The following is a 72,089-nucleotide window of genomic DNA, read 5'->3' on the forward strand; positions in this document are numbered from 1 at the left end:
AAAAATGATAGGACTAGCTCTCAAATCACTCAGAGCTAGGTTCAAATTCAAATTCTATCACTTAGTTGCATGACCCCAGTTTTATTATATATATAATGTAGGGAAAAGAAAAGTACTTACCCCATAGATTATAAATCCCACGTAGTATTTAACTGCACATAATAAATTATTTTCTGACTGGATAAAAACCATGGAAACCAACTCTTAGTTTTAGAAGTTTACTTAAATTCCTCTTAAAATTTATATGCCATACTACATGGTTAAAACTCTAGAACCAAAGAATCACAAGCAGAATCGAGACAAAATTTAATATATGCACACAGTTTTATATATAATGCAGCATCACACCATGTAGGGCATTTACTCTTATTTTATACATTCAGATATGTTTGAAACACTTCTTAAGGCTACAAAACAGAACATAGAAAAATAAACAGGAATATATTCAACACTTACAAAAAGTGATATGATACAGAATATAAAGTACTATTTTCCTTTCAACACTTCAAAAGATGTAGATATACTTTTTTTACAAGTAACATCACAAATGATCACATCTTCACATGCTTTAAGTATTATTTGTACTCAGTGTAAGGCTATTATCATTTTTCATAAATTTTTTTCTAGCTCTGTAACAATGCAATTTTTAATCCATTCAAGTAAATTCAACCCCAAAGTTGCTGTTTCCCAGCATTAAGACATGCACCCACCCCTCTTGTAGGATCTTCTAAAATTTGTATTTCAAGGGAGAAGAAAACCTAAATTAGTGGGAAATCCCAATTAGTGGGAGAGTAAGTGGCTGACACTACTAGCAAAACCTTAGTTCTCTGAAATTGACATACTGGAACTGAGCCATTATTAAGATTTGAAACAACACAATAGCATTTAGACATTAAATAGGAAGCAAAATACAGTAAACAGAAATAGTGTAGCCAGATTTGCATTCTCTTCAGCTACACTAAAATGGACCTTGCTTAGTACCCACAAGTGAAAGACTAAGGTAAAATAAATGAGGCATAAATAAATATTGCTAGTTTCTAGGATGGCTGAATGTTTTCTAAACCAGAAATGGTTAGAAAGGAAATTTATTGCACCAAGTCAATCATAAGCAAGTTTGCAGTTCACAGGCATTATTCAACCTTGAGTCACAAAGGAAACACAATGAAATGAAAGGATATATAGTTTGCATCAAATATGATAATGTATCAGTAGGGAAAAACTACACCTGCCAGGCCAAGGCAGGGTCTGAGCTTAGGTCAGCCATGAAAATGAACATACAGGTTATTACCAGGAAACAGGACAAGGACAACACAGATGCTAGCAACCTGCCGCCAACAGATACGAGGAGCAAGAACTGAAGATTTATCTGAGCGGAAATGAAGAGAAATATACACAATACTAAAGGAAAGGGGCTAGAATCAAGTTTAGCAAAAGCCACCAAAATGTAAAGAACAGGTGAGCTTTGGTCATTCTAAATATTTGTTCTTCAAAATGTATATGATCATAATAGACTAAGTTCCATAATTTCCCACTCAAAAATACAAATGACTCTCACTTCTAAGCTTTTGCTTTTCTCTGAAACATTTTATCTCACGTCAACATACCATATGACTCAGTTAAAATGAAGGAGGACAAAAGCTTGCTTGGCCCTAGTTTGACCTCAGCATAAGGCAAAACCCCTGGACTAATACATTGAAAACGAACCTAAAGGAAAAAAACAAAACTGACCTTCATGTAAAGACAGATTAATTTTAAAAAAACTAATAATCAAAAGTCAAGAGTTTTTATTCTTATTCCAGAGGTCACTGAGTAAAGTACCAACTGCTAAAGTTCTCTTTCAGCACTGTTTCCATCATGTCCTGGAGGTAAGTACAGGAAACAGAAAGCAAATCAGCACTTCCTTCAGGAACTACAGAGTATTCTGTTACTCGACTGAGGTAAGACAGAGTGATAGTGAAGAAATAAACAGTAATTTTTCCTATCCAATTTTTAAACATTTCCAGAAGAAACTGAGACAATCAAATCCCAGTCAATAAAACAAAGGACACAGGAAATAGTGATTTCTTTTGGACTCCTGAGATCAAACTTACACTGAACTTTTAAGTCTGGTCATTATATCTAATGTAATTTTCATTAAAATTATCAGGGAAGCTAATCCTACATATAAAAGCATGAGCTGAAAGCGGAGGACCCTCTCATCTTATTCCATAACAACTGCTGACTTTAAGAAAAAAAATGCTTAAGCAGTACCTTCCCCAGCTGTTCTAGCTTAGAAGGTGACAACAGAAATTCCTTTCAACGGGTTCTCTCAAGAATTTTTTTCTTTTCCACACAACCATCCCAGTCTTCACAAATTTTTACCTAGCACCATCATAATAAAATGTTATCTTTCAAAGTGCTCTCTAAAATCCTATGTTACAAATCATCTACACACTAGTCACTACTCAAATCAGCAGTTACACAGACATCAGGTAATTAAAACAACACAGAGGTAAACAACCATTATTACAGTACAGTGGAGATTCACTGAGCCTAGCTGGCATCCAAACATTCCCGTAGGTTATCAGAGAACCCAGAAAACTCATCTGCTTCAGTTTGTCAAATTCAAGTGAATTGTATTTGCTTTTAAAGTAATTGCTTAAAAAAAAAAAAATCTACTTTTGGCTAGGTATATTACACATGGCATGCAAAGAGAAATTACTACATTATTTGCATAGCACTTAAACTTCCTGATCAAAGGAAAACAAAAAAGGGTAGAATTTCACATTGGTATGTACAAATAAGAAATATAAGCTACACTTATTTTTACATAGTAACACAGATGAATGAACACTGTGTTAATTCAGAGAATCAAATCTCCAAATGGGAACAGAGTGCAACATGCAAGGGGCACGTCTAGTGAATACTGCAGAGACTGGAAGGAAGGAAGCAGGATCAAAGACGTTACCGAAGGGGTCTATAAAATGCAAAGCAAATTCATTGTCTAGCAGCATCCTCTAGGAAAGAACTCAAAGTCACAATCATCCTTTTTGTACAATAGTTCCAGCCGTGACAAATTGAACATGCAAATGTAAAGTGGTACGCATAACTGATGGTGCAAAGAGGAAAATGAAACAGTAACTCTATAGAAACCTGTCAAGCTAAAAATTTTTAACATTTCTTCTCACAAAATATTTAAATCTGTCAGTGCATTAGTGTTAAAGTGGCATTAAAAAACTTCTGCAGTTTTAACAGATGCAGATTATTTTCAAAATGCATAGCATCTACATTTCTTTCGAGTAGGCACCATGATATTTACACCAGTGCTAAGAATTCTTGGTGGGAACAGCCATTTCATTAGATTTCCTATTATTTCTTAGACATCTATTCTTGTATGCAATCTCAAGTTCAACAAATACTCACCAAAATTCAAAAATATACCCTATGAATATTAAAAGAACTATATACAACATTTCTAAGACACAGGTTAATAGGCTGCCTTATGTGTAATATTAAAGAGAAGACATTATTCAAGTTTGACAGATATTGAGATGAAAAGGCCTTTGGGTTGGAAGCATTTCAAAAGACAACAGTGTTTTAGGCTAAGAATTGTTTGAGCCCAGTTTACGACTAAGGCATTGCATAATAAAATATACATTTCTATTTGGTGCAATGTTATGTTTTGGAATCTATAGTGTGTCAAATGGTGTATTTTGTCACTTTAGTAAACACTATAAAGCACACATTTCCAACATTTGAAATTAAACTTACATAAGGAAAAAAAAATCAAACACTAAATCTATAATGTTTTATATTAAGCTGTTTATAAAAAATACTTTAACAAACTTATTTCCTACTTTTTATGGGGGCAGTCACCCGATAAATAGACAGATTTTGAACGAAGACAAATGGCAACACCAGGAATTCACCCGCCCCCTTAAACGCATATCCAAAATCTCTTGTCCAGAATTAGAGTGAGGGTAAAGGGGGAGGGGAGGAGAGAGTTCCAATTTGGGTTTTTATTTTAATATATTTTTTAAAGCCTTCAGAAATATTCCACCTAAGAAAGGGCCTCTGCTCTAAAACACCGCAGCAATACCATCAAGTGTGTTGTCCCCTATGGCCATCTCCCATCCCTGACCTCCTCCTATCCCCCCTGTACGGCCGTCCTCTGACATTCCGATGGTACTGATAACCTTCGTCTCGGCTTCTGCTTGGCTGCCCCTTCCAGGACTCCTCCCCTCTCGTATGTGGGTAGCCTCCCCTCCCAGAATAGCCCCAGTCGCTTTTGTACTTCCTGCCTCCGTAAGTTTGATTATAGAACTGCTTGGATCTACCACTTCGCAGAATATTAGACACTTCATTTTCATCCTCTGAACTCTCCTCTTTTGGTCTCTGCACTCTGTGATCCACAGAGTTGGCCCCACTGACCACATCAGCAGCAGTCTTAGGATCTTTCACTTTTTCTGGCTTTTCTTTCAGACTTGGAATGGTCCTTTTAGGCTCGAGTTCAATAGGCACAGTTTCTCTCTCTCTGTTTAGAATCTGAGTGGAAAGATGAGCCTTTCCCTCTGCTACAGGAGGGACAGGAGCCAGCACCACGTCTGCCTTAGGTGTCTGGGAAGACTGTTCCGCCCGGGCTTCGTGCTTGCTCACACTGGCTTCAGGGAGAGGATGGGTGTCTTCCCCTCCGGCCTCAGGAAACTCATCTGCTGCTGAAACTGAAGCACATTCTTTAGAAAGATCCAGATTTTCCAGGGGCAGATCCAATTCTCCTTTCTCATCAGAGGGCAGAACAATATTCTGCCTCATTACTGGATTTTCTATGAATCCCTGAAAAGGGTACCCATACCAAACGTGAGGAAAGAAAGGAGGTGCGATGGGAACTGGGCCTAAGAATGGGTTCGGTCCAAAGGACGGCTGCGGGAACATGTTCTTGCCGCTCAGAGACTCTTCATATTCAGCATGAAGAAGCTGCCCAGAGTTTTCAGATTCCAGGTCTGCCTGATAAGACAACTGTCCATGACTTTCAGACACCTGAGATGGAGGGATAACCAGGGGTGAAGAAAACGTCGGTCCAATCTCTGTCTGCGGCATCTGACCATTAACACTGGCCTCAGGCTGCATGGGGAAGTGTGCATCCGGACAGGTACAATCACTTTCATTCTGAGCAGAAGGAGCTTCTTGGAACCAAGGATTTTGAGGATACATAGGGACAGGGACCTTTGGGTACATCCTGCAGGCTGCCAGGTAGGCCTGGTGCAGAGGGTACAGGTAAGAATGTGGGGCCCACATAGGACAACTATATGCCTAAAAAGACAAAAAAACAGTAAGATAAACAATATGGGGGGGAGGAGAATTTTACAGTGGGCTCAAGATAACTTTCTCATGCCTACAAAGACCATAAACTGCAGTCCAAATACTAGGTTACTCTGATACACAACATGCAAAGGAATTACAAACTTAAGTCACTGCTGTGAGACTCCATTCCCTGTTCCTATCCTGAAACCAACTCAAAGAGTCCCAATACAGAAGTTTGACAGGAGACAAAGTAATGAACCCACCCACAGATTACCATGACGATTAATCCCATCCTTCATATCTAACTGCAGAGAAGTAACCTGGGGTGGTACAGATCTCAAAAACAACCACCAATCAAGCACTTGAGCCTCCAACTTCCAACCTCTCAATCACTGGCTGTTTACAGCTTGACCTGCATTTGTGTTCTGGCTCTACCACTAAATCAACGTGTGAGCCCCTGCCAACCAGTTACCTAGTCTGGACATGTTCTACCATAAAAACGCTGGTACAGAAGTAGGTGATCCCCAACATTTAGACTCCACAGTTAGAGGAGCCCCCAGAACAATCCAACTGCAAGGATTAAAGTCAGACCTCTAGTCAGATAAGGATAAATACTGAAAACGAAAATATTCCAAATCCTTCCCCTGCATAAGATTCAGCTAAACACCGAAACACAAAGAAAAATTTACCAGATTAAATTAACCAGATTAAAAAATTAACCAATTAGCTACAGCCAACATTAACTAGATAAATATAAACTAGGCAATGAATGCAGTAGATGGAGAAATCAAGTCTCCTTTCATGAACTGGTCCATAGGCCATGGCAGGGTACCTCATTTCATGTTTTAACAGTCTAGTACCCACAGAAACGAATCCAAGCCAGGAAACAACACAGCACTGACAAGAACAGAGTTCTCCAGCTCTTTCTAAGACAAGCCATCTCCAGGCTGACCACCTCCCACAGGGACCTCTCCCTGGCAGTGAGCCCCGCCTTTCACAGGTGGTCTCCTCTCAGCCTTTCAGCAACTGAGGCATAGAGAAGAGCACCATCCCTGCTCCATAAATGAAAACAGCAAGGCTCAGGCACACTCAATGACTCGCCCAGGACCATACAGCTAAAAAGTGCAGGAGCAGAACTTTCAACCCAGACCGTTCACCTATTTCCTACAGAGGCACTTCCACTAGGCTGTTTCCCGAATATTACTCACAAAGTTAAACCACTGCCAATTAAAAGGAAAAGCAAGCAGATACTGAAGCCTCAATCACCACCAAAAACAAACTACATGGTACTGAGAATACTAGTTCTTAAAATAATGAGATTTAGTAAACCTTAGGTTACTGACCATCAGGATAAGAGTTAAGATTATTTAAACAGCAATAATTTAAAATGGTATTAAACAATTTAAAATAACTTTAAAATGAGAAAATGTAAATACCTTTACACCCAGATTGAAGAAGAATCGAAGAATGTTCTTATCTGAAAATAAGTAACATCATCACTCACTAAAACTATACGTTCAAGAAAAGCTTTTATTCATTACCCTCAAATGACACACAGTTGTAAGGACAATTCTGCCTACTTGAGCTGTTTTCTCTAGCCTGTGATATAAAACATAGATTAAAAATTGTTATATAACCAAAACCAGGCTCTGTTACTGTAGGGTAATTCCAGGTTCAACCTGCTTTTTCTATTGTAACATCCACGTCCCAAAATGGCTTAAATTGAGATTTTTATGACTAAAATTAAATCTGTGCGAAGAAAACTCAGGTGTTCATTGTACTTCTTTTTCAACTTCTCTGTAGGGTTTAAAACATTATGAAATAAAAATGTTGGGGGATAAGAGTAAAAATCAACATAAACCTAACTCATTAACAAGACTAGTAGGATAATACTAGCCCAAATATTCATTTGACATTAACCAGTTATCCAGACTCAGACATCAAACCACTGACTAATAAAAGTATCCACAAAAAACCCAGTAAAGTACAAAGAGAGTCACTGCGTTACTCTTTCAGGTTTTCAGATAGGAAATCTCGCAAACTAAAATTTCTTTAAAACAAAAAAGAAAAAAGGCAAATTTCAAAAGAATTCCTTAAAAAAAATACACACATATATATATAAATAATTGCATGCAGTACTATAATGACAGCTATTGTGTATTATATTCACTGTCCTCTGTAATTTTTTCATGGATGAAGTAATATGGGTAGCTCCAAACGCCAAACCACTGATGTGAAAACTCAGTAATGTTTGGTTATCTGGTTAGTAACGCTATTAAGATTTAATTCAAAATGGTTTCAGCCTGTTTTTTTAAAAAATGATGGGGGCAGGGGAGTAAGCAGGGGGCTGCAGTTACTAGACATATAAAAAGCATGCACCAGTCAAACAGAAGCTGAAACAGGAGACAGTGAATGACTAACAGCTGAACCTCTGCTGTCCTCCCCAAGCCAGTCCTTCGGCTTACTCAGCAACATGACCTCTGTCCTCTACTTACATTTTTCACTGAACCTGTATCAGCACTTGATAAATCAAATCAACTTGAACTTGGAGAAGGAGCTCACCTTTAGGCAGGTCCTCCCCAGTGTGACACAGTGAATAAGGTGGTGCAATGGCTCGATCTCCCTTTTCGTTACAAGGAAACCCAGGATAGAGTGGGTCTTGGTAAAGGCTCAATGTCTGAGGCAAAGGCATCAAGGGCTGGCTAACAGCCTGTATTGACACAGGAACTGGAGAGGGTGTTAAATGAGCTTGGGACACAGCAGAATCAGGTCCAGTGGTCAGAGTTTGTGTCACTGACAAAACAGGTATTGGAGCAGGGACACCTACAAAAGAAAGGAAAAGAATCAAAAGCTATAGAGAGGTAAAAATAATTCTCTACAAATGTAAGTTTATATTAAGCTAAAAGGTAAAGAATGCTATACAATTATATAGTTGGTAAAAGGATGTGTTTGCTTAAGCAATCTAAAGAAGTACTTATGCCAACCAAGCACCCTCCTGGACACACAGGAGGAAATGAGCCCAGAAAACAAGCTTTCAGTCAGTATCTTCTAATAACAGCTCTTACACATGTAAGACACAGAGCCTGGCAAACGCCTCGGGGCGGGGTGAAAACTGTGCTGCCAGCACTGAGCAAGCAGAGCTCACACATTCTGCTCCCAAGATTGTGAGGGCGTATCGCAAATGAACACCAAATGAAGCGGGCCCTGCACCGATGGAAGCAGAGCAGCAGATCCCAGCTCTGTGAGGCTCCACACCCCTAATCCTGCTGAGGTCAAGCTCATACTCAAGAATTCCAAGACTCGGAAGGCTTTTGCTGGCTTTTTTCATTGAACTTTTAAAATTTTTATCTAACCTGTTGGTCCAAAAGTTGTAGGTTCACTTGGCCAGGCTGGCACAGTGGCTGGTAAAGAAGGCACCGCAGGAGTTAGATGTACCTCTGGAGACACTAGAAGGGGAGCTGGATTTGACAGAGACACATGTTCTGCTGGCTTCTTCAAGGAGAGGGGGTGGAAAAAGAGAAGAGTTCATTTTGCTTAACACTAATTCAACCACCAAATGTACCTTGAGTTGCCTGCCTTTTACACAACTGCAGTTTCTATATAAATGGTCCTTCTTCTGGTCTTAGAAATGAAAGAAAAAACACAATAGCTAAAAACCATACTAACAAATTTGATCCTAACCAGTGATTGCCCACCAAAAGTCACAGAAGTCACTGGCAGGGTTAGAAACAAACTATAAAGCAGCTTGAACACAGTGCTTTTGAAGCAAGGAAGCAAAATAACTGAAAGCACCCAGAATTTCATGAGTTTAGAACAGCTCCTCACACAAAGCCCTAACATAAAACTATATGCTTTCTACCTAACAAGAAGGATGTTAACTGAAAGGCAAAAGATAAGAACTTTCTCTACTCCTGTATTAGACCATGAACCAAAATAATCTGCTAGAACTCGGGTTCCTTCACTGTTAAATCTATAAATCGGTGGCACTGCACTTTAGACATATGATTTTCTAATCTCTTCAATCATTCCCTCCCTTCTATGAAATCATTGTTAAACATGGAGAGTTGTCTAGTTCTTTTTTAAAGTTTTGAAATAAAACAGAAATTTATAATTTCCCTTCAAGTCTCACTTTCAAGCCAACTCACCACAAAGGCAACACGAGGTACCAGATACAAACTTATTCAAAATCAATTCAGGATTGTCCAGGAAATGGTGATTATAAAAATAACATTCCATTAAACCGTGAGAACATCGTAGACTAACAAAGAACAGAATTAGAGAAAAATCATCATAACTGCACTCCAAATTTTGATACTAGATAGAATAAATTTTCCCATTTCTTGTATCTTCTGTTCTTAAACGATGACAGTAAGAGTTAAGGAGCCCAGGGAATGGAGCATTCAATGTCAAATGCGACAATGTACTTACTTGTTCTGTAGGAGGTGGGCACTCTAATTTCTTTGACTTTGATGGTGATAAAATCCTTGCACACTTATCACTGCTAATGTTCTTCGCAAGAAAAAAAAAAAAGTAATTTTGTATTTCAAAGAACCACATTCTGGGATAACCATGGCTGCCTTTATAGCTCACCCTACCTGCACCTGACTGAACCCTCTGATGACTGAGTATTCTTTTCAACTGTATCTGGTCTTCAACAGGTAGGTAATTTTGCCTCCACATCTTCATCACAACAAACTATTGAGCAGTTTTTATTGGGGGCATGGTTTCAAACTAGCACTTTTCCCTTAAAAATCTCAATCTACTATAGAGTAATGGAAAGTAAAAGCTACGTTCAACCAATTCAGATAGGACATCATAACGTACCCTAGAAGAAATGCTTATAAATAGTGAATTCTCCCCTCAAGCACCATAATTTTTTCCCAATTTTTTTCTGCTTTCTACTTCCCTAACACTTTGTTATAAAATGATGAAATCATCCTCCTCTTCTTCTACACCATCACAGTGTTAAAGGGAAAGACGCAATTAGTATTTAAAACATTTACCTCCAATGTGCCTGGCTCGGGTTTTTTATCCAACAGAATATGTCCATGGACAGAGTCTACAACAGATCAAGATAAAAAAAGACAGCATCAGCCACTAGTCCGGTGTGAAGACACAAGAAAATGTGAAGACAGAGAAAGCCAAAGTACCATCTGAACCATGTTTAGTCAGTGAATAATACAGTCTTCAGAACAACGCAACATGTTTTATTTGGCTTAAGTCAACGCATCCCTGCAACAGTGAGATGTGACAGTAGGTTGCTTAATCATTTAAAAAGTAAGCATTCTTTTCCCCATGTCTGACTTTAAGCCAGAAACAGATCTCCAGCATCTGCTTTCAAATGATGAAATAACATACCTTTATCTTTTCGTTCTTCGGTGTCCATTCTCCGCCTGCTTCCTTTTCTTTCGCTTCCATGTGATGATTTTCTCTGGACGCCTGGATTGCTGCTCTGAGAAGCTGACTGGCTGATTGATGAGCTCTTAAAATAAACAAAACCCAACACTTTGTGTTAAAGATTTACTCACAAACATATGAACAAAATCTTCTAGTTAACCTCACTCTTCATACATTTGACTGAAAATCTCAAAATTCATAACCCTGTATCTTTATATTTCCCAAACTACCAAAAAAAAAAAAGGACCTAAGGTTCATATTACACATTCTATAGTAATCAGATTAATAAAGCAACCAGACACTTGGCCTAAATAAGTAGTAAGACTTCTTCATATGCCCATATTTCAGGAAGCCAACCTGACCAAACCTTCACCTTGCAACTTAACTTCCATTCTTTGCACGAAGAATAGCACCCTTCATACCAACCCTCTAAAGCAGCCATTGCTGAGCCACAGTCCTTGTTGGGGGGAAAGCCCTCAAGTGCAAACAGACAGATACAGTGCACTAGGGCTCTTATCACTAAAACGCTACTGACTGTCAGCAAACTACCCAAGCTCTGCATGAGCTCCAACTTCTAACTGCTGAAGCACAGGGACTGGAATAAGTTCGACTTCTCAGCTAAATTACCACTGAAGGTCTCTCTTCTACTAACATCTGTGAGTAAATGCTGCACACAGCTGAGAAGAGGTTCTCAGCCCTTTGTGGCAGGCATTTTCTACAAGACAAACCTGAGTCACTATCAAGTCCAAGACAGGATCAAATGCTTGTTTAAAGACAATGAGTACAAAGACCCCATTTTAACAATCAAAAACTTTCACAGTCTATTCCCACATCACAGTAGTTGTTTCTCACCATTCACTAACTGAAAAAAGAACAAAAAGCTGTGAGCAGAAGCTTAAATGATTTGTAGTTTTTTATAACATATCACAGAGATAAATATACTGAGAATACAGACCATCTGCCTAATTCACATATGAATTTGGGCACTTCTTTCAATAATTCCTAAATTCCAACCCCTGTGCCAGACAAAACTATTCTATTCCAGGTCAGTTGTTTTCAACTGAGCATCACACACCTCTGAAGGGTTCCATGGAGGTCAGAGCACAGAAAATCGAGTGTGTGTGGCTTTAACGTTTTATAATGGTATAAATATACATACATATACATTACATATCTACCTATATATACATCATATAATATACATATTATACATATAATATATACACTGGGTAGCCCCCTGTAACATTCCATTTTGTTTATTTAACCCACTGTTAAGAAAGTGTTCCAACCACCACTCTGCTTCACAGGTCATGTGGTACCCCTTACCAGTATTTCAGACCATAGGCACAGGGCACCCAGTGCCCCCAAACTGAAGTAGCTAACCCTCGCCCTGTGCTGCCAATGGCCCCTCCTCACACAGCATCTACTTCACTCTATACAGTAACTGTTTTCCCTTCTGACTCCCCCAAAGAATTAAGAAACTTAAAGTTAAGGAACACTTGTCTCATCAGAAGCATCCATCACAGCCCAGCATCTGAGGCAGGGAGCAAGGGCAAAGCCACGGGGCTGCATGTACTACCACCTCCAACAGTGACCACTCTGAATGGCACCTCTTATTTGTGTGTACCAGGTTATTCTTGTCCTGGTATGTTTAATAAGGAACACTGAAAAAGAATTCCCTGGTTTTACAGATGTATTTTGTTAACTGAATCATGAACTTCTACTGCTTAGGGAAAGTTACTTGTTTTGGCTAGCAAAAACAAACGAATTTTGGTTCAAAACAAAATCCTAAAAGAAGTGAGATGACCGATTTACTTACCTCAACCCTGCCACCAACTAGAAATATCTTTAGACCTCACCTTCCTCAGGAAGGTGAATAGGATGGGCAGCTGTGTACTCTCCAAGGTATCTTTCAATTTAAAAATTATTAGTCTACCATTAACAACTATGATTTAATACAAAAACACTATTATGATATATTAAGGACAGACTTCTAAAGGATAACTTTTAAAATCCCTCTTTATATACATACAGAAAGGGCTGGGAAAGCCTGTTCATCTCTGTTCTGAATCTCATAGAGTAAACGAGATTCTTCTATAGCTTGCTTCTCTCTGCGCTCTTCTGGAGAGAGGCCAAAATAATTAGATTCTCGAGTCGTGGCATCAAAATCCTCAGCTCTCTCACGATCAGGTTTTCTGTCAAATAAAACATTCTTATGAAAAAAAGACAAAATGTACATAAAATAATGTAAGACAACGTTTTTAGCAATACACACACTTGACTATTTTAGCTATCCTGTGACATTACACAACTTTCAGCTGCCTGATTAACAGACGTTAAGCAAATGGAAGCACCTGGAGCATTAGGCTACATTTCAGAGTCAAGAAGACAAACTTACAAAAGGGGGAAAAGAAAAGAAAAACTTAACTCACTTCCAAGTAACAGAGAAATCACTGAGATTTTTCTTTTCATCAGGGCATAAATGTAAGCACTGTGTATTTTCTTTATGCCATATTCCAATACTTTCATAAGAATTCTCTTTCAAAGGAAAGGGAAAGTTACTAGTTTTAGCCTCAAAAGCATTCTAATTTTCTGTTCTAAGCAGAGGACAATGTTAAAAAGAGACACCAGGACCACCTTCCTGCTCTTTATGACACTACCAAGGGAGAATGGAAGCTGAAAAGAAGAAAAAATGCATCAGGCTAGATACTAATTGCATAGATAAGACTGCTGTCATTTCAGTATAATTTTGGTCAAAGAAGGAGACAAAAAAATTCATGAATAGAATCTAGTAGCCTATAACATAACCTGAACATTTTTATATGACTTATAGCTATTATAGGCAATATGAATACTATTTCTACTTTGTCTAACAATTTCACAACAGTGGGAAATGAAAATCCAAAGCCAACAGGAAAAATATACTGCAGATATACAATGACCCTAAAAAGAGTGGGAAGGACACAACTGATACCATCTGATTCTTTTACCTCTGAAACAGCCATTTCACGTCCTCAGTTCCACTTAAAATCATATCCTAATTCCAATGGGGCAGATGTCAACCCCAGAGTACTAGGTAAAAAAACAGGGGAGCAAATCTGGACCCTCAGTCTTAGACCAGTCCTTCTCAAACCCCAGGGTGAAAAGACTCCAGAGACAACTCAGCAAGTGCCAGGAGTCTCTGGAAAGTCAATACTCCCTTACACTGTGTCCCATCACCCAAAGCCCACATCTTATCTTCACCCATCACAGAGAACCAAACCCTTCCTATCTGTGCCTAGTGGGAGGGGAAACACTCAGCATGGATACTTCAATCATTTTCAGCACCTGCATAATGAAAGCATACATGGCAATCCTGCTTGGTTTTTGTTATACTTTGTTTTGTTTTCTCCAAAGGAAAAGACTATCAATGAGAGAGAAATTTAAAAATGAGAGGTCATGAGAGTCTCATGCCCAACTTCATTGCTCTTTTATTCGATAATGAGAATTCCAAATTGATGTGTTAAATATTAGAAATAAAGTCAAGATAAATTCTAATGGACTTAAATCAATTGGAGTGTTAGCTATAAAATTCTAAATTTTGATTAGAATTTAAAATCTTACTTTAAATATTCAATCATCAGCAGTCTCTAAATTTAATACACTAGTAACATTCACTCTCACACCCACAGACTAGGCTTACTAACTGCAAGTACAACTAGCTTCATACATAATCAATCATAATGCCAATAATTCTCCAAAGCTTCGGGTCTAAGTATTATCCACTGCCTTTGACCCTCAAGTGTTTTTATACACCAAGTAACATAGAGCTAACACATAAACAAGAAAAGGACCACGTGTGTCTGATCACTCCAACTCCTAACACACTGGATAAAACACTAGAAACAAACTGGATAAAAATAGTTTGTGGCAAACAGAAGTGTATTTCAATTAGCTATTTCGTATTCTGTGTATTTTCTTTTTTTTAAATTTTAAGACACTAAAGAGTATCCTCTGTTCAAGAGAAAAAAGGCTCTTCTAGTCTACTGAAAAGTGAGAATTTTATTAAATAGAAAAATCTCATTTCTGTCCATGACTTTCCTATACTGACTTCACATTTTTAGATTTCCAAAGTTAATATTCAAAGTAAGTTAGTCCTCTTAGGTACTTTGCCTATATTGGGTAAGATGCCACCAGATGCCAGTGGAGTCTGGTCAATGTCCCCACATCAGACTTCAGCCACAACTAGGTGATTAACAACATAAGTTGTCCATTGGGGGAGGAAACCACCATGGGCCCTGAATGCCCCTGCACACTGTTGCTGAGTGCCAAGAACACAAGACCCTGATTACTCGGGGTGTGTATGTAGTGACCACCCTTGAGGGATGAGGTAATTCTTTCTTATGATTTTTAATCATTTGTTCTCATTAGAACTTTTGGACACTTGGATTATGAATACATATGTACTTTTTGCACATATATAAAGCATCCCTGCAAGGATACACAAGAATCTGTTAACAATGGATGCCTCTGCAGAAGGAAGCTAGACAACTGGGATGACAGGGATAGGAAGGAGAATTATCAGAACGTTTGAGTGTTGTGGATTTTGAACAATATCAATTAATTTTCTATCCTAAATAGTTGGTTCAATTAAAAAGAAAAATGTAACAGATGTGAAGTATTGGTATTTGTTATAAACAATGTCTCCCGCCAAAAATTATGTTCAAGTCCTGACCCCTGGTATCTGTGTATGTGACTTTATAAATAGAGTTTTTACAAAGTAATCACATGAATTAAGATGCAGTCACAGTGGAGCAGAGTGGCCCTAAACCCACTATAACTGGTTCCTTACTAGAAGAGACACACACACCCCGGGAGAACACCACGTGATGACGGAGGCAGAGACGGGAGTGCTGCAGCTCTGAGCCGAGGAACGTCAAGGACTGTGGACGACACCAGAAGCAGAAGAGGCCTAGAACCTTAGAGATGGCATGGCCCTCCTGACACCTCGATTTCAGACTTTCAGGCTCCAGGGCTGTACAAGAATACAATGCTGTTGTTTTAAGCCAGTCTGTGGTACCTTAATACCACAGCCCCAGGAAACTATACACAGTACTGGTACCATGTCAGCCTAAAAACCTACAACTCTGTCTAAAAGACGCGACATAAACTATCTTTAATGACAAAATGTTAAGTACATTCCCAAGAAAGGGGAATGCACAAATGCCAAAAATACAGAAACTAAAGACCAGAGTTTAGCAAGCACAAAAGCTGATGCTACAGCTGTTCAGACAATTGAGGAGATGGAGCTTGGATGGGGAAGGTGAGCCACAAGCACCCATAAGAGACAAAGCGAAGTCCACAGGAAGAAGACAGCCTCCACTCAAGACACATTTTCTCAAATAAAGCTCCTCCAAAGAATATAAACTACTCCAGTATTAGACACAATACAACAAACAATCCAAAGAGCGGACAAAAGTAAGCTGTTGTGGCTGATTTAAGTTTCTATATAAAGGGAAAGACGCTCACCCTGCAAGGAATTAGGACTGCAATTTGGAATTCAGTATTTAACACGCTACAAGCTACCAGAAAACTATAAACGTGCCAGGATAAGATCTAAATTATCTGAAAAAATTTATTCAAAAACAAAGATGTCTTACCCTAAAAAATTACTTTGATTTGTTTAAAGAGAATTATAAAGAACTGAAATCCTCACATTATTTTATCAACAATACTTTTAATATTAATGCTATAGACAAGTATACGAACAAAAATTTTAATACAGAAAATAAAAGAAATGCTCCTCAATTTCTAGCTGTCTCGCATTCAGGAAGGTTACCTTATGATCTGTGAGGGTGTCCTGCTAAGATTTTTGTGCTCGCTGGAGGGTTTCTGAGACTGCGATGCTGCAGAATGACTGGAGAATGCATGCTGTCTCACTGCTGAAGGATGCTGGAGTCGAGGAGGTAGTGCTGCCGGGGCTTTTATTGGCTTGCTTGGGTTCTTTGGCCCTCTGTAATCCATGTCTGTCACAAGAAGCCAAAAATACCTCAAAATTGTCCTATTATAAACAACCCCAAGTACCATCCCCTCCCCCAAGGAAAGAATAACTTGACATGCTCCTACCAGAATGGAAATTCTGTCCGGAGGGAGGTTTTTTCATCTTCTTCCCTGACACCGTGTTCCAGCTTTCTGAGGGAGGCGGTTTGAGGTTCTTCAGTGAGTGTCTTTAAAACAAAGAAAGACTTGTAGTAACAAAGTATTCCATTAAGACTATCCGTTTAAGTATTATACATATTTTATTTTCAGTTTACCTAAGAATTCCCAGTTTTAGTTCTTATAGAGTCATACTCTCTTATAGAGAGTCTAGAGACTGTCATACAGAGTGAAGTGAGTCAGAAAGAGAAAAACAAATATTGTATATTAACACATATATGTGGACTATAGAAAAATGGTACAAATCAACCGGTTTGCAAGGCAGAAAGAGACACACAGATGTAGAGAACAAACATATGGACACCAAGTGGGGAAAGCAGGGAGGGTTGGGGGGGGAATGAATTGGGAGATAGGGATACCAAATTGTACATTCTAAATATACACAGTTTATTGTAAAAAATAAAAAAATAAAAAGTTAAAAAAAAACACACATTAAAGTACAAAGCATTTAGCAATCCAAATGTAATTCTAATCAAATAAGATGTCATAAATCAAAAGTACATTTTCTAACCTAAAAGAATAGAAGACTAAAAGGCCTTAATCACAATCTAAGCAAAATAAAATAAGATTAAAGAAGAAAGATGATTATTCTGTTAGATGTGATTAAAGTACTGTAGTTAAGGATGGGGAAGGGGGAAGTCTTTACTGTGTTAGAGACACACATAAGCATCTATGTGTCTACGAGAAATGGTGTGAATTTTGAGATTTGCTTTCAAATATACCAATTCCACTCCCATCTTTTTTAAAGGGGTTAGGGAGAAGAGATTAGAAAACACTGCCAAACCTGCTGCTAGTTGTTTATACAGGGTGATAGTTACATTGGGGTTCACTGGACTATCCTCCTTACATGTGTGTATGTTTGAAATTTTCCACAGCAAAGTTTAGGTGTGATTTACCACCTTTTACTCTAGTAGAAGGCAGCAGCAACTGAAACAAAAGTTGCTCTAAAGTAATACTGAAATAGCAAGTATTACACTTCTCCACCAGACAATCAGTTATTGAAAACCAAGGCAGCAATCAATGAAATCAGAAATGAATATGGTCTCTGTCCTCCAAAGTCCCCACTTCATAGCTATAATACAGTTAATTTTCCAAACTGCCTTACTGAAGAATGGCACATGTCAAACAGTAAGCAACAAAACAAATATTTTTAATTTAAAGTACCTTAACGCTCGAAACACTAAATTTGAACTCAAACTATTTTTCTGAAAGATCTAAACAAGTATATTTCACTACACACAGGCAATACACTTAACTGAATTTGCAAATACACAGGGACATTTAGAAATGCTCATGATTACATCAGGCTAAGTGGAAGAGATGGTGAATGAACACCTTGGTTGAAGAGCAGTACATACTTCTTTCCAAGTTCTTCGACCAAAACTGGCCCGTTCTCAGAGTGAACCCCTTGAAAGTCTGCATTAGAAAATTTTCCACTGTGATCCAACCTAACCTGTTGAACAATTCCACAAAGAAAAATCAGTCACCTGATTCTTTCGCATCAATGATCAGTTTTTAAACTGTTATTTCATTTTCAACTAAAGAGAAAATTAACATATATTGTTAAAAACAAAACTAAGTTCAAAAGGGTACACAATAATGTTGTCTCTGACTTCCCAGACCTATGTCCAAAATACTTTCTTTGCCTACTCTTCCAAGTTTTTTCTACTAAATTGTCCGGGTTCTGACAATTTAGAACTCTTGAAAAGAGGAAAGCAGTGTCTTGCTGTGACTGAAGGATGAAACCTCAGCTTGAGAACTTTGATCTATATACTTGGGCATCCCCCTGCACTGTGGCACCACACACACCAAATTTCAGGCCCAGCTTTTCTACTTACCAGCAATATGACCTTGGGCAAGTGACTTATCGCATGCTTCAGTGTCCTCATCTGCAAGATGGAGCTAATTATAGTACCTACATCACAGGACCCATGGAGATGGAATGAGGTACACATGATATATATAAAGGACACCAGTCTGCACATAGCAACCACTCAACAAAAGAGAGTAACTATAATTAAAATTACTACTATCTTCTCACTTTTCCAATATTTAAAATACTGTCATATGTAAATGTGACCTTTTTCCTCCCTAAAAATAGTTCCATCATCTCTTCTCTAATATACAATTGGTTATTACACAACAGCAAATTGTGACAGAAGAATAAGCCTTCAGGTTTCCTCCTGTAGTCAAACAGCACACACAGCACAGAGTGCCGCCAACCACTGCGCTAAAAGCCCAAAGGACACACCCCTGCTTGAAGCCACCTCCTCCTTTTATCAGTACAGTCAACCCTCGGCATCCGCGGGGGACTGGTTCCAAAACCCTTGATGCTTGAGTCCCTCATGTAAAATGGCACAATATAGTCGGCCCTCCATAGTCAGACGCGGAGGGATGCCCAACTATATATATCAAAGTTCTCAAGCTGAGGTTTCATCCTTCAGTCACAGCAAGACACTGCATGCCTCTTTTCAAGAGTTTAACAATAAAAAAAGATTTTTCTGGTTACTTTTTATTAAAAGTTTAAACTACATTTACATGCTTATTTGAGTAAATAGAAGTCACCTTTGAGTCACAGCAGTTTCTGTGATAAAATTTCAATTACATTTTATCCAAGTGAAATAATCAAGTAGTAGAAATAGAAAGTACTCTAAAAAGGAAAAAATTAAAACAAGTACCTGCTTTACCATCTACCTTATCAACAGCATCTACTTTACAAAAGCAATTGAAATCTCAAAGGAAATATTCTTGCTTTAAAATAACAAATGACACAATTTTAGTGATGCAGCACAGAATAAGCAATCTTCGCTTCTCTACTTAAGTGGGGGGAGGGAGGGAGGGAGGGAGGGAGTGCCCTAAGCCCTGGATTTACTCTTCTCTTTTGTTCTCTTCCAAGTTCCCCAAATCACGATAGTAAAAGATTCCCTGATTCTGTTCTGTGATTAAAGCACATTTCTGACAACCCTGGAAGGAAGAACCCAAATGAATCCTACCCTCTTCTTCCTCTCCTTTCAAAATACCCCCGAATCAGAACACTATTAAAAGTTTTTAAGGTAAAGTCTGTCACTGACACCCAGAAATAATCCTGGTCCTCTAGACACCTTTTACAAACCACTTTATCACCAAAGAAATGAGTGTCTTCTCTACAAGTCAAGAAGAAATGTTTGTCAATGGCTATTTTAAAGTAGTTTTAAAAAGGCAATACTTTCTGATGAGGACCATTTTTGATGAAAACTATCTTCCAAATAACAATTATTTTTGGTGTGTGGGGGTTGTTTTTGTTTTAGAAAGAGTAATATTTTTTTCATAAGTTTTTCCAGTCTTGGCATTATTAAACTTTGGACCAGATGATTCTTTGCTGGTGGGGGGGGGGGGGGGGGGGGGTGCGGGCTATGCATTCTAGGATGCCTGGCCTCTACCCACTGGACACAGCAGCACCTTCCCAGCTGTAACAACAGAAAATGTCTGCAGACACTGCTAAATGGGAGGTATGGGAGTAAAATCACTCCATGTAAGAAACACGGATCCAACCCAATGCTGCCGGTTAACAATCAGCAGTTTTAAGCCCAAAGCAGCAGCTTATTCAAAGTAAATGGCAAAAACTTCTCTTATTGTCCACTTTCTTTGCTCAATCCAACAAAAAAATTATGCATTACTGAAATCTTCAAGGATGACTTTCATAAATCAAACTGACCTATATGTCAAGTCTGAATCAACTTAAGTTATTTGTCAACTGTCATGAAAACATCTAAAAATCTAAAATGTTACTGTTACTTCTTTGAAGCAAGTAGTATCAAAGACTGAATTGTTTTAAAGATCACGTGATGGGACGCCATGGTTCTAGATATGTATGATTTCGGTCATGTATTCAAAAGCTAAATATTTATAACTATTAAAATGTATACGTAATACATTCTGAAATCCCAAATTAACAACACATCCAAACTTGGGCTGTTTTCTTGATTCCTAATTAGAATAAATAAGATTTCAGGTAAAATCTTCTCTTCCTCTACATAATCACTTACGTGGCATTTATCTCCAACTTCATACTGTAAGCCAGCAGCAATAGAGTAATCATGTTTCTGTTGAGCTGCAAAGAAGATCGGTGTAATATCAAGTTGACGTAATCATTTTCAAGGACCTCAAAGCAAATTTATGGAAAACAGACCAATTTTTAAACTCACCTTGTTTAGACTTCAGCCAAATTTCATATTCCACATTTCTGTAGACTGCTGGATTGAGTGACTTAAGAACCTTTCTAGACAAAGGAAGGCTAGGAGAGTTCCCATTGCTTTTCGGATGCTAAATAAACAAAGTCAGGAAGTCCAATCAATCAACACAGAAATGCTTTTAAAACATGTTTGAGATATGTATAAGAGTAAAATCAAATGAAGGAGGAAACTTTAAAAATTAAGAAGTCACCAAAAAATGTCTTACTAGTAGATGATCCTGACTCTATTGAAAATGTACCAGAAAAGAGAAAAAAAATTAAGACTATAAATTCATATGCTTTCATATATATTGAAGAGATAGTTAAAAACCATTAAATAAAAATACCTGATCACTTGACAAAGATTTAAATCCATTCACATCATTAACAGTGGTAGTTTTACTCCTACAAAAGAAGAAATATTACAAAGCCATCATTAGGAGTATAAAAATGTCTGCATGCAATTAACTTGTTCTAATGTCATACAAAAATCTCAAAGTCAGGGCTACATTCCAAAAAGTCAAACCTGTATTTCAAGGTGTGCAAACAAGTTTTAGTATTAAGTGTGCATGTGTGTGTGTGCATGTGTGTGTGTATATATGCATACATGAGTGTATATGTATATAGGTCAAAGATTTTCATCAGTAATTCTTATTGAATCAATCATCAAGAAGACAGAAACAGAAATAAACTGTGAAATTTGGGTTGGTAGAATAGTTGAGTTTATAAAAACATTTAATGTAAAAATTTCCTTTCAAAATATACACGAGGCTCCATTAAACAAAATATTCCACTACAAGATATATACTCTAGTGAGAGCAGATACAAGTTAAATAAGTAATCAGTATGTTAAATGCTGATAAGTGCTTTGGGGGAAAAAAGGTAGAAAAAAATTATAGTTTTGAGACCTAGGCTCAAATAATAAAAAACGGGATGAAGAAAGATGTCTTTTTTTGAAAAAAGAATCAAATGTGATGAGACAGCAAACCATACGGCTATTTAGTGTTGCAAGCAGAAGGGACAGCAAGTGCAAAGACCCTGGGGCAGAGGCTGGTCAGACTGACGGTAGGTTGAGTGGGTGATGAGGTGAGAGGCTACCTGTACTCTCCTGACGTATAATTCCTGCTCCTTAACAAACCAATCTCTAGCCTGCAGGACAATCTCCAAAACTATATACCCTTAAATGCAGCAATATTTAAGAGACCCCAAGTATTTAGAGTCTGGACTAAAAAAAGCACCCTAATTTCTAATACTTCAGGACTGATTAATATGAATGTGAAAAGAATCCAGGCACAGGAGTATAGTGGCATCCTTGGTTTTTCCTCATAACCACACTATGCCTATCTACCTTGCCATGATTATATAGCATTCTTCCCTAAATGAAGCTTTGTCCTCCCTAAGCCAGACAAGACACAAGTAAAAGGAAATCTTAATAATGCAACAAAAAATTAAAAAGGCTTCCGTGTTCCAAGGGCTACGACAATAGACAGTATTAAAAAGGAAAACTGAGCATTACAGTGAGCGCACCATCCCTGGTAAACCTCTCCAGCTTACTAGCCTCTACTCCTCCTCCGCCTGCCAGCTGCCATCCAGACCCAGCTGTTGCTAAAACCATCAGCAGCAGCAACCAAAGGGCATGTGCTAGAAGTCCCCCCACACCAACTAAAGGTAGTAAGTTACAACAAACTAGGCATTCATTCTCCCTCCCAACTTCCCCTATGCTCAATGACGGGCCTTAACTACACTAGGCACCCGGAGAAAACCATGCAGAATTTCCAGCTGTGCAAAGTTAGTCTATTCTAGGATTAAATTTATAATGGCAGACCCAGATTTTAATCTGACTCATATTCTTTCTATTGTAAAAATGGTAGTCAATCAAATTTTCAATCAAGATCAACAACTGAATTCAAGAAATGCCTGGAAGTACACACAGAAGGAGATATATTTAAGTGTTTAATAAAGAATTAGATATCCTTAGGTTTAATTTCACTTTTCTCTAGTTTCACAGTATATAACACCAAGTAAGACACTTTCATACTCTCATTCAAAAGGAATAATATACTTCTAGCCTCACTGAGAATGAAACAGGTTGGTTATTAGACAATACAGAATAAACCTCTTAACATCATTGATAAAAACTAATATACACTGGACACATACCTAGGAATGAGGCTGTGCACTGTACATGTTACCTCACTTAATTCTTATAAATTCTCCACTTTAAAGAAATACTAATATATCCTCATTTTATACCTACAGAATTGAGGCTTCTTAGTGAATTTAAGTAACTTGCTCCAAGTTCAGTTAGTTGGCAGGAAGCCAGGAATGAAACCAGGTTAGGATGTCCACAGGTTAGGATAACCACTACCCTGCATGTCTTAAGTGGAAAAGAAAAATAAGCTGCAGACTCTAAGCTAAAAGTGTTCATTCACAACATAAACAAAGGCATTATCCAGAGCTGTTCACATACTTATACCCCAACTTGGGATTTTTATTATATAAAAAGAAAAGGAGGAGGCATTATCTAAGAAAGAAAACAATAAAAGAAAGTCAAGGAAATCAAAATGGCCGTCTTTCATTACTGGATATGTAAGCAAATTGACAAGCTAACCTTAAAATTTTAGAATACACATATATATAGGTAGGATCAAATCTATTTTAGAGATATGTGCATCACGATTACATAAAAAGAGATGCTTAGCAAAAACAAACAAAAAAATCAACTTTCAAAAGCAACAGTCCTATAATAGAAATGGAGTATAGTTAGTGGCAGTAAAAAAGAAACTTCCACTGCAGATTTCTGTATTTTAGGAATACCATAATACCTCAATATGTGAGGCAACTCCATGTAGAAACATTTACTGAACAAAGATATTTTAGGAACTGAAATTCACTCTTACTTGCAACTGTCATCCTCTGAATCTGATATTTCACTGCTGTTTTCATCAGCTACTTCAGAGGTGTCTAGTCCCATCAAGATTTTACTAACATCAGTTTTAAATACCTTCTCATACAGCAATTCATAAAGTAGAGCTGCAATTAACAAAAGAGAGATGTTACAATATTAGTTAATTTTACGTTCTAACATAACACTGAGATTGCCCAGGCTTCCAAATCCTTAACTAAATACCTGCAATACCCTATGATCAATAATACAATATAATCAGAAAGTTTCCTAGATAGAGAGCAACTAGATTTGTCTTTGCAGTTACTTAGTTCAAAATCATTATATAATATAGTGCCATTTTTTAAACTAACAATAACACAAAAAAGTATCACAGCTGTGAAGCAAGTATGATAAAATTAAACATGCACAGTGAGCAATGACTACATTCCACACACTGTGCTACACCTTTACATACCACCTTTGTATTTAATGCCAGCACAGTGAAGTGTTCTTATTCTAACTGTACACATGAAGAAACTGAGAACTAGAGATGTCACACAACCCACCCAACCTGAAGAGGCTTGGATAGAAAACTTAAAGAACATTAAGATTGCTAGAAAGAAGATAACTTTTCATAATGGACTAAAAAGAAACCGTTGTAAAATGTATTCTCAGTAGCCACTGAAGCATATTTAGACCATGTTTTTGCTTTAAAAAAGGGAAAAACAAAAACAAAACTCCAGAAAACATAGAAATACATATTGGCAAACATTCAAAACCTACACATGGAGTTCAGAACTCTCACTTGGTTTAATTACAGTGAATCTCACCAAAACAAGTGCACTAAAAGTTCATCAACAATGGTGCCCACCCCCTTAACGAGTCCCCAAGAGACCCTTTTTCTCACAGAGCACCTTGCATCCACCCCAATAACATCATCCAAACCACAGGCACTGAGTAGTAAAGGAAAGGTAAGCACCATGAGACCACGAGCTGTCCTTTCCGAAGCTGAAATGTCCAGATTTTGATTAGCTGGGAGAGGTGGAGGACATAGCCCAGGATATAGACAGCTAGACTTCCATATCTCAAAATACATCAATTTAAAATTTTACATTACGCATGTCTTTACTGGTCACTCCCAGCTAAAGAACAAGGGAAAAAGCTGTCACATGCCCAGCACCACTGCTTCGTATGAGTGATGTGCACTTTGTTAGAATAGATGATAAAGGAGAAAAGTACAAAGGTAGGAAGGAGCTACCACAGCAGTAATGCTCAAATGGGGAAGAAGGAAGGATTTTATCCTCCCAGGAAATACTTGACAAAATCTGGAGACATTTTTGGTTGTCACATGGAGGAGACAGTGCTACTGGCATCTACATAGTAGATACTGCTAAACATCCTACAATGTACACAACAACCCCCAAAACAAAGAACTATCTGACCCAAAATATTAACAGTGCCAAGGTCAAGAAACCCAGGTCTAGAGCCAAATACAATCAAATACTTGATTTCCGCAATCACCTAGATTTTCAAGCTATATACTAACAGCTAATATATAAATCCTTACTACTGAAATTAATTACTCCAAGAAAAAGTAACTTCGTATTTACAAGCCAAACTCTAATCTACTAGCGCCTTTTTTTTTTCCCTGTGGAAACAAGTTTTTTATTATAGTATTAACATTATTGGTAACCTAAGGTTCTCAAAAATATATTTTTACACAACAGAACACTATATTTGCCCTGACTTGTTTGCATTAAGACTATAATGCTTGGGGCAGGGTGTGTGTGTGGGGGGGGGGGGGGGGGGGTTGGGGTGGGATGAATTGGGAGTTTGGGATTGCCATCTATACATTACTAATAAGAAAAAAAATATCAAATTGTACACTTTAAATATATGCAGTTTACTGTATGTCAATTGCATCTCAATAAAAGTTCTTAAAGAAAAAAAAAAGGACTATAATGCTTAGGAAGAAAATTTCCTATACAAGCACAAGGGTGATTACTTACACTGACACACAGCAGAGCTCTCTTTATACTTTATGGGATAGACAATATCATAATGATTTCCATTTGAAAAACAAAGTAATACCTGAAAGGGAAAAATAAAATACACCTTTCAGTCCTTCAAATATGACATTTACACAGCAACATACATTTCTAATATCTCTCTCTCTGAATTACTAGTAAATAAATTTCCAAGTAAGAAGTGAATATTTTAGAAGTAGCCTAAAGCTCCAATGTGGTCAACTCTGGTGTATCCATATGCTGAAATGTTACACAGCCAATGAATCAAAAGTTCTTAATGACTTGGGGAAATGCTTATGAGATCACAAAAATCACACACAATATATGAAAACAACCTGAATTTCAATTATTTAAAGAGGAGGGTTAGAAGACTAAGAAAATATTCTAAAACCTTAATAATGCTTACCTCTAAGAAGCATTATCAAAGGTAAAATTCTTCTGCTTTACAGTTTTAAGTACCTTCTAAATAGTCAATCACTTATGCAAAGAGAAATGCACAATGATTTTGCTTAGATTATGTCATATTCCAAAAACTATACTGGAAAGGCCAGAACTAGAGCCAAGCACCTTGGAAACCTGCAAGTCCTTATAAAGGTGTATTTCACTCGGTTCCCTTCCCCCTTACTACCATGTGCATGGTGATAAGACACTTCAACTTGTCCTGTATGATTCCAAAACAGCTCATTAAAACAAAGTTCTCTAATAATTAATCATGTTTTTCCCCCTCTCTAGGCTTCACATCACTTCTCAGTTGTTTCTGCTTTGTAACTAGATAATAACACCTTAGCCAGTAAACTATCTTTATAATGGGAAATATATCACAATTACCAAAGTATTTCTGGATGCAAGAGCGGAACCTATTTTCACAAGTTATTTTTCTATCTAATGTTTAACATTGATATAAAGCAGTAATAGTCTAGTGAATCAAACACACTAGTATCTCAATTTTTTTCCTCTAGTAAAATGTTATGACAGTTCAATACAGTGATTGGTGGGGAAAGACAAATAGTACAAAATAACTCACGGATGATTCATAGGAACTAAAAAAAAAAAAACCTCAAAAAGTCACTTAAAACTCAAAGTCTCTCAAAGGCTCTTAAAAATTATTGCTTAGGAAGTCAAGATGGCAACCGGGTTGGTTCTTTCATTTAAATCATTTAGAAACACTTCATTTAAATCTTTTAGAAACACTTAGAAAAATTCTTACCTTTTCAGGAAAATTATTTTCAGTTACTTGTGAAGGAGAAACATTTGGTTCCCGGTAAATTATAAAATCTTTCCTGAAAATAACATTTAGAAATTACTTCTGATGAAATATGCTTCATAAATTTAATCACTCATTCATTCATTCACTCAAGAGCCTAGTATATACACCAAGCAATATTCTAGACACTGGAGACAGATCAGTAAACAAAAGATAATAATGGAATAACTAAGTTGTAACATGCTTATCTAATTCTAAAAGTAGACCTCAAAACCACAGAAACTGTGAAGATGAAATTTAAAAAGACATTTTGAAAAGAAAAACTAAAGCATTCACCTGCTCTGCTAATGGGCAAAAGTTGTAAAATTGACAATATAGTGTTTTCCCTTTGTTCTAGTGGCCATTCAATGCTACCAGCCTTGAGATAGCAGGAAATCATTTCTCTAGAAGGTTGATTAAGTGGTATAGCTTATAGGCGTGGAAAAATTTTTGTATTCCATTCCAAAACTATTTGGAGAATTAAAATCTCTATACATCGATATCTAAATGTCAAAATCTAACTGATGCTATTAAAAAAGCAAAACATTACAAAAGATGCTTCACAACCAAGGCATAAAACGACTTTGCTATTTTAACAACTTCACTACAATGGAACATGTTAATTTCTCACCGACTTTATTTTTGTTTACCTATGTTATTACAGTGCTTACCTGTACATAAGAGAAAGGGCACTTATTTCCACTTGTCCGACCCATTCCTGTATTGAAGAAAAACAGTTGGCACATAAATGTCTACTACTTTTTACAATACCTTATTACATATCTTTATACAATATACCTAATTAGCTAGAAAAGCTCATTAATATTGTGAGTACTGTGAATACAATAAAAACATTTCTATAAAACAGGCTATAATATATACTAAAAAGCAGTCCAAGTCTCTGTTGCAAAAACCCTTAGTAACAGGGCTGGAATAAGAGTTCCTATTGATGTGGCAAGATGATGGAGTAGTATCACTAAGTTGAGAAACTGCTGAAGGCACGGACTCTGCCCTCCAACCTAGCACCCAGGACAGAGCCTTCCGCATGATATGTGCCCAGAAAATGGGATGCTGACTATAAGCAGACCTCAGGAATAAGAGAGGACAAAAAAGGGCAGAATGATTGAAGGTACAAAGAAAAAAGTGTCCCAGCAATCAGTTTAACATGTGGTAGAAGTTCTAGTACTAAAGGAGTCACTTTAAGTCCTTAAGCTTTTCAGAAGGAAATGGCCAGTGTATATCAAAATTTTAAATATCCATATACTCTTTGATGCAGCAATTCAACTTTTATAAATCTACCCTAGGGACTTCCCTGGCAGCCCGGTGCTTAAGTATCCAGGCTTCCACTGCAGGGGGGCACAGGTTTGATTCCTGGTCAGGGAACTAATATCCCACATGCTGCATGGCACAGCCAGAAAAAACCTATCCTAAAGAAATATTTCATATGTCCACAAAAGTGTATAAAAACAAGGATGTCCACTCCAGTTATTTGTAATAGTTTAAAAAAATGTTTATAGCTAGCCCCAAGATTCCACTGATGATGAATAATTAAATACTTTATGGTTCATTCAAACTATGTATGGAAACATCATGTAGCCATCAAAAAGAATGAGGTTTTACCCCTATGAACTGACTTGGAAAGATCACTCAGACTATTAAGTATAAAGAGTAAGTCGGTAACATAATCCTATTGAGCAAAACAAACAAAAAATATATATATACTGATATACATGCATAGAAAGAGGACTGGAAGGATACATCCTAAATTGACAGAGGAGACAGAAAATTCAAGATGAGGGAAATGCAAGGAGTCTCACTCTTCATTCTGTGTTAAACCTTTTACCATGAGAATGTATTCCTAAACTACTTGTAAAATGAGTAAAGACTTAATGCCAAGGGTTACTAAAAAAATCATGAGCTATGCTGCCTTTTTCTCCTTCAAAGAAAACAAATTTGAGATAGGAAAGATTTTAAGACGATGGTTTGATCTCTGAGAGAAGAATAATCCTTCCCTCACAGACTTCACACTTTAATAGTTCTTAAAAGTTGGCTCTGTTTTTCCAAATGAAATGGGTGCCATATATTAAAATAGATTTCTTAAAATAGGTCTCTGCCTAACAATCACAGCTTCTCATAAACTGCTACAAGACACACCCTCTGGTACAGAGGAAATGCTTCCCTGAAACCAGTCTGCTTAAATCACAAAACACAAGCTATATCCACTTTATACAGAATGCACTGCATCACTTTAGAAAATGGAAAATTATTCTACTAGTATCAACAAAATACCACCTCTCAAATAATGTACCATTTTATAAATATTTAATCAGAATAAATTCTGTTATAGTCTGGTTAAGTACACAATGGCCATCATATTTTCTTCTCTAACCAGGGTCAATTTTAAATTATTAAAAAAAAAGAAAATATTCTATGTTCTATCAATGTCTTCCACCTTAAGGCCATAATTTTATTTACTCAGCACTGTGTATGATGTTTAATCTACCTCCCCATTGTGGGTAAGAGCACAGCATGTCTATAAAATCTACTTTAACTAAAGAACTATGCTATATCAAAAATGCTAATTTAAATGTTCTTAAGTAGTCATCAAAAGCAAAATTTTGTTTCTCAAAAGATACTATTAAGAACACTAAAAGACAAGATACAAATTGGAAGAAAATACTGGAAAATACACATCTAACACAGAATTTACACTCAGTATAAAGTACTCTTATAATTCAATAAAACCAACATAATAAAAAAAGGATAGGGACTTCCTAGGTGGCATAGTGGGTAAGAATCCACCTGCCAATGCAGGGGACATGGGTTTGATCTCTGCCCCAGGAAGATACCACATGCTGCGGAAGAACTAAGCCTGTGCGCCACAACTATTGAGCCTGTGCTCTAGAGCCCCTGAGCCACAACTATTGAGCCCATGTGCCACAACTACTGAAGTCCATGTGCCTAGAGCCCATGCTCTGTAACAAGAAAAGCCACTGCAATGAGAAGCCCGCGCACCACAATAAAGAGTAGCCCCCACTCACCACAACTAGAGAAAGCCCGTGTGCAGCAACAAAGACCCAACACAGCCAATAAAATAAATAAATAAATAAATAAATAAATAAATAAATTTTTTTTAAAAATTAAAAAAATAAAGGATAAAATCCATGAATAGACATTTCACCAACAATGATATATGGGTGGCAAATAAGTCCATGAAAAGATTCTCAAGATTACTAGAGAAATGGCAAGTTAAGATCACAATGAGATACCACCACACAATCACTAACACAGCTACAATTTAAAAGGCTGACAATACTGAGTGTTGATGGAGCTGTAGAGCAACTGGAATTCTCATATATTGCTGATGAGAAAGCAAAATGGCACAGCCACTTTGGAAAGCAGATTGGCAATTTCTCATTAAGTTATACATTTACCATATGATCAGCAAATCCACATTCAGTAGTATTAATCCAAGAGAAAAGAAAACATATGTCCACAGAAAGACTTGCAAACAAATATCCTTAGCAGCTTTAATCGTAACAGCCGCAAAATGGAAAGAACTCAAATATCCATCAACTGGTAAACTGCTGAATAAATTGCAGTATATCCATACAATGAATGACCGTGCAGCAATAAACAGGAACTACTGACACACAAAACAACATGGATGAATCTCAAAATGTTTCCATTATGCTAAGTGAAAGAAGCCAGACACGTAAGACTACAAACTATATCATTCTGTTTATTTGAGTCTAGAAAAGGCAAAACTTAGCACCTCAGTGGACATGGTGGGGAGGGGGGATTATGAAAAGGACATGAGAAACTTTTTGGAGAGACGGAAATGTCCTGTATGGTGTTTGTGGTGGTGGTTACACAACAATATACATCTGTCAAATTTCATCAAATTATAAACTTAAAAATGTACTGTATGTCAGTTTTACCTCCATAAAGCTGACAAAAATATACTCTTGCAAAAAGTTTCAGGCATTTTTCAAAATGCTCCACTGGTATTTTTTAAGTAAAAAAAAGAAAGATGCCGGGGCTCCCTAGGTGGCGCAGTGGTTGAGAATCCACCTGCCAATGCAGGGGACACGGGTTCGATCCCTGCTCCAGGAAGATCCCACATGCCGTGGAGCAACTAAGCCCGTGCGCCACAACTATTGAGCCTGCGCTTTAGAGCCCGTGAGCCACAACTATTGAGCCCACGTGCTGCAACTACTGAAGTCCACACGCCTAGAGCCTGAGCTCCGCAACAAGAGAAGCCATGGCAATGAGGAGCCCGCGCACCGCAACGAAGAGTAGCCCCCACTCACTGGAACTAAAAAGAAAGCCGGTGCACAGCAAAAAAAAAAAAAGACCCAACACAGACAATAAAATAATAAATAAATAAATTTATTAAAAAAAAAAGATGCTTTCTCTGAGAACTGGATGAAGCAATAGAGTTTATCCATCAACTACATTTCTCTTTTCATTTCATATATTCCATGTATCAGGGAGAAAGAAACAAATGAAGATATAAATAAATATTTGTTGCTAATGATGAACAAACAACTGTCCTGTTTGGAAGGTACCTAAAACATCTAGAGAAGGTTTGCTCAGACTGGGGAGGGGAGTGTCCTAAGAATAACAAATGCGGCTGGCCAGCGCCCTGGGAAGGAGACACCTGTCCCATATGCTCAACACTGCAGCAACCTGCCCTCTCCGCACTCCTGCAGACCCCCAAATCAGTCTCAGTTCAGTTCACACTGCCTCATTTCTTCCCTCTGTCCCCTTCTCTCCACTCCCACTATGTCTCTTCTATCCCTTCTCAGACCCTCACAGCCCAAGAGCCTGAACTATTGCACAAAGATTACTATAAAATGACACCATGAGGTTTTTTCCTGATTAAAAAATTAATAAACCGTCTTTGTCATTTCCTTCTGCAAAGGAAATAAAAATCACCAGTAATACTACTACCTAGAGAGAACGGTTAACATCCTGGTGTTTAATCTTTCCTATCCGTTACATATAACGTAATAATGGCTTTAACATCCACTCAACACACACAAACTGATCCTCAGTTAGGCATCCCCAGTTGACAGGTAACCATGGGAAGTCCAAAAGCAACAAAATATATAACCTTGCCTTCAAAGAGGCTTATAAACTAAGAGAGAAAAAAAAATACAAACTTCAGGAAAATGAATTTGTGACCACTTTTGTGAAATAAAAATGCAGTCATAAGTGAATTTAGAAACACGATCTTCAGAGGGTATTTGCCACCAAAACTGGAGTAATACCATACTCATTTTCCTTTTTTTATACTTTATAATTTGCCCACTTTTCCATGTAGTAAACAATCGTTTCAAAACCAATGGAACTAGTCTTCCTGCCTCTGGTCTCACCCACCTCCAAACTACACAAGATTCTTTCATCCATTCATCCACCCATCCAGTCAACAAAAATGCCAGGCACTACTCTCAGTTCACAGCAGTAAACAAAACATAACTCACTTCCTGCCTCAAAAAACTTGAAAGACTTCCCAATGCCAGTCCCAGGCCCCAGGCTGAGACTTTGACTTGGGTCTGGAAAAAAGCCCAGGGATCTGCATTTTTCCTGATGTACATGGCCTATAGACCACGCTTTGAGAAATGCTGGCCTAAAGCTTAAGCTCCAAGCTAATGAGCCTGACACTGATGCTCTCCCAATGAGCTCACCACAGCCTGCCCTCAGACAATTCTCACCACCTCCCACCTTCATGTGCTCCATGCTCCATACAAACCCAACTGCTTTCTTTGTCTTGCACACAATTTTCACTACCTGGAAATGCCCTTCACCCTGGGTATTTCTTATTCAGAATCTCTTCAGAGTTCAAATGCCCTTTACTCCCAAACTCTTGCTTTGCCTACCCAGCTAGAAATAAAACTGAATGCCTATAGAATCATACCTATACTTCTTATGACACGTTTACTTTCTCACTGGCATTAGATGTTCTTCTCTACTCTAGGAAAACTCCTGAGAACAGCATCCAAATCCCAATTTCCTCTGCATCCCAGGTGCCTGGCCATTCTTGGCTCACAACAAGCACTCAAATTAGAGTTAGGGAATTGAAGGGAGACACCAAACACTGATCAAATACCCTATTCCTATATTATTCCCCTTCCTCCCTATCTGACTGCTCCTCTTAGCTTTTTCCTTTGCTAATGTCATTTTCAACTTAACGCTGATTACCTCTGGGGATGATGGAACCTTCTCCGTGGCATTCTACATGACATTCCATAACATGTGGATTTTTACACAAAGAATATTAGTTTGTCAGTAGAAAAAAAAAGAAAAGAAAAATTATTTTAACTTCAAAACGACTGAGAAAGTGCTGGCAATGGGCCTTGGTGGGAAAGTGCTGTCCTTTTTACTCCAGTCTCTTCCTACTTCTCACGCTGACCATTTTATGGGGAATGGAGCCTCCATAAAAGAACCTGCCTTCTCAGCTGCCTAAGGAAGCAATCAAATACTGCCCTGTCCACCAAGCCCCATACACATACCAACACAGCACCCTGGAAATCATCAGCAATGTTACTTTAGGTCTTTTATGCCGTCATGACAGATAAAGATAGCACAACTTCGTCCTTAGTGAGGCAACACAGAGCACAGTACACAGCTCCAACTGTCTTCCAATTAAATGCTGCATAAAACATGCACCTAAGATAGGAAATGTTTACAAGGAAACCACTCCATACACTGTAATGTTAATCTCACATTGTAATGAATTTTGAATACATTATTTAATATATAAAAAAACAGAAATATGTCAGGAAATTACTGCATACCTGTGGATTTTCCAAACGTTTTAAATATTCTTCAAATGACCCTTCTATAAACTGCAAAAAGAGAAAAAATTCTATTTACGAATACATCAAAAGTTAACCTCTTCACTGTGTATTACTGAATTTTCACACAGTAAAATTCAGTAACAGTAAAATATATGTATTATACACACATATAATTTCTAATTATGAAAATATATACAAATCATTAAGAAAACATCATAAACATACAAAACAATTTAAAGAAGGAAACACTGTTAGGAAATATTTCCTGGATAGGATCTGGATGGGCACAGGGACAGTGCACCATGAGGAGGCAGTGGAGAACTCTATGTTGGGAAGACAGAAGCCACCTGGCCAGCAAGAACAGGGCCACTTGGTGGGGTGAGCACAGTGAGAGAGGAACTCAACTGCACATAGAGGGCCTTGAGCCCAAGCAAGACTATCAGAATGAGGGAGAAGACAATTCAAGGTCACGGCAGGTGACATTATAAATAGAGAAATTACACCATAAAAGCAGTGCTTAAAGACTAACTTGGTAATGGCCAAAACTTAGAAGACCATTAAAGACAGATGCACTAGCTCTTTAAGAAATATTAGTTTACTAACAGATATGAATATTCATTCTCTCTTAGGTCATTATACTAAAAACAAGGATGAGAACGAATAATGCTAAAGATATTTTGAAGAATCAAGATTTTTTTAATATGGCCTGCTTCATTGTTACTTTAACATAAAAAAAAAACCTGAGTTTATTCTAGCTATGTAATAATGTTTCTTGCTTTTCTCTTAGCAAATCCACTAAATTGAGAAAGCTCTAAAAGACATCTGTCTGAAACACCAGATTCAATTTTATTTAAATTAAAGTCTCGGTTAATTTAACCGAGTGATACACTTAAAAACATTAAAATCTATAAAAATCTTTTAAATGCCCATAGATTTTTTTTAAGACGGAGATTCTTTTATAGATTGTATACTGTCATATTTCCAAAAAGTATCCTAAGTTTCAACACATACTTGTAATAAAATAGCCACATATTTTAAATATCCTACCAATCACAGGCTACTGTTCTATATTAGTTGATTATTTATAGACTTAAAAAAATAAAATCGCACAGAACCATTTAAAATTGCAAGAGACCTAAGCCATGTTCTGACACAAGCCTATATCCAATCTGAGATTCTCCTTTCTAATCAGAAAGTATTCACCCAGGCCCTGACTAAACATTGTTAGTAAAAAGGCATACCCCTCTTCCCATGAGAGCCTTTTCCAATTCTGGCCAATAGAAACGGTTAGAGGTATTCATCACGAGGAAAGCCAAACTTTCCCCCTTGTAACTTTCAACCTCTCATCATACCTCCTAAGACTGTAAGAGCTAAATAAATAGATGCAAACCACTTAAAACAATGCCTGCTGGCACATAGTAAATGTTCAACCAATGTTAGCAATTTCCACTGTTGTCAACAGAGCTTTACCCTCTGTATCCAATAATAACTAATTCACTTGTGATTTCTTCAAATATTTAAGGACCACTCCACTTCCCTGCCCTCTTCTCTGCCATAATACTCTCTTACCTAGCCTCCAAGTTACCGGCTTTTTTTAATAAGACAAGTTTTCAAATCTCCTGATCAAGCAGGTAACTCTCCTTCCTGGAATATATTACTGTCCATCTTATAACACGGCACCCAGAAAAATGTCACTAGTAATAAAATTTTGCTTGAAAATAGGAACTCCAACCCAAGAGCACATCTAAACACTATTTACCTATTACGTCTTATATGCAAAGTGTCAATGTTCTTTTGGCAGTCAACTGGGGGAAAATACCATTCATTGAAAGTTGTTAGGTGATAATTCTATGTCATAAAACCAGTAACTAGTAAATCCTATAAGGCTTTCAATGTATAATGAAAATAGGTCACTGTGACATCTTATTTCACAGCCTAGAACATACTACTGAGAAAATTACAGTGAGTTGATATTCTGTTAACTACTAATTAACTATACTACATTCTATTAACTCTAATCATTATTTACATAATCACAATGTTCTGATAGGTAGTTCACATAGGTAGTTTGAACCCTGAAAATTAAAAAATTATAAATGCCTCCTGATAAAATCAAAGTCTCAACATTAGCTATGCTCAGCATATTTCTTACACCCCAGTGTACGATTTTTACAATTCACAGGGGGTCACCAATCACAGAAAACTGTTAACCACAACACCCTACTCCTTGATCATGTCAGACAAAGCTCACTTATAATACGCAAGGGTCCTCCCCAAGTCATCTTTCCAGCCTCCCACAGCTCAGTGACCCATCTGTCATAGAAGCTTTCTAAATGTCTGAATAAATGAATACCACGAAATGGCCTTAAAAAAAAAAAAAAAAATCACAGCTATCACTGGATTTGAATTCAAAAAAGCAGTTCTTTTTTTACAACCTGCATTAAGACCCAACCTGTGAAATTTCCACTAGACCATTCCAAACGCTAAAATGTAAATATAAGTGAAGACACGTTTAAAATTACAAATTACCGCTTCAAACTTCTCTCGGTTCTCTCGCAGATAATGAATGCAGGCCATTCTGACTTCAACATGACGAGACTGAGAGTGCAGCACCTGCAAAGGAAAGAGCAGCACACTATCAAGCACTTTGTTAGAAGATTCAAGTTGCAATCTAGTACCTTCTTTCACATCCAACATAACCTCACAACCAACAGACATCAGTCTCCATTTCCTTTTCTATCATTTCTAGCTCTTTATTTCATTCCCACCTCTTCCACTAACCAGAGAGATGACACGACACATACAACAGCAGTACTTAAGCCAGATGTCACTCTATAAAGAGCTTATCACCATTTCTCTTTTAGGTCACTGAAATCACTCCTTCGGGGAAATCTTTGTACACTTAATACACTTTCCTCTCCTGGCCAGCCCTCTACTATAACTTTGCTCTTCACAAAGCAGAGCTGACAGAATTCCTGCTAAGTAGTGCTTAGCTTCATCCTATGCTTGTTGCAAAAGAGAACAAACAGGCAACTTAAACAAAAATCGTCTTTGAGCTTTATGCTCATAAGAGATAAAGTTCTTTTTCTCAGTTATTTTGAATAACTTGCCTTATGTATAAATTTCAGTCCACCATGGTTTCAGAAAAATTATGGCACCCGTTCTTAAATCCTTAGTTGTCAGGTTTACATGATTCTTGAAAGAACATGCAGGGAACAACACACAGGATGCAAATGTGCCCCTGTGTGTTGTCATCCCAACAGCCTTGAAACTTGCTCTTTTGCCCCACATCTTAAAGCACACCTGAAATAAGTCATACTACAAAGATGGTCCAAATCCTCTCACTGTGCAGCCTCTGTTTTCTTCTTTTAAACAACTAGTTCAACAAAAGAATAACTTATTGGCATTGTGTCTCTTATTAAAAGTCTAAAGTTTGGTTTGAAACCCTTTGGCTAGTCTCCAATACTTTAACTACCATGCTAAAAAGAGTAGATTAAAAATTTTTTTTCTACTACTAGGTGTCTCAAACAAAAGTGTTCCTGGTACCCTACAAGTTCAAGGTAGGAGGGAAAAAGCTCACATTTAAAATAACCACATCTCAAACTACTATCAAGGCCTCTTGATAATTTCTATTATTATAAAGTAGCTTTAAGAATTATAGCTCCAATTGAGTGATTCTCCCTTACGTTCAGCGTGAGCAGAAGAGAATTCAGGAAAGGGGAAGTTCCAGCTGCACATTTTACAGGTCTCTTTGGATAACAGCCAAGCCTCATTTATACCCACAGAACCAAAGGCAGAACTGTTTGGACAGCTAACAGGTCCCTGAACATTGAGACACACTGAAGATGCACTAGCTGAGGTCAGCAATAAATTTGTCTTCAGCATACTAGCTGGTTTTCAGCTCAACAGAGTATGCCAACATTGCTGTCTTAGGAATTACAAAAAAGCATCCTTACATATTCTAAGCTTCCAGCACTGGAAGGACTACCCAAATGTAAAAATAACCACCACCCAATTTTTTTGCCAATTCAACAAATGACATTTAGCAACACTTGCTTCACAGAAGCTATGCTAGACACTATAATGAATCAACGTATTAGTCTGAGTAAACCACAGTGTCATCTGATAAAGCTTTCCTGCCATTAGCAAAGTGGAGCTAGTCTTAACGCCATTTACCTAGCAACAGGTGGCAGACATAAGTGAATAAAGCTTATTTTCCATCAAAAACAATGACATGCATATCTCGTTTTTTCTCCTCTTTTAACAAAGATTTTATTAGCACATGAAATCTGAACCTGATACTCAGAGGCAAAACTCTCAGCAACTTCCGATCAAGCGCAGGGTGCTGAGGCTTTACAAAAAAGGCCAAGCACTGTTAAGAAAAGCAAGGTTAAATGACAACTGTTTAAAGCAGAATATTGTGCAAGTTCAAGCACACTCAGGAAGAATTCAAATGGTGTGACAAACATCTTTGCAAATTATTATGTATATGAAAATAAGCTAGAAATAGGAGGCTTTCCAATCTTTACTTAGGACACACGGTAATAAACACTGAGAAAGGCTGAGACACACTGCTTCACCAAGCCCTCTAAGAGCGCCCTATTTTTAGCTCCAGGGCCACAGAGCTGATTCAGGCCAGGGCTCCTGCAGGCCCAAGTCCAGAAGGGTAAAAAGGGAAGCGCCTATCTAAATCAGGTAATTTGGAGGGAAAGACTCCTGCTAATTCAAATCTCTCCCCCTACACCTCCCCCACCAAAAGCTGCCATTTAAATTACTTACTGTGACTCCTTGTTAGAAATGATAATTATTTTGATAGTACTGGAGAAATCTTGGCAAAAAAGTAAATGCTTTGTACATATTTTTAAAGGGCAGCCTGAAGCTGCTGTTACTTTCCTCCCCCGCCCCGCCCCCCACATTGCCTTTGGCCAAGAACACTACACCTTTGGTCCCTGTCTGCTTAAGAACTAAGCTTCCCCCAAGATTCACAGTATTAAGCTTTCTAAAAGCTCAGTATACTAAAAGTTAGAGTCACCTACCTGGAAAGGGGTTTTCCCTTATGCCTAACTTAAATCCCATCAAAATAAGATACAATAAAATGTGTTAGCTGATGTTAGCACTGAGTTCTCAGTGTAACCAGCTAGCTATTGTTCCTTTCTATGTAAAAATAGAGATTCTGTATAATCAAGTTTGCCAATTATCTACTGCATGTAGTACTGAACCAGACACACCTTTCTGCTTCAATATAAACTAGGATGTGGATAATCCAACTCCAAATAAGCACCATACTTCCCTTATTTCTATTTGTTTCCACCTCCTTCCTTACCAAACTCTTGCTAGAGCTAACAATATGTATCAATAGGGACCGAATTCACTTCCACCTCTTCCTTCTGTTTCTGGAGGTGCTGAGGAGTCCAGGGAGGCTGAGGCAGAGGAAGCAGGACAGATGGAGATCCAGAAAACTCTTGAACGGGACAGACTGTTTACCTACTAATAGTAAAGACTGGGGTGTTTGTGTGAACATATTCCAAAGCAACATCAGAACATTCTAAAATTCTAAAAATAAGAGAAATCGATTGAACTGAAAAAGAGCTTGATTTGGGAAGCTTTGTGAAGAATATTTGAATGACAATGCCTGCAACAAAATGCAAAGGTTCGGACCAGCTAAATCAATTTCTTGTTTAAACAAAAAAAGATGTCATGCTACTGATGTGAAAAGGAGGGCCTTTGGAAAATAAATGGCTGGCCTTTGGACACTGAAAAAAATAACAGACTTGGTCTATAGATGTTAAATAAAACATTTACTCACAAATAGAAATTTTGAAAGCTACTTAGCATTCGAAAAAGGTGAGAGAAACAGAAAAACTCCAGAGGGGAAGAAACGGGAGGGGTGGATCTAAGGCCAAAGGAAAGCAAACTGTGAACTGTAGGAAATACACACCAGGGCAGTAATGTGAAACTTTTGTCCAACTATTTCAACAGCTATTTTTCAATATAAGATGACCGCATATCTACCAACTAGTGTTATATAACACAGAATAAGCTCTCTTACCAAAAAAAAAAAAAATCAGAAACATCCTCCGGAAAACTGTGTTATAAAGTGATTTTGACCGTTAAGTGGGAAAAATTCCGCCAAGCGCCTAAAGAATCCCAGGTATACCCTTCTTTCCTACGACCAACTCCAAAAGAGACTTTTTTTAAGTCAATTATTTTTAGTACACCTACACTGCCATGCAGAGCATTAAAAATGTGTGGAAACTACTCAAAGACAATTCTTTGCGAACATTCTACATTTCCTAAAGTCTGGCTTTCCCGAACTGCACATTTTCCTCCTCCTGATTCAGGTGGACATCGGCGGGCTTGGCTACCCCACGTTCCAAAGTCTAGCAAACAGGGGAGAAAAAAAAAAAAAATCATGTTTCACGCGTCAAATCTGGTGCCCCACCTCCCCTAGTAAACATTCGGTTTACTGTTGTGAACGCTGTGCTTTTAAAACCAAAGAGGAGGGGAAAACAGCATTTCGCCAAGTCGGCAGCCATGAAGCAAGGGTACAAGGCTCTCCGCAGGCCTCACCGGCTGGCCTCAGCTTATTACCTCTCCGCCAGGAGGAACGACACCCAGATAACGTAAAGGTTTTTAAGTTTCGATTCAAAGCTTCCAGATCCAGGGCAGCGTCCTGTTCCGGCGCGACAATGGGCCGCTGTGACGACTGCGGGGCCACGCGCAGCCCGGGAGGGAGGCGGCCCGGCCGGCCCGCCGGCCAGCCGCCTGCCGCTTCAGCTCCTCGGCCCCGCCGCCTCCCCCCGGCCGGCCCCCGCCCCATTACCTGCTCCGCCACGGCCCGGAACAGGCACGACCCGTCCTTGGCGACCAGTTTCCGATACAAGCCCAGTTTCCGCAGATAGGCGTCCATGGGCGTCGCATCCTCGCGGGGCGCCGCGCCACCCTGGTCGCTGCCGTCGGGGGCGCCGACGGCCGCCTCCATGTTGCCTGTCGCGCTGCAGGCCCGGCGCGGCTCGGGTTAGCCCCACATGGCCGCGCCGCCGGCTCCTCGACGCCCCGGTCTGGGGCGGGCGGCGGCTCGGGCTCGGGCTCGGGCTGGGCGGGCGGCGGCGGCGGCGACAGGCGGCGGCGGCAGCCCGAGGCGGCAGTCCGCGCGCATAGGGGAGCCCTGCCTAGTGCATGGCCGGGCGCACGCGGCCGCCTCCCGAGCCGCCACGCTCCCAGGGGCCACGAGTGGGAAATTCACGAAAACCCGACAGAGAGGAGTCACTTCCCGGCGGCCTCGCCGCCTGGCTCGGCGACTGGGCCCGGGGGTCGCCGCCCCCACAAGTTTCCTTGTCCCGACCCGGGCGGAGGCGAAGAAACCCCCGCACCCCAGCGCGCGGGGCCGCCTCAGGGGAAGCGAGGCCTACGGCCCCCGCGCGGCCCCCACGCCGGGAGCCGAGGAAGCCGAAAGAGAAAGACGCAGCCTTTCGTCTCCCCACCTCGCAGGAGGGCGCCGGAGGGACGGGGACGCCCGGCGGAGGGCAGCTCCCTCGCAGCCCAGAATTTGTTTTCGCTTTCGGCCCGACAGCGGAGAGGACGGCGGGAGGTGTAGTTTGGGCAGCGGCAGGAAGTCGGCCTGCGGCGGGCGGGGACGCGCGGCCGGCCTACCCGGGGGAGGCGCCCGGGAGGCACGCGGACTACAAGTCCCTACAGCGCGGGCGCCGCCGCCGCCCGGAGCCGGCTTCGCGCTTCCCCGGCACCGCGTCCGCCGCGAGCAGGCCGAGGGTCTCCGCCAGACGACGTGCGGCGACCTGCGCGCGCCGCCCGGCCCCGCCCGGCCGGCCGCCCGCTGCGCCGCGGGGCCGCGAGAAGTGCGCGCGCGCTGCGTGCGTGGAGTTGCCAGGGACACGGCGGCCGCTGGGTCGGCCCTTTGTGTATTTCCAAACAGAGGGCGCACCTGTCTGCTCCCCTCCCCCCGGCCTCTTCTCCTGGCGTTTCCATGGAGGTGGCTTTAAGGGCTTAAGCAGAAAATAGAGCTAATTGGCGAAGGCTCCCGAAACTGGCACCGTGCGGGGCGACACAGGCTGTCCATAAATCAACCCGTGGACGGCTGATTCCTGTTAGAGATTAGATGTACAGCTTGTGTGTGCACTCTAGCGAGATGATGCCGTTGCCACAAACATTTTGGTTCACCCTGCCACTGTAGCTGCCCACCCCAGCACAAAGAGATTCTCTGGTAGGAAAAACTTAGATATTTTTTCTTAAAAATTCATTTCGTAATTGCTTGATAACGTGCTGGACTTGCCCGGGGTTCCAGCCGTGCTTGCTGGAGGATTCCTGTTCAACTTCCCACCCTACGAAGTTGAATGACAGTTTATGCTTTAGAACCTAGAATTTATCCAGCATGTTTTTGTGACACCAGAATTTTATTTTTACTAAAGTACAACAGCATCTGGTGTCCTAATCGTTTAAATACACGGTCAACCATAAAATCTACTGAGGCCATGGTGCGACGGGGGTTGGGGAAGACTGGAGAGTTACTGTAGGTTTAGTCATGTGGTCAAACAGACTCTTTGGAATGGGGGCAAGCCAGGCCAGATGGTGAAAGCCCAGTGCAAATTACTGAAAATTCTGTTCTAGAAATTTGTTTTCAGTACTTGGTGCAAACGATTAATGATTGGTATAGTCACTTTTCTTTTAACTTCTAAATTTGATTTCGTAAGGTTTAAAGAGTCAATATCCAATTTTTTGTGTTAGAGAATACAAAAAAAGTATTCTGACCTAAATAAATTTTCTTGTGCCAGTATTAAATTTTGTACATTTTGTAGAGAAATAAACACTTCATTATCACTTTTAGAAAAATCCAGTTTCAAGTCAAACCTATTGCTTTTCTTTCTTTAAAAATATATGCATTGCATATACTTATTCCACTCAAAAAGAATTATGCAGTATTGCCACTACCTACAATATGGCTTGCTTTTTTTTTTTTTAACATGGTTTGCCTTATAAACCACAAAGGAATTGAAAGTAAAGTAATAGCTAAACTATAGAGCTTAAATATTGAATTCTTAAAATGAGTAGATTCTGCAGTATTAATAAGCAACAGACTTTGATATGCCAAAAAAAAAAAAAAAAAAACCTATGGCTTTCCTAACATTTATGTTACTATTCCTTCAATAAGAATTCTGAAGCTTACCTCATATTCAATATGTATTTATGAGAAATCTACTGTCTAGCATGCTAAGATTGCATTGCTAATTATCTTGAGGATATGTTAGAAACATATTTCCAGGGGCTTCATGTTTGAAAATTTATCAGACCTTATTTTGTAATTGAAATGTTCACAATTACATTGCTCTAATTTTTTTAGAAGACATTCAAAAAGCTTTGCTCAGTTTTTATATGCACAATAATTTCATTTTGAGTGCCTAATAGTGTTTCAAGCATGTTTTCCATTTTAAGCTTTGTCCATATTTTAATCTTATTTAAATGTGCTTACATACATATATTTTTAATAGCGTAATATCACCATTTCCTAAAGCCCCCAAATTTCTTTGAAATACTTTGAAAATGAAACCAAATATATCAACACTACAGTGTCTCTATCTTCCATTGCAAAAATGTAATCCAGTGACAATATGGTCATTTAAGTAAGTATTCTGGTTGACACTAGAGTTGACTTTCAGTATTTTTTAAAATGAATTGTTAAATACTGAGAAAACAGAGGCCTTTATCAGAATTCATCACAATTCTATATTATCTTGTAAAAATGTGGTTTGTTATCAAAAGTGTGAGAAGAATAGCACATTTCCGGTATTTTCTACACTTGATGTCTTGGCAAAATTACTTGTAATCCTCACTCGTACTGAATGAGTGCAGAACAGCCTCACTCTAAACTGGCTGCTTCTGGTTCCAAAATTAGAAATGAAACACCTGTTGTGTCACCCGGGGCCTGTTTAAGGAAATCCTTTACGTATTTTGAGACCTGATCCAAGACAGACCCTCTGTATGCCAAATCCCCAAATATAGCTCACTGTTTAGGCAATGTTAAAGGATCCTATGACTTTAAACTGGACCAATACTTACAGAAATTCACTTGCTCTCAAATTCACTTGCTAACTTTAACCTCTGCCTCTTTTCTAGAAACCACATGTGATTGACAATATTTGTTCTGAGGAAGCCATTTCTGATTAGCAAAAGTGAGGAACAGACATCTTAATCAAACACAACCTGAAGGATTCAATGATGAAATTGAATTTATGATGAAATTTAATTTAATGAAATTAAAGTCATCTTATGCAAATGTGTCAACTTGTTTTCTTGTACACAGTTAAATACCTCAGGTCCGTTTGTTTGCTCTGAAAAACTTTGGAGCTAATAATTCTATCCAGTGGAATTTTTTTGTTTTAAAAAATGGTAGACTTTCTGCAGTTGTTTTCCAATAAAAGGTTAGGTGTTATGGTAGCCAGCCTCAAAGATGGCCCCCAGTGATCCCTGCCTCCTGGTATTCACACTCCTGTATAATCGCCTCCACCTTATAGCAAGATTGGTCTGTGTGACAATAGAGTAGAGCAAAAGTGATGCTATGTTGCTGCTGAGATTAGGTTTTAAGACACCCTTTTGGCATTTTGGTTGTTCTCTTATACTCCCTCTCTTGTAGGTGACTCACTCTGGTGGAAGCTGGTTGCTGTGGGTCCTGGGTAAACTTACAGGGAAATTCTCTTGGTGGGGAAAGGGAGCTTCAGCCAACAGCCATGTGAGTCAGCTTTGAACTGAGTCCTCCACCCCAGTCAAGCTTTCAGATGACTGCACCCTCATGAGAAACCCCAAGCCAGAACCATCCAACCAAGGTCGGAGATTCCTCCCCCCCAGCCCCCACCAGGGATTGAACCTAGGCCATGCCAGTGAAAGCACAGAGTCCTAACCACTGGACAACCAGGTAATTCCAGGTCTGAGATTCTTAATAATGAGATTCTGAGATTCCTGACCTCAGAAACTACGAGGTAAGTCAAAAATTATCCGCACTCTGACTATAGAATGTATTTTAATTAACTTTTAGAAAAGACAAATACATCATTTTTTGACATAATCTCCTTGCTTTTCAATACACTTTGTCCATCTGTCAACAAGCTTTCATATTCCCTCATTAAAAAATGTTTTAGGCTGAGCTGCAAGCCACGAATGCACCACTGTCTTCACTTCTTCATCAGAAGTGAATCTTCATCCTCATAGAACTGCTTTCAGGGGACCAAACAGGCAGAAGTCCAGTGGAGCAAGATCAGGACTATAGGGAGGATGCTTTAACACCTCAAAACGAAGTTTTTGCAGAGTGTCGACAGTGTGGACAGAAGTGTGCGGATGTGCACACCCTCAGACCACAGGAAACGAATCACTGCTCGCTGCTCTTCTTTCATGCAAATCACAAGTGGGGCATCCATTTTTGTTCGCACTGCAGTTATAAATGAACTGATGTAACACATTCACACCTGCACAGCAGTGACTGTGGAGACAGTAGCCTTGAATGGTAAGTGCTGATAAGACAGTGCTGCCAACAGAAGTTTTAATATAACCTGAGTGTGGATAATTTTTGACTCACCCTCGTATGTGAGATAATAAATGTTTGTTGTGTTAAGCTTCTAAATTTTGGAATACTTTGTTATACAACAATCAGTAATACAGATGTAACACTCCATTGTTTCTTTTTACTACATAGACATAGAATGTATGTCAGTAATTCATGCAAATTACCATTAATTTAATATCCTTAGTGGTTTTCCTATTTCTCTAAGTTGCCAGTAAGTGGATTTTTTTTTTAATTTATAAAATCCTTTACAAAAATAGAAAAACCTAAGAATGTCTGGGCTTTATTGTCACATAACATTTTGGTTTGTTTTCTATAAAAATTCAAGTAATTAAATACTACAAAAAAAGCCTGTTTTATGAAGAAAGACCTATTTCTTTCAGATTCTATGTGTTAGAGACTGTTCTTCACTCTGCATTTTATTTCTCCTGGTATTAGCTGGGTGGCCATGCACGCATTTCCCAGCCTACGTTGGAACTAAATGTGACCATGTGACTATTGTAGGCCAATGAGATGTGAGCAGGATTGAAGAGGTGAATTTCCAGGTCCTCTCCTTAAAGATGAAGCCTGCTGCCCCCATCAGTCTTCCCTGCTTCCCTTGGGCTCATTTGAAAACATGGTTGAAACAAAGCCAGCATTGATCACAAAGACAACTCCCTAAGAGAACAGAGGAAAGAGATGAAGGAAACAGGGTCCCTGAAGGCTTTGAAGCCTGAAGGCTTGCGCTATTTTGTGAGGAAAAACTAAACTTATTTAACCAACCATTTGTTGTTGTTGTTCTTGTTACAACCACTTAATCTATGTATTCTAGGATATTTTTCTTTCAATATTAAATAGGTAGTAGTATTTGGGGCCAAAAAAGAATTTATTTAAAAGAGTTACTTCCTCAGTTGCACAGAACTTTTTTTTTTTTTCTGGAAAGTTCAGAATTTTCTTTTTCCTGAAACTTTGGGAATCCCAAGTATTAAAGGACTTCCGAAAAGGTTTTCGAATGTTATTCCAACAAGTGGCTTTCTTCTTCACCAATCCGCGTTCTCCTTCAGCTGCTACATTGCCACTGTTGGCTACTCCTCATTTTGAAATTCTCCTGGGCTTCAGGGGATGAACTAAATAAATTCTAAACCGCAGAGCTCAGAGTGTAGTCCTGACACCCTATTTCCAGTGTGATTGGAGGGGTCAAGCTATGGTTTAGTTTCTCTCAGCAGCTGTCACTTCCTTGTGAGGTCAGCACATTGCTATGCCCAAGCTGGAAAGACTGAAAACCTCACAATAGACTGAGGCTCTTATACAAACAGCTAGTCAGAGTCCACTATCTCTGCAAATAAACCCCACATATTTCCAGCCTTTTATCCCTCTTTCTACCACCACCTCCCCATCCCCACCCTGAGCAAACTGACAAAGTCACCTTACAAGGAATTGACTTCAGCTCCCCAGTGTGGGATTGTAAACTCTTTGTAGGTTTATAGAATTTAAGATTATCTTGTATTTCCCAAGTGTCTAAGAGTGTATTTGCTTTTGTGTATTCAGGTTAGCAATTCAATAAATATTCATCTAATATTTTCATGTATTTCCAATAAATCTCTCAATGAGAAAAATATTTAGAATGAAAGTGTATAATTATAGAACCAGTAGTTGAGGCCTAAATATTTGACCAAGACTGTGTGTCAGGTCGTACATCATATTTTTCTTTATAAACGAGGAGTTGGGGACTTCCCTGGTGGTACAGTGGTTAAGAATCCACCTGCCATTGCAGAGGACATGGGTTTGATTCCTGGTCCGGGAAGATGCCACATGCTGTGGAGCAGCTAAGCCCGTGCACCACAACTACTGACCCTGTGCTCTAGAGCCTGCAAGCCACAACTGCTAAGCCCATGCGCCACAACTACTGAAGTCCATGGACCTAGAGCCCGTGCTCCACAGCGAGAGAAGCCACCACAATGAGAAGCCCTCACACTACAACAAAGAGTAGCCCCTGCTTGCAGCAACTAGTGACAGCCCATGTGCAGCAACAAAGACCCAACGCAGCCAAAATAAATAAATAAATAAATATTTTTAAAAAGAATTGAAGATAAATATTCAACACTAGAAAATTAATTAACATTTTCATATGCACAATTAGAATACTATTCAGCCTTTTTTGTAGAGACATGGATGGACCTAAAGACTGTCATACAGAGTGAAGTGAGTCAGAAAGCGAAAAACAAATATCATATATTAACACATATATGCAGAATATAGAAAAGTGGTACAAATCAACCGGTTTGCAAGGCAGAAATAGACACAGATGCAGAGAACAAACATATGGACACCAAATGGGGAAAGCGGTGGGGGGAATGAATTGGGAGATTGGGGTTGCCATATATACATTACTCATAAGAAAAAAAATATCAAGTTGTACACTTTAAATATATGCAGTTTATTGTAAAAAAAAAAAAAAGAATAGTATTAAGCCTTTTAATGGTGGGGGTGTTGTGTGTGGGGGGCGGTGTGTGTTGATCACAATCACCCGGAGAACTTCTGAAAACCACAGATCACTGCTATTGAAGGGAGAGGATGGGGAGAGATGTAGCAAAGATCGGACCATGAGACAATTATGGTTAAAATTATGAGATGTGTACATGGGTGTTCGTTATACTTTTCCGTCCACTTTGAACATGTTTGAAATGTTCTATAATAATTTTTTTAAAAAGGTTAGTTTTCTGAATACTGCTCCAGGTTTCTTGAGTCAGAATCACAAGGGATAGGGCAGAGGAATCTGTTCTATGAGTCTCCCCGGGTGATTCTGAAGATCGACCAGCATATTTGGGAACCTTCAGGTGGCAGCCGAGGAGCGGTGCATCCCACCCCCCACCCCCCAACCCCCAGAAAAGGAAATGATGGATTTTTAAATTAATATGACAGGAAGAAATAGACAGCTGACCTGTCTTCCAAGTCCATAATCCATGTTCTAAACCATCACAAAATAGTCTTAAAGATTCCAATCTTTATGTTGTAATATATATATATATATATATATAGGTATACCTTGGAGATATTGTGGGTTTGGTTCAGACCACAGCCATAAAGCAAGTCACATGAATTCTGTGGTTTCCCAGTGCGCATAAAACTTATGGTTACAGTACACGGTAGTGTCAAGTGTGTAATAGCATTATGTCTAAAAAAACAAAAAACAAAAGCAATGTACGTACCTTAGTTTTAAAATACTTTATTGCTAAAAACTGCTAGCTATCATCTGAGCCTTCAGCCAGTCGTAATCTTTTTCTGGAGGGTCATGCCTCAAAATGTTTGAAGTATTGTGAGAACTAGAGTATGTGACACAGACACATGAAATAAGGAAATATTGTTGGAAAGATGACGCCCCAAAATGTGCTCAACACAGGGTTGCCACAAGTTTTCGATTTTAGAAAACACACTGTCTATAAAGCATAATAAAGGAAAGCACAATTAAATGAGGTATGCCTGTAATACCATTAGATGAAGACATATAAAGATAAAATTGTTTTGCTAAAGGTGATTGCAATATAAAATACCAGTATTTTAGTAAGAGTAAAATTAAAGTAAGAGCATATAATAAGGCATTGTTAATTAAAATACAAAAGTGTACCATCCTAATTAAAACTAACAGATATATGGAACATACTACTGTGAAGAGCAGTGTAAAAATTAAGTGAAATAATTTTAATAGCTTTATTGAGAATGTAAATGACACACAATAAAATGTACATATTTAAAGTGTAAAATTTGATGCCTTGACGTATGTCTATATCTATGAAAGCTTCACCACAATCAAGATAATGAACATATACACTACCCCTCTAAGTTTCCTATTCCCCTTTATAATCTCTTTACCCCATCTCTCCCCAGCCCTCAACTCTTCATGTAACTACTGCTGTTTTCTGCCACTGTATTAGTTTGCTAGGGCTGCTATAATAAAATATCACCGACTAGGTGGCTTAAACAACAGAAATTCATTTCATCATGATTCTGAAGGGTAGAGTTCAAGATCAAGGTGTCCTCAGAATTGATTTCTTTGAGTAATCTCTTCTTGGCTTGTAGATGGATATCTTTTCCATGTGACTTCATATGGTTTTCTCTCTGTATCCACCTGAGTAGAAATGTCCTCTTAAAAGGATGCCAGTTAAATTAGATTAAAGTTCACCCTAATGACCTCATTTTAAATTAATTAGCCCTTTAAAACACTATTTTTAAAAACAGTTACATTCTGAAGTACTGAGGGTTAGGACTTCAACAGATAATTTTGGGGGGATCCAATTCAGTTCATAATAGAAACTGGAGATTAGTTTGCATTTTCTAGAGTTTTATATGAATGGAACTCTTTCTAAATGAACTCTTTTTTTGTCTGACTTCGTTGACTCAGCATATTTATCTTGAGATTGATCCATTCATGTATCAATAGTTCATTTCTTTTCATTCCTGAGTAATATTTCATTGGACACACTACACATCATTTATCCATTCACTTGTTGATGGACATTTGGGTTATTTCCAATTTGAAGCTATTAAAAATAAAGCTGCTGTGAACTCTTTATTTCTTTTGGGCAAATTACATAGGAGTGTAATGGCTGGGTCATTTGGTAGGTGTGTGTATAGCCTCATAAGAAACTGCCTGTGATATTGGGATTTATAAATAAGACTATATATACATATAGTCTTTGTTCCTCTCGGATTCTGGCACGGAGCTCCTAAACTCTTGAAATTTCCTAAATGAAGAGAGTGATAGAGGCCCCTTTGTTAATAGGCAGCTCTTTTGGAAAACCCCTAGGTAACCTAAGGATGGGCTGGTTGCCTGGGGAACCAATTATGAATAAAGGGTTGGAACTTTCAGTCCTCCCCCAACTTCCTGGGAGGACAGAGGGGTTGAAGGTTAAGCTCAGTCACAGATGGCCAGTGATTTAATCAATCGTGTCTATGTAATGAAGCCTCCATAAAATCCCACAAGGACAAGATTTGGAGACCTTCTGGATTGGTTAACACATGGAGGTTTGGGGAGACTGGAGTGCTCAGAGAGGGTGGAGGCTCCATGACCCTCTCCCCGTACCTTCCCCTTTGCAAGATTTTGCCTGGGTTCTCTCTCTCTGTACCTTGTCCTGAAACCTCTCTCCAGACATTAAACTGGGATAATCGACACACAACATCTGTTTCCCAGCTTTTAGTGATCACTGTCCTTTGTTTTCTAATGTCCATTGTCTTGAAAACCATTGTTTCATATATTTTGCCTGGATTTTTGGTTATTTCAGGAGGGAAGGTAAATAAACTCCTTGTTATTCCATCTTGAGTGGAATAACAGAAGTCTGAAGTAATAATTTAAAGCAAATACAGAGCAACGTAATGAATGTTTTTATAGATTTTTTTCAGTTAGGGTCACAAAATAAGTCTAGATTTCCCTGGTTTTGACGCCAAGACTGCAGCACTATCTTAACTCCTACTAGAGATTCTCTGATCCCAGTCATCTCTGTATCTTTATCTCTCACGCCTTGTTGAGATAGTCAATCTATCTTTTAGAAAATGCCCTGTGCCTTCTTCCCACCATGTGGCAATGGACAACCACAAATTGATATTTACAGAGATCATTCTTCATAAACATTCTAATTTTGAGAAACTGTCTCATTACTTTTACATACTGATCTATGTTTGTTAATCTGCTTGTGTGAATATACTTTTGAAGATTTGTTCAGCAAATTTTTCCAGTGGCCGAATGTACAAGTTACACAAATACGGCAGTACTATCAGAGGAGCAAGAGTTTAAACAAAAGCTGACAATAGAGTTATACATGGAGAGAAAATTTTTCTAAAAGTAAAGGAAGCACATATATGAGACACATAACGAAGATACATTTTCACTCTGAAAAAATAAAATGGAATCCACCAGAAAACTTTAAGAATTAATAAACAAGTTCAGCAAGGTTGCGGGATATAAGATCAGTAAAATAATTAATTGTATTTCTTTCTACACATTAGCAATGGACAATCTAAAATGACATTAAGAAAACAACTCTATGTACAATGGCATCAAAAAGAATAAAATCTTAGGGCTTTGTAGGTGGTACAGTGGTTAAGAATCTGCCTGCCAATGCAGGGGACACAGGTTCAATCCCTGCTCCAGGAAGATCCCACATGCCATGGAGCAACTAAGCCCGTGTACCACAACTATTGAGCCTGTGCTTTAGAGCCCATGAACCACAACTATTGAGCCCATGTGCCACAACTACTGAAGCCCATGTGCCTAGAGCCTGTGCTCTGCAGCAAGAGAAGCCACGGCAATGAGGAGCCCACGTACCGCAACACAGAGTAGCCCCTGCTCACTGCAACTAGAGAAAGCCCATGTGCAGCAACGAAGACCCAACACAGCCAATAAAAATTAATTAATTAATTTTGAAAAAAAAATAAAATCTTAGTAATAAATTAACAAAAGAAGTTCAAGAAATTGGTCAAAACCATATTGCTTGTTGAAAGACACTAAAGAAGACAAATACATGGACAGACATCACATATTCATGGATCATAAGACTTAATGATGCTGAGATAGCAATACTCCATAAATGAATCTATAGAGTCAACATAATCCCTATTTGTTTCTCCAGAAAGATATACAAATGGCCAATAAGCACATGAAAAGATGCTCTTTATTAATCATGGTTATGTAAATCAAGAGCATAATGAGATACCACTGCACACCCACCAGGATGGTTACAATCAAAAAGACAACAAGTTTTGGTGAGGATGTGAAGAAATTGGGACCCTTGCACATTGCTGAAGGGATTGTAAAATGGTGAAGCCACCTTGGAAAAACAGTTTGCCAGTTTCTCAAAATGTTAAACATAGAGTTACCATATGATCTAGCAATTCTACTCTAAGGTGTACATTCAAGAAAATTAAAAACACATGTCCACACAAAAACTTGTATACTAATGTTCAGAGCAACATTACTCATAATAGCCAAAAAGCAGAAACAACCCAAATGCTCATCAAATGATGAATGGGTGAATAAAATATGGTATAGCCCTTTCACAGAATAGCATTCAGAAATAAAAATGAAAGAAGTACTGATATGCACTACAAAATGAATGAATCTTGAAAATATTATACTAAATGAAGAAAGCCTGTCACAAAAGTCCACTTGTATAATTCCATTTATACAGAGTGTCCAGTATAACCATATCCATAGAGACAGAAAGCAGATTTATGGTTGACACAAGCTTCAGGGTGGAAAAATGGGAAATAACTGCTAATACGTACAATTTTTTAGGGGAGATGGAGATGTTCTCAAATTAAATCATAGTAATGGTTGCACAGCTCTCTGACTATACTAAAAACCATTAAATTGTGCACTTTAAAAGAGTGAATTCTATGACATCTGAATTAAACTTCGAGTTGTTATAAAAAATAAATAAAATGGAATGTAAGTATTTGAAATAAACTTAAGAAGCCAAAAATGAATTATTTTATTTTTTGCCTTCAAATCTACTACAAGGTTTAGTTTTATAAAGTGAGTACATTTTCTTGTGCCAAAATCTACTGTTTTCAATCAATTCAATTAGTGCTGTTTTCCTTTCCCTCAATTCACGAAAACAGTGAAAATATTTAGTCTGATTAGTTTCATAATATAATAAGCTTATCGGGTATTATTCTTCTAGGAAAAATATCTGTAACTTTACTAATAACACTTTCAGTCTTCTAATTACCCGTTTTTATGAAAATCTTATCCATAGTTAATCTAAGATGTAAAAGAGGAAAATAAGAGTGCCAAGAAAAATTAAAACGTAAAGCCAGTTGACTGAGAAAAGCATAGCAGGGTATGAACTTTCTGCTTGTTTTAATGTTTTCTTTCTTCGCAATAAACACATTCTAGGGAAGAAGGCACTTCCACTGCCACTCCTGAGAACAAATGAACAAGGTATTTTCCTAATCTGTGTAAATACTCATCACTAGCCCATAGGCTATTGATCTAAGCGTGGGTTTTCACAGGCCATCAAGGTCTGTTGTGAAAGAAATTTAAGAACAGGACATTTGATTTGTGTGATGATATAAAACCACATATATAGGGCTGAAAGCACATGGGGAGAGGTGAGAGAGGGGCTAATTCTTGGGACATAAACATTGGAAAAATGTCAGAGAAAGTAGGAGCCTCGTGCCCAAGCAATGCCAGACGAATGGACTAAGGATTACTGGGAGGCCTTATTGGCAGCCAGCTCCCCCAGCCTTCACAAAGATAAACTCCAGGCCCCCACACACTCCGACTCCCTTGGCAGGCTTGCTGGCAGGCCCGCAGCTTGACAGCTGACTACCAGCTGAGTACAGAGGTTTCACTCAATGGCTTAAGCTTTGTCAAGGTCCCAGTAGAGCCTTTGGACACCTACCAGAGTAATGAGGGTGCTGAACTAAGAAAAAGCCACATTCCCTGCTCCACTGTGACATGTAGTGATGGCCACTCTTTCCCTTCCTAAAATATGAAAAACAAAACAAAAAAGAAAAACATTCTTAAATGATGCCCCTAGCTAGCTCACTGGACTGATTACTTAGCGATAGTCCCTCAATCCCAAACAGCATTTTATAGCTTCTGTATTGATGCCAGAACTAGAACTTTGTGAGTTATGTTTCCCAGATTCCTTTGCCAGCTGGCTGTTAAATTCTGCCAATAGCAGGCACTAGAGCAAGACTAGAAGGTCAGAGGAAAAGAGAGGGACTTTCCTGATTTTTCTCCTGTTCCTGGGTGTGTTGACGCAGCTTCTTTCAGCACCCCCAGCTTTCCTACCCCTTCAGAGGTAGCCAGGCAGCGTGCACATCTCAGATGCCAGATCCCCAGTTCTAGAGGGGCCCTTCCTCCCAGGAGGTGAATGGTAATCCCAGCAGCCTCCCTTCTGCTTCCCCAGACCTAGAGGCAGCTGTTGCTTCTGCTGTCAGCTCTAGGTATCTCCCCTGTTAAAATACCTAATGTTTTTCTTCTTCTTTTATCTTTCTTTCCCTGGCTGGACTCTATTACTGATACCATACTAAGCTCTGCTAGCTGTAACACGTAAGGAAATCTAACTCTTCCTTTGCAAAAGTATGAAAAGACTGAACCGAAGAAGAAAAGAAAAACCGGTAGGTTTTGTTCCTTAGTTAGCTCAACCCATCTCATCTTCCTAATTAAATTTTGAGTTCATCTCAGTTTGAACATGCCATATGTGTTTTTCAACATGCCTAAATACCACCTATACAGCCTCCTCTTCCAGTGAATCAATTCCCATATAAATAAACATTTGAGTTTCTTTTTCTTAGAGTATGTCACACATTTTTATAAAACTAAAATTTACTTTAGCTGTACATAATTTCCATTGCATCTGTAGAGCTAAAGGTCACTTAGTGATATATTTCCATGCCATTCCCCAGATCAAAGTAAGAGACTACGAAATTCCCATCATCAGTCATCTATTCTGAACCAAAAAAGCTCTTCTCATGGCAAGACTTTTAACCCTTCCTTTTACATGTTTAAGCAGTACCCTTTCATCTGGAGAATTTGCAGAGCCTCGTGAGACACTATATGTCCTCCTCCTTCTCTGGCCAAGGTATATTTGAGTGTAGCAGAATGAGGCTGGTGGTATTTCTTCAAGATGGATATTTAAAAAAATCCCATCAATACTCTATGCCGGTTACTGATTCTTTGCCTCTCAGTTCTAAATTCACCTTTCATTGCCTGCTCTATCATAATGAAGCTGGACTTCCTCCCTTGTCGTGTGGCGTGATGCTAAGCTTTGTAAGTAGACGGGGTGGGGAGAAAGCTGGAGGAAAAAGGAGTTTCTTTTGCTGGTTGCAGTGCACTCTTCTGCACAGGCTCTTGCCATGGTCAGCAGCACCCAGGACCCTCAGTGTATGGCGCCTCCCTATAAGCAGCTTCTCAGGGCAAAGCGCTGGAGGTGGCTTCACAGCAAAGTGCTGGAGGCAAGGTGCTTCCCCATGAACAAGTTCTGCCAGTAATCCCGGGGGTAGGTTTCCAGCAAGTTTCACCAGTATGGCATCACCGGAAACTCTGCCATCCGGTGAGTGAAGGTCATGCTATTTTCAAAGAGCTCTGGATGTCCACACTAAGGGGTCCCTTCCTTGGTGCTCTAGCTCAGCCTTGTGGGGAGTGACGGCTCCCTAAATCTGCTATTCATGTATCCTTTAGACTTTTCTTTACCTCTTACCAGTTGATCCCTTTTTACTCCAATCCCGTTATAGTTAATAATTCTTTATATCGAGCTTTCCCTGTTCAGATTACTGTGTGGTTTCTCTCTCCTGATTGGATTCTGATGATGCATACTCACTTGCGACACTGTGCCTCATGCCATCTGTTACCAATGCAAAACGAAGCAAATATCAAGCATCTTCTATGACTAGTGAAACTCAGGAATCGCAGCATAAGTATATATTTAGAGGGGGAAATGAAGTTTTTAAAAGGCTTGATTCATGTTAGTGTAGATTTTTAGCCTTTGTCCTGTCCCATTCCTGCTTTGATTAGACAATTATAGACTTAGCTAGCTTTTATTTATTTTTTAAGATTGCATTTAATATTCTTTTAAATACATATTTAAATGAATACTTAAAGGCTCATTAAATGGTGGCTGTTAATTCAATTATAAAATTAGTTCCTAGCATCTTTGAAAAGCCATCACATTTTACTGGCTTTTTGTTTGTTTGTTTTTATTGGAATATAGTTGCTTTACACTGCTGTGTCAGTTTCCACTGTACAGCAAAGTGAATCAGCTATACATACATGTATATCCTTTCTTTTTTGGATTTCCTTCCCATTTGGGTTACCATAGAGCACTGAGTAGAGTTCCCTGTGCTATACAGTAGGTTCTCATTAGTTATCTATTTTTATACATACAGTAGTAGTGTATATATGTCAATTTCAATCTCCCAATTCATCCCACCACCACCCTTCTTTCCCCTTGGAACCTGTATGTTTTGTTCTCTCTGTCTGTGTATCTATTACTGTTTTGCAAATCAGATCATCTGTACCATTTTTCTAGATTCCACATTAGCTAGCTTCTAAACCTCAGCATTAGGGTTGCACATCAGTTGTTCTGTCTGTCTTGCACGGCTGCCCTCTCATTTTGGAAAATGCAGTCATTTCTTAGATGGGTCTGCTGTCTCCCATTCCCACCCACTCTTCTAAATGTGTGATTAGAATGGAGGCTGCCAGTAACACACCCTTTTATAGGATTGGGCACAAGACACCAGTCAGAGACGTCGCTCAGGATTTTTCCGAGTTAGAAGTTAAAGAAGTCATTTCCTCTCTGCCAAGCTGGGAAGATGTAAGCTGGGAGCTAGTGGTAACTATGGGACCAGACTTATGGAAAATGTCAATTCAAGAAAATGAATTTGATATACAAAGAAAAAAAAAAGCAACAATAGGAGGAAAGAGAAAAAATTTATTGGAGTTAGAGAACTTGGTTTTTGTATTATCAGAGCACAAGTGTGCCCATGCCTTTCCCACAATTTAGTTAGTTGAACCAACCAATTCTTTTTTTCACTAAGCTACTTTGAGTTAGGTTTCCATCACTTTTAATTGAGAATTCTAAAGTGTTATCTTTCCTGAAGACCCCTGACTACATTCTTACTTACATTCTTTAATTCCTTCAGTGTACTTTATCTGTACTATTTACTGTGCTAACTACTTTATACTGCGCTTTTTCTCTAAGTGCCCATATGGTACAACTTAACATTTAGCTAATAGTACATAAGGCCATATGTGTGTATATACATTCTGTTCTTGCCAGTTAGATGGTAATCTTCACATCCTTTACAGTGCCATGCACATGGTTTGCTGATTCGTTGATGGATGGGAATTCCCTGGGGCTATAAATGTGGTTATCTGTTTCCCTTTTGGGGTCTTATTTAACTATATATTATGGTAAATGATGCCTAGGAAATATTCAAATAGCATACTGTAATAACTATAGTCTCTATTTTTAAAATTTACATGTTTTATTTATAGATATATATTATTGAGATATAGTTGATTTACAATATTATATTAGTTTCAGGTGTATGACATAGGGATTCAAAATTTTTATAGATTCTACTCCATTTACAGTTATTATAAAATATTGACTATATTCCTTGTGTTGTACAATGTATCCTTTTAGCTTATTTATTTTATACATACTAGTTTGTACCTCTTAATCCCCTATCTTGGCCATCCCCTCACCCCTCTCCCCACTGGTAACCACTAGTTTTTGCTCTATATCTGTGAGCTTGTTTCTTTTTTCTTATATTCACTAATTTGTATTATTTTCTAGATTTCACACGTAAGTGATAACATACAGTATTTGTAATTGAATGAAATTTTGCCATTTGCAGCAACATGGATGGACCTGGAGGGTATCATGCTTGGTGAAGTAAGTCAGACAGAGAAAGACAGATGCATTATGTTAGCCTATATTAAGACTCTGTTATATTTAAGAAACTATGTTTTGTTACGTGATCTTATTTAGTTGTAACACTAGGAAGTGTTATTGCTTCCATTTTAACTCTGAGAATACTGAAGGTAAATTAACTCGACAGAATTAAGATTCACCAAAGCTTAACTGACTCCAAGTTTCATCCACTGTGCTGTGCTGCTTCACCTGTAATGTACATACAGTATATTTTAAAAGAAAGGCCTCCAGAGGTATATTGTATATACTTTTACCTTTAGCTATAGGTAATGGTTTAGGTGGCTCCTCAGGGTACCAAATAATCATTAGTAAACGTTGGACATCATAAAGAGAACTTTTTTTTTCCTGTAAAAGTTCTGAATCTACTCAAGATAGGGATCCTCTTTAGCTGCCTGTTTAATGATGTACACACGATGGGATGGGGCAGTGTTAGAATGTATTCTCATCAGCCTGATTTGCCTTGGATGTTGCTTTATTTTGCAGTAAAGAAAAGCCCTGATCACAGTCTTCAAATAAAACTAGTGACCATTTAAAGCAAGTTTTCTTCTTCTGGGAAAAATATAAAACAGATACATACAAATAGGCCTGTAGTTGGCCAAGTCTTAATATCCTCCGATCAAATTGCCTCCTTTTATTTTTGTTTAAATTTTTCTTGATATATAGAAGAAGACCATTTCAATTTTTGTATCAAATTAGGTTTATACATTGATTAAGATATACAGAGCAGCATTTTCTCAATAATTAGCACATCTTTGGGTGTGAGGTTATTAGATTTTGTCATAAGTCAAAATTACTCTTCATTTTAAAGGGTTTTTTTCCTTTTTTCCTAAGCTACTCTGAGCAATTATCCATTAAAATGTACTTGCTGGAGTTTCTATTGCTAGTTTTTTAAAAAGGACTATTGTTGATGTAGATAAAGTAATTGCAATTTGTTCGCTGTAGTTCACATTTCAGTTCTACATCTGTTCCTAGAGAGAAGCTTGAAAAGATTGGTAGAGCTGTATTGACTACTTGCAGTCAGAAAATGTTTCAGTAGCTCTATTTATGATGTCAAAACAGATAGAAGAAAAGCAAAACATTTGTTATATCTGTCAAGTTTTTGTTCTCAAGTGTGGCAAATAACTGATTTGTGTTATTCTCACACAATAGACTACGTTTTGCTTTTACTTTTTGTCTCTCTTTTAACTGAAATTACAAGTTATCCAGAATTCAAAGGCTAATTTTGTACCAATTAAGAAGCAGCAAGGATAAAAGTTTCCCTCTGAAAAGCATCATAAAGCTTGACCCCTTAAATCCAGCCTCGCTTAATGTTTAATCTGACTTTAGAATCAACACTGTTAAAGGAGATTCTAGTGAAAGCTTAAACCCTTAGAAGCCTTTTGTTTTAGATGCATTCCTATGGTTTGGCCTGCATGCAGACGACAGTTAATCTACAGACAGGTGCATATTCACAGGTGGACTGCTCGCTGTTGCAAACACACACATTCAATCAAAACCTTTCTGCAAATGGGCACATTTTCACATGTGGGCCCCAAGTGACAGGAACATACGCTTACATACCTCTCTGATGTTTCTGAAGGACATCTTAGAGGGACTTCTTCCCTGTGACTGATAGCACTAAGGTATTGTACATGTGTTTACTTCTGCCCTGTGAGATTTTCCAGTTGCTCAGCTGAATTATTTTTTTCTGATTGCTGCTGAAATGAAAAAGAAATTCAGACAAGCAGATAAAGTTTTGTCCTTGGAGAACACTCTTTATTACGCTCTTAACTCCTAGTAACAAGAAAGAAATTCAAGTGCATTTAAGTCATCAAGGGCCACACCAGAAAGTAGAAAACTTTTCTGCTCAGAGGGGCTGAAAATTAAGGGCAAAGCTACAACTTCTGCACTTCCACCCTACCCTTTTCCCATGGTCTGCCAATAAAGAGAACAAATTAGTCTCTTTCTCAAAAGCTGAAGAGAGCCTCAGAGAGTAGCAATAGACACTCAGAAAATGTCTAAATCGAACAATCCCCTGGTCCATGAAGCAGTGTGTGCATCACTGTTTCCCTAGGTGGATTTTTCTTATCTCTTTCCTATTTAAAACATGGAGTGGGCAGAATGTTTTGATCCAGAGATTTTACTCTTGTAACCTAGGAACAATAATTGAGGTTTCTAAGTATGTAAGTGTCACCATGGAGACAAAAAGAAATCTCTCCGAGATATGCTTCTGCCTGGAGCTTATCACTAAAAAAAAGGATGTCAGACTCAAAGTATATGTAGCCTCATGCACTGTTGAGCTAGGTGAACCTTTGATTTGTTACTAGCCCTGAAAATGGATTTAAAATTTTTAGTTTTTAGTTTTTATTTATTGAAGTAACACTGGTGTATAATGAAAAAAGATTTTTTTTTAACAGGTAAAAATTTTTATTTACTGATTTAAATTCTCCTAAAATATAAAAAACAGAATGGTTTCTCGAATTACAACTTTTAACAGTAAGTAAAGGTCAATACAAAGAACAATAAGCCCCAACTTTCTGTAGCAGCTTTTATTTTCCCCTAAAAAGAGAGTCTACTTTCCTACAGAGACATTCATTTAGATAAGACACACATCAGGTTTTTCTAAAGTGCCAAAACTCATATAATTCTTATAACTGCAGAAGAGAATTATAACGAGAATTCATTAAGTTAAATACTCCAGGTGATCGCAAATCCTGAAGAGTTCCTGGTTTCTGTGACAGGGGAAGAATTTGACTAGCATATACTTTCACTAAAATCCAGGCAAAAATGCTCTAAAACTTCATCTACTGGTTTGTAATTCATTAACATACTGTGAGACTATTATTCAAATCTAGTTGTGTGGTAATAAGACCTTGAGAGTGTTTTGTAAAAGTTTGTTTTAAAAATACCTAGATAAACTTAATTTGCTAATTTTCTATTCTATTATCTGTATTTTTCTTTGTTTCATCTGTCTCCTTTTCTTTCCACAAATTCCCAAGGACAATCCCTAAAAAAAGTATTAGTCCTATTGTTCGGTTGGAGGTGAATTTATTCCAACAATCCTCGGGTCTGTGGATGTCCAGACTGTAAATCTGGTGAGCCAGATGGGCTCCCACAGCGGCCAGAGCAGTGTAGTAGGGCGCAGTCTGACCGCTGTTCACTCCCACCAGGCTCAACGCCCCCAGCATCGCCACACTGAAGCCACTGAGCCACTGCTTGGTATCTTCACGGAACAGCAGTGCTGTGGACTTAAGCCCAATCAGAGCATCATCTCTCTTGTCCTGATAAGCATAGATAGTATCGTATATTAGAGTCCACATATTTCCAGAAAAATAAAGAGGAAGGCAAAAAGATGGATCACAGGAGCCCTTGACAGCTGACCATGCAAGTAATGGTCAATTAAAAGTCAACCCCAAGGCTAATTGAGGCCAGTATGTAATTCTCTTCATTAGCGGGTAGGTGGTGACAAGGAGTAGGGATGCTGCTCCAAGAGCTATACTGTAGTAATTCAGACACAGAAGAACACCCAGTGCCAAGGTCAGCTGTCCCCCGAGAAAAACAAAGGATTGAAAAGTTGAAATGTCTCCAGCAGCTATTGGGCGACTTGCTGTCCTTGTAACCTTTTTATCGTAGTCCTGGTCCCACATGTCTTTAATAGTACAGCCTGCTCCACGCATCAGAACAGCTCCAGTTCCAAAGAGGGATAACATGTACCAATTTGGAAAACAACCTGTTTCAGCTGCCAAACCAATGCTCCAAGTCCATGGCAGATACAGCAGCCAGGTTCCTATGGGCTTGTCCAACCGCATGAGGCGCAGGTAGGGCTGCAGAGGGCGGGGCGCCGAGCTCACGATCGCCGCCGCCGCCAGGCTCAGCGGACGCCCGCGCGGCCCCCGCCCCGCTGAGGGCCGCCAGTCTCCCGCGTGGCGCCCGCCGCGGGCCGCGGACGCCAAGGCCAGGGAGCGGCCGCGCGAGCCCCACAGCCACGCCCACGTCCCGGCCAGCAGGCCCTGCACGAGCCCAGCGCCTCCAGCGCCCAGCATGGTGCTCCGGAGGGCTGAAAATAGATTTTTAAATGTCCAGATACATTGCTGGTTGGTTACAGAATGGCAGAATGGGTAACCTCTACAGGAACAATTTGTAAATCATCATCAAAATTATAATTACACGTACTGTTTGACCTAGCAGGTCTTCTTCTGCGAATTTATCCTACAGATATATGTATAGCACACATATATGCTAAAAAATGCATACATGAGGTTATTTATAGTAAGATTACTTGTAGTAGCAAAAGCCTGGAAACAGATGACATTTCTATTAATAGGGCACTGGCTAAAATAAAGTGTGAAATACTATGCAGGCATGTTGATATGGAATGATGTACAAGCTACACTGTGAGGCAAGAATAGCAAGTACAGTGTGTAGGTGCTACTATTTGTGTGCAAGGGAGGGGTAACATTCATGTTTTTTTTTTGTATACATATAACGTATCTTTGGATGTGTTCACCAGAAAGTGCTAACATTGGTTTCCTCATGAGGAGTGGAAATGGTAATTGGGGGTATAGGGATGGGAGGGAGTCCTTTCACTGTGTACCTTTTAGTACCTTTTGAAATTTGAAATTTGAACCATGTAAATGTACTATCTGAAAAATAATAAATTTAAATAAAACATGTATGTATACGTATATACATATATATACAGATACACACATACATACACGTGAATAAAACTGTTCGCTGACGTATAAAAGTTTCATTGGTTCTACCCACATTCAGGAATGTCTTAACATCTCTGCCTTTCATCTTGTATAAAAAGATTTTCTAATGTGGAAAAAGTATGTACTGGAAAATGTATTAAAATAGTGATTGCTAGTTGAACACATGTTAAGTGCCAGGCAGGGTACTCAGCCCTGCACATGTGTGTACTCATTTAATTTTCACAGCTTCATGACATGGCTACCCTTCTTATCTTCATGGTATAGAGGAGGACATTGATGTAACACAGCTACAATCCACACCCAAGTGTTACTGACTGAAAAGTTTGTGGATGATTGAACCTGGTGTACCCCCCAAAAAAATAAAAAATAACCAAAAAAAAAAAGTTTGTGTTTAATCACTCTGCCATGCTGTTGGTCTTAATTTCGTTCAATATACTTAAATTCGTCAAAGATCTTTGGCTGTACATCAACTTACTAAAACTGGATAGTAGAAAATAATGTATAGGCATTATTTGGCAACTGGTTATCTCATTTGATCAGTAAAAAAAACATTGTTCCAGAATAGAGGCCAAATATGTTGACTGCCTTCTTGCATGCCAATGTAATGTAATTTTGGAGCCATCTGGTCAAAATCATAAGTCATTAAATATAATTTGTGATTAAATAGGAATTTTCAACAAGGGTAGAATTAACCATTAAAAAAAAAAAACACCACTCTTCTTTGGTGGCTTGGTATCAAGAGCCAGATGTGAAAATATCAGTTAGCTTTGGGTTTGTGCAAATTTAAAATTTCTTAGTTTCATTGGACTTGAGTCTTGTGTGGTTCAAGTTTCACTTAGCATTGGAAGTACTCAACTTTGGTCTTCAAAGGATAAAGATATTTGAAAAGTATCATGGGACTTCAAATGTTCTATACCAAACAATGCTGATTACTTAAATATAAACAAATCAGTAGCATCTGGATCATTTGCAATTTCACATACAATTTTAAAGGGAAAAAATGGAATGCATGGAAGGATATATTGAGGAATTGGTCAAATGTAAAATTTGGGAAATAGACATCTTTGGGTAGGTTTGTGGACTTTCTTCCATCAAAAGATTATCTACATTCATTGTATAAAGCAAAAGACTGAAATTTAAAAGGTCATTTCTTTGCCATATTACAAGAAAAATACTCAACAATCTGCAAATATTCATGTAAAAAATTACACTATTTACATTAAAGAGCTTTGCTGTTTACAAAAGGACAAAGCTTTTTTTCTTTTTCTTTTTATAAAAATAACTGTGACTTTTGAAAGAGATCATTGTGATAAATTTTCAAATATTTAGATTATATTAATATCTTTTTTTTTAACTCCTATTTACATCCCGAAGACCTTGAGGTAGTTTATAATGAAATATACATATTGTTTCTATCAGAGTCCAAGCAAGAAAACAGAAACCACTCAAGGTCTTTCACAGAGGGAATTTTAATTCAGAGAATGATATGATCACTGACAAGTGATGGAAAAGCTGAGAAGGCAAGCATAGGACACTGAGGCAACCCAGGCATTAGCCACACAGAACACCACAACCACCCTAGATCAGGAATACAACCAGAGGAGGCAGACTTACCAAAGTCTAGAAAATGGGCTAGAGCGGGAGGCCTGTCCCCACTGCACTGGTATAGGATGGGCTGCCTGGCAGAAACTGAAACCAAGAGTGTCACACAAGGAACCCTGCAGGTGCTGCCTGAGATAAAGTTTTAAATGATGTGCCTTCTCCCATCCTCTTCTCCAGTCTTCTGTCAGTGCCTCTCATCAGCTGAACCTACATAGAAGCCAGGGAAAGAAGGGTCTGGGGGATGTAATTCCCTCTGATGTAGAGGAGAGCACAGGAAGGGCAGAGAATGGATTCCAGAACTTAGCTTTTTTGCTATTCAGCATCCATTGTTACCCTTAGACCAACTCAAGAGCAACTTCCTAATTCTGCCTAACATGAGGCCATTATCCATCATGCAAGCAAGGATACTGACATCTTCAGGAGACACAAAGTCCTATCAGCCATTGTGTCCATCTCAAGGTTCTCCAGGTGAAATGCAATCCTCCCTGGGTGTAACTCCTTGTGGTCCTGGTGACCTATGAACTCAATTGCAAAATTAAGCACTACTGACTCTCATTCATGTAGTGGGGAAGAGAAAGGGGAAAAATTTGAAAGAAAAAGAGGAAATCTCGTGTATGTATGTATATACAGATTATATCTATATTATATATATCTATATATCTTACGTGTGTGTGTGTATTTTTTTAAAAAGGCATAGCTGCTTCAATCACTATTTCTGCAACTATTACAAGGTCAGGGGTGATATTTGCTACTTTCTTCACCACCCATTTTATAATCCTCTTGTTCTCATCCCTCACTTTGACTGGTTGGGATTATTTACCTGATTGGGGGACTAAAACCTTTATTCCATAATAGTCCAGACTTTATTGGATTGTTTTATATTAGAGCTATCTCCTCCTGGATCAGACCTTGCTGTTTCCTCCTCTGGGCATGATGGCATCTGACTCTAGTTATGGGCTAGGTAGCAATGATAGATGAAAGACAGGAAAAGTTTGGTAATTAAGCCATGCAGTATGGCTCTTTCTCTCTCCAGCTAACACGGGACTCTCTGTTGCTGGAAGACTTGAGAGCAAGGTCCTAGGTCCTGTTTAGCTTTTTCTCTACCCCTGAACTGAAGCCACAAATGCTGGCCTTATTTTGTATTCCACACTGGATCACATATGCCTCTCAGGCTGTTCTCACAAATGACCTCCTCTTTATACTTTGAGTACACATCTGTACTCTGGGGTTCACACTGGGTCATTCTAGTTCCCTCTAGTGTCTCCTACAAAGTCAATGACCAGCCTCACTGACCCAAAGGTTGAAACAGAGTGTTGACAGAATGAAGCACAGAGGTCAAATTTGGGGATCGTAATTGTTGGGAGAGGCACAAAGAGGCAATGATTAACCTGTACAAGGCAAGATCTCCTTGCAGAATGGTCTTCCAGAAAAAGAGTTGGCTTTCTGAGAAGTTCCACTGAAACTGATTACAGCTTAGTGCACAAAGGCACTGACTAATGACAAGTGTTGGACCCAGGCTCCCTCATCCTGATGACACCAAGGTGTGGAATGGTGCTCCCCCAACTGTGAATGTTAAGGGGCTGAGTCATGCAACCAACTCACCACATCATAGAACTTCAAGGCTTGGACTTTATTCCCCGTTTCATGTCAGGAGATCTAGGAACTCTGCTAAATAGCAGGACAGAGCTGGAACCAAGTTTCATAGTGCTGTATTGTCCCAGGCTCTGATCATGCCCAGTGGTTAGGTAAAAGTCTGATGCTTCCCTAATAATGCAGCTTGAAAGTCTCATAACCCAAGGATGGGGGGCCCTCTCCCACAGGCTCATTTAACCAGAAGTCTCTGCATTGCCCTAGAATGGATAGGTTATCCATGGATCTGTACTCCTGAGACTTCTGGTCCCAAGATTCTTTGCTTATGAACGCAACTATCTGTGTGTGCTGTGTAGTCCTTTTTCCTTGTTTGCTCAACACCCACCTTGAGGCTTCTGTTCTGATTTGCTTATTGTTTCATTAGAGTAATTTCTCAAGTATTTTTCTCAGATTTGAATACAGGAGTGATATATTCTCAGAATCTTTGATTATAATTTTCTTTCCCAGTTGGCCAACTTTTTTTAATCTACGTTAAATATTGCAAATATTGCAGAGTTTCAGTTCTTTTTATAATGATGTATAGATATTATTCTACTAATTTCTAGCTTCTGATGTTTTAGATTTGAAGTCAGATAGTGGTTTGTCTTTCTTTGTAAGTAAGATCCTTTTTCTGACTGGAAGCATTTACAATTTTCTCAAAATCCTTGGAGTTTCAAGTTTACCAGAATATGCTTAGGAATGTATCTTTTCTTATTAAAACCATCTGGAATTCAGTTAGCCCTTTCAGTCTGCATGTCTTTATTTAGCTCAAGGAAATTTTCCTTGTTAGGTTTAATTATTGCCTTTTTCCTATTTATTCTATTATTTCTTTTTATTCCCCTACAAAATGCCTATTATTCATATGTTGGGTCTTCTGGACCTAGCTTTCAAATCTTGTTTCCGTAATGATTTCCATTTCTTTTATTTTTGTTCTATGCTTTGAAATCTTTTACTTGACCTGCAGACCAGTAATATGGGTCTCAGTTTTAAACATTTTCTTTTTGTATTAGCATGCTCAATTCCTAGTCTGTTTGTGCTATTTATGAAACTCTTTCAAAGAGTTTTCATTGTACTTTTCAGTTTCTTCCAGTAGTTCTCTTTGAATAAGGAATTTTTCTAGTATCCTGTTTATTCATCCTCTCCTTGGCTGCTGGACCTAGTTATATTGACCTTCCTCCCAGGGGTCTACCTGTCTTTGAGAACTACATTTCCACAGGAACAGGATTTCAGATGCTAGCATCAGTATTCCCTAGTGCAGGTCCTTAGGCCCTCATCTGGCTCCGAAAGGTGAGGGACCTGCAGCCACTCCCTCCCAACCAGGGGCTATGTTCATTATTGGTCTCACTTCTTCACTCCTCCCTATATGCCCTTGTAGCATGGAGGTACCTTCTCATAGTGGATGGCATTTTCTGCCTCAGTCATGTGACTCGATTTGACCAATGTGATGTTTTCAAGCAGAGGCCTGAAAAAGTGCATGCACACTTCCACTTGCTGTGTGGTTCCTTTGCCCTAACCCCAGGAACGTCTCTGGGCTAACCTGCGGAAGGATGAGACACATGGAACAGAAATATGTCATCCAGTTGACCCTCCAAATAACTTCCTAATCTCCTTTCAGGATGTTCATAAAGACTGAAAACATAGACTAATGTATATAATGTCATCAAGGACATCTTTAACTTGTAAAAAATAAAATAACATCAATCATTATGTATGTTTCCAGGCTTCTTGGGCGTTTTTGTCCATTAAAAGTCAAAGTCCTTGTGATGACATACAAGGAGGTCCCATATGAGCTTTTATGTTCCCCACCTCTCTGATCTCGGAAAATCTCTGATTTTCCTTCTTGCTTATTCTGCTCCAGGCACATTGGCCTCCTTGCTATTCTTCCTCAGGGCCTTTGCATGTATCTGGAATGCCCTTCACCTTTTACCTAAGTATCCAAATATTTGGCTTACTCCCCCTATTTCTTCCTACCTCCTCAGAGGTCACCTTCCCTCATTGCCCTACTTATTTTCCTCCTACACTCTGTATTCTTTTTCTGTTTATTTTTCCCCATAGCACTTGTCATAATCTAACGTACACTGTATTTTTCTTATTTTATTGCTTTCTCCCTTCCTCGTTAGATTGTAAATTCTCTGAGGCAAGGATTTTTGTCTGTTTTATTTTCTGCTGTATCGAATACCTAGACACTACTTAGTAAACACTCATTGAATTGAACGAAGCGATCAATATTTTAAAACATTATCTTTGGCCTAGAGCCAAATGCTTATTTTTATCAGTAATAGAACAAGCATCCTGTTAATTGGAAAGTTGCATCATGTCATTTAAGTTCAAGCAAAATCTAACGGTGGCGGAAGAGATATGGTCATTTCAGATACAATTTATTTAATCTATTAAGGGCCTATCACTGTTCTCATAGTAGTAGATATGATGTGAATTTTTAATAAATTCAAATGTCCAAATAATTTTTTTTCTGTGAAATAAAGGGCTAACTGTGTCTCCACAAAAGCCTTAAAAATTCTTAAACATTCTCAACAGATTTCTCATCAACTTAAAACAGAATATAGTTTTGGTCACTAGTGTAATGTGACATGAGTTATTCTGAGACTTGGCTTAGATAAAATAACCTCATAGTGTATTTCAAACAGAGAATTAATTTAGCTTTTTCATCTTCACAAATTGTTTACACATACTTTTTTTCCCAATTAACAGTGGGAAACACTTATAATAGACTATAAAACATACAAACAAAAATAAATCAAACAAGAATCCCCCTTTTTCCATTTAATTCTGCATGTTATTAAGTATTCTTCATAAATGTGGTTATAATTGCAACACTCCAATCTATATGGGTCTTCCATAATTTACTTATTTAGTCCTCTGTTATAGGGCTTGTAAGCTGTTTTCTACTTTTCTCTATTGTAAATAAGGCTTTGATGATCATCCTTGTACACAATTCTTTGAATGTATCTCTGGTAGATACATTTTGGATAAAGTCCCAGATGCAGAACTAATAAATCAACATTTAAGAATTTCTTGCTACATATTGTCCCATTATCTTCCAGAAATATTACATCACCTTTTACTTCCAGCAGCAGTGTGTTAATGCATCTCATCTCTCTCCCACCAGCACTGAATTTTTTTCTATTGTGGTATATATAACATAAAATTTACCATTTTAACCAGTTTTAAAATGTACAGTTCTGTGGCAATCAGTCTATTCACATTGTTGTGCAACCATCACCACCATCCATTTGCAAAATTTTCATCCTCCCAAACTGAAACTCGGTACGCACTGAACAATAACTCCCTCTTTCCCCTCTTGTCAGCCCCTAGAAGCCATCATTCTATGTTCTATGTCTATGAATTTAACTACTCTAGGTACATCATGTAAGTAGAATCACACAATACTTGTCCTTTTGTGATGGCTTACTTCACTTAGCATCATGTCCTCAAAGTTCATCCATGTTGTAGCATGTGTCAGAATTTCCTTCCTTTTTAAAGCTGAATAACACCCTACTACAGGTATATACCATATTTTGTTTATCCATTCATCTGTCAATGGTCACTTGGGTTGCTTCTGCCTTTTGGCTACCCAGCATCAAATTTTAAAGACTTTTCCCTGTGTAGTCTTAATTATATTTATTTGATTTATTGTGATGCTGAACACACACAGACACAGAGACATTTTCCCCTCTTGATTAGTTATTTGGATTTTGATTTTGCTTATGCTGGATTTTGGGGAAGAGCTTCATTGACTTTAACAAGTATTATATAAAATCAATACAGGAATATATATATATTTAAAATATTTATTGATTTTCTTTCTTTCTTTTCTCTGGCTGCATTGGGTCATTGCAGTGCTTTTGCTTCTCTCCAGTTGTGGCACACAGGCTTCTGGGCTTCTCTCCAGTTGTGGCATGAAGGTTTTCTCTTCTCTAGGTGTGGCATGCAGGCTCTCTCACTGAGGCGCCCAAGGTCAATAGTGGCACGCAGGCTTAGTTCCCTGACCAGGGATGGAACCTGCGTCCTTTACATTGGAAGGCAGGTTCTTTACCACTGGACCACCAGGGATATATATTCCAATACAGGAATATATTAAGCTAAAAACATCTCATTTATGTTTGTATCCAGAGTGAAAAGTTTTAATATTTGATCATATATATATATGATTAAATATATAATATTAAATATATATACTGAGTACAATTATATATGTATATATATATTTGCAATTTACCACAGCTGCCTTTAGATGGCATTAGATCCTTGGGGATGTGTTGTGGAGATTTTTGGATACTGCATGGATATGTGTATGCTTTGACAGTGTGATGGATTTAAAATCTGGTCCAAATGTTATTTAGGGCCTAGAATGCAGGAGAAATCAATAGAGCATCTGGACATCCTAAAGCCATATTCTGGCTGTATTCTAATTAATCCTGGCATCTTACTTTTTCCTACCAGCAATTTTTTCCAGGTCTTTGCCTTGGATTAGATAGTTTTAGAACAAAAATCTTAAAAATGTTTTGAAGTTCAATGTGAGGTCCTAAGAAAAATAGAGACTATCCTCTCTCCCACACATGGTAGAAGTTTGGGTAGAGAGAGGGTTATTTCTTATGCCTAAGGAATCCCTTACATTCATTTTTCTGAATCAACACTTCAGGTGTCAAAAGTTCTGCTTGGCAGAATGGAAGCTTAAGCCAAATGTCCGGCCATGAAGGATGAGGGGAGTTGCCACCTCCGTGATTCTGATGTCTGGATTTTGATGTGAGGCAATGATGTTTGTATTCCCACTTTCTGCTACTATTTTCAGAGTTCATTTTGGTGAAAGATACTTATTTTAATTCTCAAGTTGCTTTAGTTCCCTGAGAAGATGCTTTATTCTCAGCAAAAGGGAACCTGACTCAACACATTTCACTTTCTTGGCATAGATTTGAAGGGGGCCTAGGAGGTCAAGGGATTTGTCCAGAGTCTCAGGTTGGTGGCTTTGCAGCTGTCTCCCCTCCACTGTGTTGGAAACAGCTGGCTCCAAGATCTTGGTTCTGTCGGGCCACTAGACCACATTGTCTTCCAAATGAAACTAAAGTGCTGCTGAAAGCGGGAAGGAAACTTTTCAAACTTCACTAGATTGTTTGCACAAAGACTTCTTTTAAGGCAAGGGGGTGGGTGGAGACATTAAGAATAATCTTTTTCATAAGCAAGTGTCTTGGATCATCTCTATCTTTTGAACCATTAGCACTTTCTTTAGTATGTTAGTGCTAAAAACATGGTGCCTGTTTGTAAAAAGCAATGACCTGCTTCATAGATGTGATAGTATTTTGCACCCTTTAAAAAATGGAAGTGGTATTTCCATCGTATCTAGGGTGGAGAGCTAACAAATTTTGAAAACCTGTTATGTACCAGGTACCTCATGTTTGTTATCTCAAATAATATTCACAATAACCCACAATAACTTCACAAAAAGTATGATTATCTCCATTTTACTGGTACCGAACTGGAAGTTCACAGAGATTTAAAAAAAAACAAAACAACAGGGACTTCCTAGGTAGCACAGTGGTTAAGAATCCATCTGCCAGAAGATCTAAATAGGCATTTCTCCAAAGAAGACATACGGATGGCCAACAGGCACATGAAAAGCTGCTCAACATCACTAATTATTAGAGAAATGCACATCAAAACCACAATGAGGTATCACCTCACACCAGTCAGAATGGGCATCATCAGAAAATCTACAAACAGTAAATGCTGGACAGGGTGTGGAGAAAAGGGAATGCTCTTGCACTGTTGGTGGAAATGTCAATTGATACAGCCACTATGGAGAACAGTATGGAGGTTCCTTGCAAAACTGAAAATAGAGTTACCATATGACGCAGCAATCCCACTCCTGGGCATATACCCAGAGAACACCATAATTCAAAAAGACACATGCACGCCAATGTTCATTGCAGTACTATTTACAGTAGCCAGGACATGGAAGCAACCTAAATGTCCATCAACAGATGAATGGATAAAAAAGATGTGGCATATATATACAGTGGAATATTACTCAGCTGCAAAAAGCAATGCAACTGGGACATTTGTAGAGACGTGGATGGACCTAGAGACTGTCATACAGAGTGAAGTGAGCCAGA

General features: G+C 38.6%; 2 protein-coding genes across 5 annotated transcripts; both read right to left on the reverse strand.

Moving 5' to 3' along the window:
* Nucleotides 1-289: 289 nt before the first annotated feature.
* OTUD4 (OTU deubiquitinase 4) lies at nt 290-41,615 on the reverse strand. Of its 4 annotated transcripts, XM_057726426.1 has the most exons (22): nt 40,869-40,974; nt 39,424-40,425; nt 36,575-36,658; nt 34,043-34,093; nt 27,911-27,957; nt 27,204-27,276; nt 25,979-26,060; nt 23,983-24,115; nt 21,430-21,487; nt 21,057-21,174; nt 20,898-20,962; nt 18,231-18,325; nt 16,783-16,883; nt 16,496-16,682; nt 12,710-12,872; nt 10,639-10,762; nt 10,284-10,339; nt 9,709-9,789; nt 8,634-8,772; nt 7,843-8,103; nt 6,717-6,757; nt 290-5,289 (listed from the first exon to the last, which is right to left on the reverse strand). In XM_057726426.1, exons 3-22 carry the CDS (start codon nt 36,620-36,622, stop codon nt 4,081-4,083), a joined length of 3,132 nt encoding a protein of 1,043 aa, XP_057582409.1. In that variant the 5' UTR covers nt 36,623-36,658; nt 39,424-40,425; nt 40,869-40,974; the 3' UTR covers nt 290-4,080. The 4 variants fall into 4 exon arrangements, with proteins under 4 accessions (XP_057582409.1, XP_057582407.1, XP_057582406.1 ...); XM_057726424.1 differs by lacking the exons at nt 39,424-40,425; nt 40,869-40,974 and adding an exon at nt 41,530-41,615; XM_057726423.1 differs by lacking the exon at nt 39,424-40,425 and having other exon boundaries at nt 40,869-41,300.
* Nucleotides 41,616-60,939: 19,324 nt separating this feature from the next.
* On the reverse strand, nt 60,940-62,061 carry LOC130849660 (4-hydroxybenzoate polyprenyltransferase, mitochondrial-like). Its single transcript, XM_057728734.1, is given in 1 exon segment — nt 60,940-62,061. A coding segment is annotated over 1 exon segment (1,116 nt). The 5' UTR covers nt 62,056-62,061.
* Between the last annotated feature and the right edge of the window lie 10,028 nt (nt 62,062-72,089).

This window comes from Hippopotamus amphibius, chromosome 3 (genome assembly GCF_030028045.1).
Source record: "Hippopotamus amphibius kiboko isolate mHipAmp2 chromosome 3, mHipAmp2.hap2, whole genome shotgun sequence".
Taxonomy (NCBI): Eukaryota; Metazoa; Chordata; class Mammalia; order Artiodactyla; family Hippopotamidae; genus Hippopotamus; species Hippopotamus amphibius.

Bases quoted from the DNA above. Each gene is read 5' to 3' on its own strand.
- OTUD4 (XM_057726423.1), bottom strand. From the start codon at position 41,027: ATGGAGGCGGCCGTCGGCGCCCCCGACGGCAGCGACCAGGGTGGCGCG. The intron at 8,104-8,633 runs GTTAGATAAAAA...TTTCTTTTGTAG, and splicing joins TACAACTTTTGGACCAACAG to GTGTCCCTGCTCCAATACCT. The intron at 5,290-6,716 runs GTATTTACATTT...TTGTCTTTTTAG, and splicing joins TCTTCAATCTGGGTGTAAAG to GCATATAGTTGTCCTATGTG.